The sequence below is a fragment of the Bufo bufo genome, chromosome 4 (genome assembly GCF_905171765.1).
Source record: "Bufo bufo chromosome 4, aBufBuf1.1, whole genome shotgun sequence".
In the NCBI taxonomy this organism is placed as follows: domain Eukaryota; kingdom Metazoa; phylum Chordata; class Amphibia; order Anura; family Bufonidae; genus Bufo; species Bufo bufo.
The window spans coordinates 308,258,414-308,325,298 of NC_053392.1; the positions used below are offsets into that span (position 1 = coordinate 308,258,414).

Genomic DNA, 66,885 nt, shown 5'->3' on the forward strand with positions numbered 1-66,885 from the left:
TGACTCCAAATCCAGACCTTCATGGGTTGAAAAATTTGATTTCCATTTTTATATTTTTGTGTGATTTTGTTGTCAGCACATTTAACTATGTAAAGAACAAAGTATTTCAGAAGAATATTTAATTAATTCAGATCTAGGATGTGTTATTTTTGTGTTCCCTTTATTTTTTTGAGCAGTGTATATGGTTCTTCCTTTTTTTAAATTTAAATATATATATATATATATATATATATATATATACACACACTCACCTAAAGAATTATTAGGAACACCATACTAATACGGTGTTGGACCCCCTTTTGCCTTAATTCTACGTGGCATTGATTCAACAAGGTGCCGATAGCATTCTTTAGAAATGTTGGCCCATATTGATAGGATAGCATCTTGCAGTTAATGGAGATTTGAGGGATGCACATCCAGGGCACGAAGCTCCTGTTCCACCACATCCCAAAGATGCTCTATTGGGTTGAGATCTGGTGACTGTGGGGGCCATTTTAGTACAGTGAACTCATTGTCATGTTCAAGAAACCAATTTGAAATTATTCGAGCTTTGTGACATGGTGCATTATCCTGCTGGAAGTAGCCATCAGAGGATGGGTACATGGTGGTCATAAAGGGATGGACATGGTCAGAAACAATGCTCAGGTAGCCCGTGGCATTTAAACGATGCCCAATTGGCACTAAGGGGCCTAAAGTGTGCCCAGAAAACATCCCCCACACCATTACACCACCAGCCTGCACAGTGGTAACAAGGCATGATGGATACATGTTCTCATTCTGTTTACGCCAAATTCGGACTCTACCATTTGAATATCTCAACAGAAATCGAGACTCATCAGACCAGGCAACATTTTTCCAGTCTTCAACAGTCCAATTTTGGTGAGCTCGTGCAAATTGTAGCCTCTTTTTCCTATTTGTAGTGGAGATGAGTGGTACTAGGTGGGGTCTTCTGCTGTTGTAGCCCATCCACCTCAAGGTTGTGCGTGTTGTGGCTTCACAAATGCTTTGCTGCATACCTCGGTTGTAACGAGTGGTTATTTCAGTCAACGTTGCTCTTCTATCAGCTTGAATCCGTCGGCCCATTCTCCTCTGACCTCTAGCATCCACAAGGCATTTTTGCCCACAGGACTGCCGCATACTGGATGTTTTTCCCTTTTCACACCATTCTTTGTAAACCCTAGAAATGGTTGTGCGTGAAAATCCCAGTAACTGAGCAGATTGTGAAATACTCAGACCGGCCCGTCTGGAACCAACAACCATGCCACGCTCAAAATTGCTTAAATCACCTTTCTTTCCCATTCTGACATTCAGTTTGGAGTTCAGGAGATTGTCTTGACCAGGACCACACTCTTAAATGCATTGAAGCAACTGCCATGTGATTGGTTGACTAGATAATTGCATTAATGAGAAATAGAACAGGTGTTCCTAATAATTCTTTAGGTGAGTGTATATATTATACATACATACACACTAGGGCTGCACGATATGGGAATTTTGTGCGATTGCGATTAGGGCCCTAAAAATTGTGATAACGATATGTGATGTGATATTTTAAGGGAAATGTGCTAGAGGTCTATTTGCTTGGATTTTCCCATATGAACCGCTGACTTGGCTGGGTATGACATAGTTATGGGGGATCTGTGGAGGACGCTGTTATGGGGGATCTGTGGAGGACGCTGTTATGGGGGATCTGTGGAGGACGCTGTTATGGGGGAACTGTGGAGGACGCTGTTATGGGGGATCTGTGGAGGACGCTGTTATGGGGGATCTGTGGAGGACGCTGTTATGGGGGATCGGTGGAGGACGCTGTTATGGGGGATCGGTGGAGGACGCTGTTATGGGGGATCTGTGGAGGACGCTGTTATGGGGGATCTGTCGAGGACGCTGTTATGGGGGATCTGTGGAGGGCGATGTTATGGGGGATCTGTGGAGGACAGTGTTATGGGGGATCTGTGGAGGACACTTTTGGGGACCTGTGGCTGGCACTGTTATGGGGTGGATCCGTGGAGGACGCTGTTATAGGGGATGTGTGCTATGACACATAGGGCCATGAGGGGGGCCAGCATAAGACATATAGCATCTTATGCTGGTTCCCCTCATGGCCCTATGTGTCCCCTCATGTGTCCTAAACTGCGCACATAACTGGCTTTGTGTGTAAAGTATTTTACTAGTGTGTGAAACAATCTCTCTCCTATTGATAACATGGCCAGCCTCTGTTACTCACTGTCACTATGAATGCACTGCAGCGAGGTGGCCGGCCGGCGCGTGACTGACGTCACTCAGTAACGCTCCTCCCACTTCAGGAAGCAGGAGCGTTACTACTTATCGTGCAGCCCTAATACACACACACATATATATATAGGGTGGTAATTCCGTGCCGTCATGGTGGATTAATTGAAAAGGAATTACCGGTAAACTTAATTCAGATTTTCCCATTTCACCACCATGACGGCATAATATAGGAGACCTACCAGATCACCAATTAAAGGGAGTCTTTCACCTATACTGACCGTTTTTGAACACTAACACCATTCTCAGCTTGAACGCCGCCCCTGGGCACCTCCTTCAGACCTAATTTGAATATTGGATTAAAGTGTTTTTTGAAGGAAATAAGCGACTGACAGCTAAACAGTAAGTAGCATTCACATATGGGTACTATAATGCTGAGAATGAAGTTAGTGTTCAAAAACGGTCAGTATAGGTGAAAGACTCCCTTTAAGGGGGGGCTATGGCTTGAAGGACCTTCCTACCAAAGGAGATCTTGACAAGTCGAGCCTATAATGCTTAATGAAGGTATGACCAGGTCGCAGCTTTGCAGATCTGCTCCAAAGATGCACGTGCTTTTTCTGCATAAAATGAGGAGACTGCCCTGGTGGAATGCGCCTTAATCTTAACAGGGCATTGAAGATTCTGAACACGGTAACAATCACAGATCGTCTATTTTATCCACCTAGCAATGTAGGCCTTAGAGGCTGCTTTCCCTCTATCTTTTCCCCCAAACTGGACTAGAAGATTGTCAACCTTTCTGAAACTTTTGGAAACTTCAAGGTACCTTAGTACCACACGCCTGACATCTAAGGAATGGAATTCCTCTTTTCTTGGATTTTTTGGATTATTACAGAAAGAAGGAAGCACTATCTCCTGGTTTCTATGGAAGTCGGAAACTACTTTTGGAAGGAAACCCGGATCCGGTTAAAAAATAATTCTGTCGTCCAAAAGAGTTAAATTGCGTATGTGACCTTCTTCCTACAAGCTTTAAGTGTGGAGATCACTTTGACAAACCTAGTCGTCTTAGGATTTCTGACTAAGGATCCAGGCTGTTAGCCTGAAGAACTCTGGATGCGGGTGTATCAACAGACCCGGTGTTAGAATGTCCTTTCTGATAGGAACGATCCAAGGATCCAGTATAGACAGTTTTTTGAGAATCGAAAACCAGCTTCTCTTTGGCCAAAACTGTGTTATTAAGATAAGATTTGGTCTTTCCTGAATGATCTTCTGAATCACTTATAGGATCAATTGAAATGGAGGGAATGCGTAAGCCAAGGTCCAATTACAAGTTTGAGAGAAAGCATCTATTGCCCACGGGTTGTCTCCTGGATTTAGGGAGCAGAATCTTTGAACTTTTGCATTTACTGCTGAGGCAAACAGATCTATAGCTGGAGAGCCCCATCTCTTTTCTATCAGGCTGAATGTTTCTTGATTTAGAAACCATTCGCCTTGGTCCAGGCTTTTCCTGCTCAGAAAATCCGCTATTTGATTCTGAGGGCCTTTTAGATGAACTGCCGTTTTTTCGGCCCATGAGAATATCTTCTCTGACAGATTTATCAGCTCCCACAATCTCGTTCCACCTTAGTGTCTCAGATAAGATACTGTTGTTATGTTGTCGGATAGTATTTTTATATGATGATCTATAAAAATCTGATGCAGCTTTTAGAGTTTCCCATACAGCTCTTCGTTCTCTGTAATTTGATGATTGTTCCGATATGGTCATTGGCCAAAGACCCTGGAAAAAAATTCAGTTTATGTTTGCTCCCCAGCCTGATTTGCTTGCGTCGGTCTGAATTTGGATAAATGGAGTCTTCTGCCAAACCACACCCTTGTTGAGATTTGAGGACAGGGTCCACCATGTGAGCGATGACTTTACATGCTCTGGAATCCGAACTTTCCGGTCCAAGGACGCCTGTCTTCTGTCCCAACTCCTCAGTAGCGATAATTGAATGGTTCTGAAGTTGATTTGGGACCAAGGGACTGATGTTATGCATGACATTAGCACTCCCAATAAGCCTGATAGAACAGGAACTTATTTTTTTGAATTTTTGCACCCTTTGTCGCAGGCCGGTTATTTTTCCGTCTGGAAGGAGTGAAGACTGTACCTCTGAGTCTAGGATTCCCAAAAATCTTATTCTTGTCGGGGTAAGAAGACAGGATTTATTTAAGTTTACTATCCATCCTAATTCTTCTATGAGGACTAGAAAAGAGTATAGGTTGTTTTCCATCTGCTTTTTGGAATCTGCCAAAATAAAAAAAATCAGCTAAATAAGGTATTATTATTAAAACTTGTTTTCTTAGATGAGCTACCATTTCTACTACAATCTTGGTAAAACTCTGGGGGCCGAAGAAATGCTGAAAGGGAGGGCTGTAAACTGGAAGTGACATTTTCCTTTTTTGATCTTTTAGAGCGAATCTCAGGAACTTCTGAGACTGCTCTTGAATAGGAACAAGGTAATACGTGTCCTTCAAATCGATTGTGCACATTACACTCTTTTTTTATTAGCGGGATTGTAGATAACAGTGACTCCATCTTGAATTTCCTGTATAGGATATTTTTGTTTAGTTGCTTTAGATTTATTATCGTTCGGAATGATCCGGTTTGGTCACTAATAAAAGAGTCAAGTAGAACCCCTCCTTTTCTTGAGCTGGGGGAACCTACATAATCGCACCTAGTTTTAACATATCTAGAACAGCCTTCCAGAGTCGGTCTCTCAACCATTTTGACGAGAGGGATGTGATGATGTATTTGTTTGGGGGAAGAGGAGAACTCTATTTTGTATCCTTTCTCCACTATGTTTAGCACCCAGGGATTTGATGTAATTCCCTTCCACTGAGGAGAAACCTCTCAGTCTTCCCCCAATCCTGGCATCATTGCTCATCACTAGCTTTGTTTTGGGAATTAAGGAGGAACCCCCTACCTAAACCGCCCTTTGGTTAGCTCCACCGCCCTGTTTTTCCCTTACCTCTATAGGATCTAACCTGGCCCCCATAGGGAGAAAAGGAAAAAAAATTCTCTGGGAAACCTATTTTCTTATCCGTCACTTTTTCCAGAATTTTGTCCAAACTCCCCAGAAAAAGCAATGGAAAACAGCTTTATTTTTGAGGCTTCGTCACCCGACCATGACTTAATCCATAAAGCCCTCCTAGCAGTATTAGAAAGGGCTGGATCCTTGGCAGAGAATCTTAGGCCCCTTGCAGACGAGCGTTTCTCCCGCAGCGAGTGCACAACGCAGCTCCCGGCCTGACCTCTCAGCGCTGCCGGGGGTCACATGGCATTATATTGATTCATGATGCTATGTATTCCTTACAGTTCTGGAATGTATTGGATAACACTGGCATAATGCTGCCAGTGTTATCCAATACATTCCAGAACTGTAAGGGTTACATAGCATCATAACTCAATATAATGCTATGTGAATCCCGTCAGTGCTGGGAGGTCAGACCGGGAGCTGCGATGCGGACTTGCTGCGGGAGGAACGCTCGTCTGCAAGGGGCCTTACTGTTTCCGCTGAAGCATCAGCCAGGAAAGCGGTGGCTGATTTGAGAAGGGGTAATGAATCTATTATCTCTTCCCTTGGGGTTTTGTTTTTTAAATGGCTTTCAAGTTCATTGAGCCACAAATACATAGATCTTGCCACAGATGTTGCAGCTATGTTAGTTTTTACACTATACTATACATAGCAGCTTCCCAGGATTTGCGCAGGAGACTATCTGCCTTCCTTTCCATTGGATCTCGCAACTGGGAAGAGTCTTCAAATGGAAGGGAGTTTTTTTTTTTATTTACCTTTGCTACCTGTACATCAATTTTAGGAATAATGTCAAACATTTGAGATTCAGAGGGATCAAACAAAAGTAGATTTTTTAACTCTTGATATACCGAGACGTTTTTCTGGATCAGACCACTCATCAAGGACCATTTCTTTAACCGCTTTACATCCGCCCATAGGATATAAACGTCCTCTGGGTGGACATCTATTTCTGAAAGCACGTTTTAGAACGTCCTTTCAGAAATAGCAGCTGCACGCAAATCGTGCAGCTGCTGATCGGGTTGCCCGCTGTCAGTGACAGCAGGGCAACCCTAAGACAAGGCAGGGACAGTGCCCAGGTGTCCCTGCCTTCCGGATCGCTGCAGACACAGCGCTCACCGAGCTCACCGCCATGACCGGAGTGTGCAGGAGCTGTGTGAGGTCTCTCAGAGACCACGATCAGCTCTGCTCTGAGGCTGTACAGCGCTGGATTGCTGCTGTACAGCCTCTCTAGGGGTGCATTTCTTCTGTAACTGGGGCTACTATGTCAGCCCCAGTTACAGGAGAAATCAACAGTGAAAAAAAAAAAAAAGTGAAGCAAATGTCCCCCAGAGGTCTTGTATGACCTTATGGGGGACGAAAAGTGTAAAATAAAAAAAATATAAATAAAAGGTTGAAAATAAAAAAATAAAAAAAAGTTTCACATGTAAAAAAAAAAAGTAAGGAATGAAAAAAAAAAAGTTAAAAATAGAAAAAATAAAAAAAAAGTATACATATTAGGTATTGCCGCGTCCGTAAAAACCAGCTCTATAAAAATATCACATGACCTAACCCCTCGGGTGAACACCGTAAAAAAAAAAAAAAAAAAAACTGTCAAAACAAGCAATTTTTGTCACCTTGCATCACAAAAGGTGCAACACCAAGTGATCAAAAACGCGTATTTCCCACAAAATAGTACCAATAAAACAGTCACCTCATCCTGCAAAAAATGAGCCCCTACATAAGAAAATCTCTCAAAAAATAAAAAAAACTATAGCTCTTAGAACATGGAGACACTAAAACATCATTTTTTTGGTTTCAAAAATGCTATTATTGTGTTAAAGTGAAACAAATAAAAAAAAAGTATACATATTAGGTATTGCCGCGTCCGTAAAAACCAGCTCTATAAAAATATCACATGACCTAACCCCTCGGGTGAACACCGTAAAAAAAACAAAAAAAAAAAACTGTCAAAACAAGCAATTTTTGTGACCTTGCATCACAAAAGGTGCAACACCAAGTGATCAAAAACGCGTATGTCCCACAAAATAGTACCAATAAAACAGTCACCTCATCCCGCAAAAAATGAGCCCCTACATAAGAAAATCTCTCAAAAAATAAAAAAAACTATAGCTCTCAGAACATGGACACATTAAAAAAAAAATTTGTTTCAAAAATGCTATTATTGTGTAAAACTTTAATAAATGAGAAAAAGCATACATATTAGGTATCGCCACGTCCGTAACAATCTGCTCTATAAAAAGGTCACTTGACTGTACCCCTCAGGTGAACGCTGTAAAAATAAATAAATAGAAACTGTGCTAAAACAACCAATTTTTTGGTCACCTTGCCCCATAAAGTGTTATAATGAATGATCAAAAAAATCATATGTACCCAAAAATAGTACTAATAAAACTGGCACCTTATCCCCTAGTTTCCGAAATGGGGTCACTTCTTGGGAGTTTCTACTGTAAGGGTGCATCAGGGGGCTTCAAATGGGACATGGCATCTAAAAACCATGTGGAGTTCCTTTTCTTCTGTGCCCTGCCGTGTGCCCATACAGCAGTTTATGACCACATGTGGGGTGTTTCTGTAAACCGCAGAATCTGGGTAATAAATATTGAGTTTTGTTTGGCTGTTAACCATCGATGTGTTAAAGAAAAAAATTGATTAAAATGGAAAATCTGCCAAAAAAGTGAAATTTAAAAATTTGATCTCCATTTTCCTTTAATTCTTGTGGAACGCCTAAAGGGTTAAAGTTTGTAAAATCGGTTTTGAATACCTTGAGGGGTGTAGTTTCTACAATGGGGTCATTTATGGGGGTATCCACTATGTAGGCCCCACAAAGTGACTTCAGACCTGAACTGGTCCTTAAAAAGTGGGTTTTGGCAATTTTCTTAAAAATTTGTAGAATTGCTTCTAAACTTCTAAGCCTTCTAACGTCCTAAAAAAATAAAATGACATTTCCAAAATGATGCCGACATATGGGGAATGTTAAATAATAAATATTTTATGAGGTATCACTTTCTGTTTTAAAAGCAGAGAAATTAAAATTTAGAAAATTGCGAATTTTTCAAATTTTTGGGTAAATTTGGGATTTTTTATAAATAAAGGTGAAATATTTTGACTCAAATTTATGACTATCATGAAGTACAATGTGTCACGAGAAAACAATCTCAGAATGACTTGGATAAATAAAGGCGTTCCAAAGTTATTACCACATAAAGTGAGATATGTCAGTTTTGCTAAATTTGGCCTGGTCAGGAAGGGGGCAAATGGCCCAGATGGCAGGTGGTTAATATTTTCGTTTATAGGAAACACTTTGGAACGTTTGGTTCTTAAACCTCCAAACATTTCATCTTGTATAGAGTGCTGTTTCTGGACCTCCTCAATGCCCATAGTGGCTCTAACCGCTTTTAAGAGATCCCCCATTTCTTCAGTGGAAAAAAAGAATTTTTTGGCATTCTCAATAACGTCTCCTTCCGAAAAGGGGATCATCATCTTACCATTGCTAGAAGGCGCTGCCTCATCCATTATATCCTCAGAATCAGAAGAGCCGCCATTTTTTGCCTTTTAAGGGGAAGACAACCCGGGCTGGTTTCTTTTAATGAAGCCAGAGAGGATTTAACTTTGCCGTTTATTATGGTCCTTAATTGCTCTATCATAGACGGTTGTTCCCCTCTCACAATACTTGAAATGCATTCTTTGCATTATTTTTTTGTATATTGCTCAGGGAGTTTACAATCATTGGAGCCGGAGCATCAAGCTCTCTAGGCTGTTCAGGGGCCGACATGTTCAGACGTCAGATCAGGACCCTCTGTGGCTTCCACACTGCCTTTATACTGGCAAACATCACCCCAGTGAATCGTACTTCCGGGAACCCCATCGCGTTACCACGCCACGGAAGTGACTTCCGACACCAGCACGCAACACGTGGGATCTCCGGCCTATACCTGCTTATTCCACCAGGGGATAGGAAGGTGCGCATTACTCGTGCAGCTCCGGGACATGCATCCGCTCTACAGATGCAAGGCTCGCTTATTCCCCCTGCTCAGCTTTGGTAAGCAACCGCTGGCAAGCAGGGTAACAGATACAGGGGATTTATAAACCCAAGGAAGGCCCGTTGCCCCCGATGAGTTTCCCTGCAGGGGAAAATAAAATCATATGTAGATACATCTTCACCTCCTGACAAGCAGAGACCTTTCTCTGTCCTGGCCACTATAGGGGCAGGAAAAACACTGAGGTGGGTGGTGGGCGGGGGCAATTTAATCTTTTTCTGTTTTCCTGCCCCTACAGAGGTCAGGGGTCAATCTCCTATATTATGCCATCATGGTGGTAAAATGGGAAAAACACTAAAAAAGGGCAATTTTGTGTGTACTGTCGGTAAATAAAAAAGACCTGCCGGGACACACACATTGGAGAGGCTCCATTGCATATACCTGGTATCGGTCTAATCTTTCTCGCTCCCTCTGGTGACAAGATATCATTGAACGCTACAGAGTTACTGGGGACCCAGTGAAAATCCTTCTGTAACAGTTTACAAGGCAAAATTAGTCCCAAAGAGTACAGCTCAAGATCCTTGGCTAAGGATGTGGTGGTGTAGGTTTACATAACTCTGTGTGCGGCTCATTTCACAAGATCTGGTCTACAAGAGTACCGTAAATTTATATTGTAAAACTAAGTGTTTAGTCCATAGATATCCTCCTTAGGATAATGGAGTTCATACATAGGCATTCCTGGAAGATACCATAGAAGCTGTAACGATTTGCAAATTTTCAATGCATTAGAAGATTAAAAATGGCTCTGAAGGTGAACCATCCCTAAGGAAAAAATTGACAGAATTAAAATGCATACACCATGTTTTATTTATTGCTTACATGTTTCTCAGAGAACAATACATTTACATCATTACATACAGCAAACTATAACTGCCAATAATGAATACATTTTTTATGTAGTTTTAAATTAAAAAGCAAGAACAGTTGAACATATTAGAAACCTACCTGATACTGATCATGTGCTCTGCAAAAACAGAAAATTCTGGCCCCCATTTTTTAAAGACTAAAGAAAATGAAAGGATGAGTGGGGAAGGATATGGAGAATTAGAGGGTTTTTAGGTTATGGCACACGTGGCATAATTTCCGTATGGAAAATCAACTAGTGAGTAATGCAGATTTTAAATTGGAATTCACCCTCTGTGGCAATCCGCGGCATTAATGGACATATTATGATTTAAAATCCGCACTGCATATAAAATTATGTTGGATTTGTTGCGGACATTTTCTGTAGAGTATAGATGACACTTTCTAATATCTCATTCACTTTGTTGTAAAATACTGAGGATTTTCTGCATGGAAATCTGTTGCATTCTACCACGTGTGGCCATACTCTTAAAGGGGTTATCCAGGAATTCAGAATGACCTATCACATCGGCGGGGGTCCGAGTCCTGGTACCCCAGCCAATAAGCTGTTTCAGAGAGCCACGGTGCTGGTGAGTGCAGTTGACTTCCCCAAAGCACCGTACATTGCATGTGGCTGACCTGCAACTCGAGCGCACCAATGTATGGTGACGTCACATTGTCTAGGAAGAGGCCGCGGCGCCCAGGGAGTGCCAGCCTATTCTAACAGCTGATCTTTGAGGGTCCTGGATGCTGGACCCCCACTGATCAGATACGGATGCCCTAATCCAGAGGATAGGTCATCAATATAAATTGCCAGATAACCCCTTTAAAATGTTTGTCCTCAGGATAGGCCATCAATGTGAGATGGTTGAGAGTCTGGCACTCCACACCCCCGCCAATCAGCTATTACTTTGCAGCTGCGGTGCCTGAATAGCACAGGTCCATTCTTTGAGCAGTGGATGGAGCTGGTAACTACAGCACTGCTCCTATTCACTTCAATGGGAGCAGCACTTCAGTTACCAGCTCCATCCACTACACAATGGATGGAGTTGTGTAGTTCCGGCACCTACGCTACCCAGTTAACAGCTGATCAGTAGGGCTGCGGCATGTCAAACATGCCGCTGATCAGATATTCAAGGCCTATACGGAGTATAGGAAAGTATAGGAAATCAATGTTAAAATCAAGAACAGCCCCATTTAAAGAGAAACTCTAGCCATCGTTCATTTACCCTGAGAACACCCAGTAGTATATTACGTCACATGATGAAATTAGATAATAATAAAGGCGTCTGTGTAGGAACACAGGGCCATGGTGACATAAAAATGAGGAACACATATCAACATTATATGATTGAAGTTTCCCTTTAAGGGGAGGTTTAATGTTTCCTACAAACCTGAAAAGTGTTAAATCATTTTAAGAACAAAGATAAAATTTGAAAATATCCAAGTTAAAGTTCATGAATGTTATGTACTTTCTGTGTACATTTCTTACCAAAGAACTGCAGATCTTCAGTTGTGATATCAATGGTTACCATTTTAAGATACAGTACTAGGCTAATAATTGTTATTTTTTCAGCTTACGGTAAAATGAACCAGGACATAATCATAGTATATGCAATGAAGAAAGGTCTATCAACTAAAATGGGCGCAAAGAAAAAGCAGAGAAGTTGCATTTTACTACTTTCGTTTACCAAAGTGCCTCTGGATAATTGATAGTGGAATTTGAATGGTCTTTATGGGCACCTACCTATCCTCCAAAAACTGTCATGTCTGATATTGCAGCTCAGTTCCATTACAGTGAATGAAACCAAAAGCAACCTGTGGAGAGGTGTGGCACCGTTTCCGGAAGAAAGCAGCCATGTTTTTCTACAACCCCTTTAAAGAGAATGATCACTATGACACACCTATCAGAAAAAGCGTCATTAGTATGATACTTCAATATAATTCCAATAATGGATGTAATTATATAAAAATAATAGCCACCAAAGTGCCATAGGGGTGGGGCGGAAAAAAAAAAGTTCTTCCTGGCTCTGTGGAATTACATGTTCCCTGTCTTCCATTCAGTAGCTACGAAAAAGCCCTGTAGTCCCTGAATAACCATCACATGATCTTATGTAAGGGATCAGGTGACTCTTTTTGGTACTTTGGTCAATTTAGTGGATGCAATTACATTCAATAGCATAGGGTATCACACTGAAAACGTAAAGGGGTTGTCCAGGATTGAAAAACATGGCTACTTTCTTTCAAAAACAGCAACACACCTGTCCATTGGTTGTGTCTGGTCGGGTTGGATCTACAGGGCTCCAATACCACACACAACCTGTAGACAGGTGTGGTGCCATTTTTTGGAAGAAAGCAGTGGCCACACCACTTTAAAGGTTCTTCATAGTGACAGGCTTTCGTTAAAGATAGGATAGACCTTCACAGACACTTTATATAGTGCCATAGCTGCATGCCAAAGCATTGGAGTTATATGTAATCTTTTGGACTGTTCCTGTCACTCATTAGTCAAAAATCAGTAACATTACAGAAAAAATAGAATATGTGTAGCCCAGGCTTAAAGTGTAAGATTAACTTCACTGTAATGCAAAACCGGAGCGAATGGCGAGAAACTGGAAGCTTGTAGCCGGATGTTGGGCATCGGCAAGATGAATCCTCATTGATGGTGGATTTAAATGCCAAAACGCTATTATTTTGTACAACTCAGTTTGCATCAGTCCATTGGCACAGGGTGCATATATTAAAAAAAATTAAAAAAAAGTCCTCGTATATGAAAAAAACCTCATTAGTAACAATTTATGTTTATCTATTCTGTACACTGCAATGCAAAAAAACATGGGGCAGGGTTTTAAAACATAGGTTGTTCTTCAGTTAATCTTCTCCACAGATTTAAATATGTAGTCTTCACCAAACTTTTTGGAAAAAGAAGAGAGTGTAAGTCTTGCTGAGATACCATGAGCTAGAACAAGTAATATGACTGACAATCCCAAAGAAGGATGCGGTTAGGCGGTGTGCCACCAACCGGTCTGTCCTGTATGTTCAAATCTAGAGTGGGAAAGGGCAACAGTAGAGAAGGGGCAAGCGTGGCAGCAGGTAAACTATGCCATTCTCCATCGCAAGTTGCAATATTAAACCAACTGAAGGAGTAATAATATATATGTATGTATATGGCCTGACACTGGAGCATATGGGAGATATCACACTGGAAATTCAAATAGTGAAATCACAGGAGTGCTGCAGTCCTCCATATAAAACATACATGCATCTCATCGCTAACCATTCCCCCGAGGATATATATTTTAGCATTAACATTTCTGCATATGTCTGGCCAACGACATCCCTGCAAAAATGCCACCGTATACCATAAACAGTCATTAAATACAATCTGTAGACTGTAATCCTAACATACCTGATACAAATGGTTTATTGAGACATTCCTGTCATTCTCTGCAAACATTATAGATCATAGTCAAAAATGTATTCATTGGCTAAATACAGTCTACGGAAAAGAAGAGCTGCCAATGCAAATGTCAGCACAACTATGAGAATTGCTGAGCCAGTGTTGCTGCCATTAACAGCATGGTGTTGAACTTCAATGAGACCTGGTGAAGCTGGGTTCCTTCTCTGATGTACCCGTCTCTGTCTAGGGCTCCTAGAGGTGTTTACAGCAGGCGTTGGCTGTGTAGCCTCTTCAACAGAGTTGGGTTGACCATCCTGATTCTCAGCCTGTAGGTGGGAGAAGACAGCTAAGAAAACAGCAACCATACTGACCAAATACATACTATGAGTTACATTAAAGGTTTTGACCACTTTTTGGGTACTGTTAACCAATATGTATGTGAGATGGTTACATGGCACTTACTAATATAGCCTTTGCTGATATTCTGTGCCATTTTCTATGTTTCATAAGATATGTTCCCTTGTTTGCCATGTCTTTCAGGTCATCCACACGGAGATCCTGTCCATAAAGTGTCCACTGATGGAGGGTCCAAGTGCTAGTTTGAAAACTGTAGAATATTTTTTGTGGGACAACCCCACTTAAAGGGGTTGTCCCACAAAAAATATTCTACAGTTTTCAAACTAGCACTTGGATCTGAATTCTTTTGTAATTACATGTAATAAAAAATTTAGCATAGTCTGAGTTATTCAATAAAATGTATCTGTATAGCGCCACCTGCAGGTTTTTTTTATTTTTTATTTCTGCTCACTGAGATGGCCGCACATGCCGTTTCATCGTTCAATGGCATCCTGAGCTGTGATAGGGAGCGCATGGACACACCCCCTTAGCTGTAGCAAAAAGACACGCCCCTAAAGCTTTCAGCTTATATCATGTCTCCATATAATGGAGACAATAGTGGTTGTCTACGATCTCCCCCTTCTTTATATGGAAAAAAAATCACACTAATTGGGAGCCATGTTATGGACTGGATTTAGTGGTGCTGTGGTTTATTGTATGGTGTCGGTATTTGACACATATAAAGAGAAGAGTGTATATGGTGGTGGAGAATATAAACGGAGGTTAATGTATCCTGTTGTCCCTATCAAAGTTGCGTGAAGAGAGAAGCGACGTGACATGCGCAGTACGGTGAATAAGACATACGACACGTAGGACAAGGACATGCGCAGTGGATTGTTGATCACTCGGACGAGACATGCGGCGGCGGCCATGCTGAAACTCACATGTATATGGATGACGTCTGGAAGAAGATGTAAGAAGGGGCTCTATGTATGGGGAGGATAAAATGTTCAGACACAGATGATTGGTTTTAGTTTGTTATAACCTATATACAAGTATTTTATAGGTGATAATTGGTACAACCCCTTGTGGAGGAGGTATATATGTTCACACTGTGTGATGTTTATTATGGCCTGAGAAAGGCTTGTTTTAAGCCGAAACGTTGCCTGTTTGCGGTGTTGATCGGGAATAAAAACACAAGGAAGACGCTGGTCATAATCTTGTTTTATGCCTATTACTTTCAGCGGGAAGGAGTCTAACGCTGGTGACCGTGACGCTTCCAGAAGGTGGGATGTTGGTGCTGTCCTTGATACAAAACTTTCCTATCATCAGGATAGGTCATCAGTATCTGATCGGTGGGGGTCGGACATCGGGGACCCCAGTCGATCAGCTGTTTGAGAAGTCGCGCCGCCTCCGTGAGCGCCGCTGCCTTCTTTCTGCTTTTCCTATGCCGAGTGATGACACGTTCATGTGTCACGTGGTTTAAGAGCAGCTCAGCCCCATTCAAGTGAATGAGGCTGAGCTGCAATATCAAGCACGGCAGCTATACAACGTACGGCTTGGTAAGCTTCTCAAAAAAACAGCCAATCGGAGGGAGTCCTGGGTGTCGGACCCCCACTGATCAGTAAAAAAAATAATCTTGGAAAACCCCTTTAACGTGCTGTAATGGAGCTAACTTCACAAGCAGATAGGGGACCATTCAATGTGTACATACAGTCCTTGTGGATTTAAAAACTTCCACCTTTATTCTGATACTACCCAACATGCTTGACATAATTGCCATGAGAGATGCGCAGTCCTTCACATACTGGCCTCCTCACCCTGTCATGATGTTTCGGTAGTCTCCACCCTGTTACTCCTAAGGGGATGGAGACTCCCAAAACACTGTGGCGGGGGGAGGAGGCCAGTATGTGATGGATTCCGCATTCTCATTGCAATTATGAGCCTTTAGCTACATCTGCAACACTTTGAACTTTATACTAATCCGAATAGGCTTGGTGGAGCTCAGGAGCAGGCTGAATTATTGATTCACAAAATGTGGTGTCCACATTGTGGGAAAGACATCATATGACCAAGATAGATTATTTTTTTTATCCACTGGAAGTAAACAGTGAGGGTTCCTACAGCAAGCAGAGATACTGAAAACAATATGGTATTGATTTGATAATTGTTACTGATGCTCAGATCTTTGCTATAATCACGTTTGAGCCTGAACAGCAGATGAATGTATTTTACAAGAATTATGCACTATTCATGAAACCAGCTAGCAATGATAATCCGGATATGAAACGTACACGTCGTCTGTTCAGTCTTTTTTTTTTTTTGCACCTGTATAAATGTGCTGTTAATGCAGCAATACACTTCTACTAAGAAAAGAGCTGGCCATGCATTACACTAGGGCCGCGCTCGTTCTTTTTGTAAGTTTCTGTGTACGATACAAAGATGAAGGTCGGAGCGTTTAATCATTGCGCTGATTATTGTGTCAAGGCGTCATTGGAGGGTATTCCCCCATTTACAGAGCCTGGAAAATGCAAAGCTTGCTGCAACAGATGGTCTGACGTTATTAGACGTGTTTTTGTCTATAGCAATCCCCAGGCCCAGCACCGCTAAAAGAAAGAAATAAATAAATTACGCGCAGCTTATCTAGGATTTGAGCACAATTTGTCACTGAATTTAGATTGCATTTATAGAAGTCTGGTGGCAGCTGCCTTGGCTCAGAACCAGACTCCATGCACTCCCATAATGGATGTGTTATATAAGTGCCACAGCCTTAGAATTAGGCAAATGCCAAATTAATACTTTCAATTATAAAAGCAGTATTATATAAACAGGAGGCTTTCAACAAATTTCATAATTTGAGAAGAAAAAATAAATGAATGAAAGTCAGTATTTACCTTCCTGCTACCAATGTGTCAAACGCCAAGAATGTTAATTAAATTATATTGTTGTAAAATAAATTAACCGATCACATTTTTTCCATCAGTGTTATATTTGTGTGGAAAAAATAAAACCCGTTATTAACCCCTATGTATGTCATCAGGATGTTCATTCCCAAATGATGGGAGGAGGAGGGGCTGTTGTGTTTGCCTTTGGAACTGAAAGCCTGAAGTGACTGCTGGGGGCTTAACTGGCAAAGTGTGTACAGAGAGAAAACTGTTAATATTAGGAAAGAGTGTGGGGGGCATCTACTGTGACGACGCAAGCTTGCTGTGACAAGTGGGTAAGTGAAAGTGAGCATTGCTAGAGGGGAAGCGGTGCACTGCTGTAACAACCAAGGGGAAATATATTCTGCCAAGTCACCTGATTGCTGGTGGCTGCCTATTAGACCTGGCTATGATCTGTCCAGGTCTGATACATTAGGTATATTACTTAAAGGGTTTCTGTCACCCCGCAAAACTCATTTTTTATTTTTTTTTGGATAGTTAGATTGCTCATAGTGCGATATAGGAGAATATAATGCTCTTACTTACTTTCATGCGGCCGATTCTTTATAAAACGAACTTTTATAATATGTAAATGAGGGCTCTACCAGCAAGTAGGGCGTCTACTTGCTGGTAGCTGCTGCAGAAATCCGCCCCCTCGCCGTGTTGATTGACAGGGCCAGCCGTGATCTCCTCCTCCAGCCGGCCCTGTCAGTAATTCAAAAATCGCGCGCCTCGCGTCATTCGGCGCAGGCGCTCTGAGATGAGGAGGCTCGTCTCCTCAGCACTCCCTCAGTGCGCCTGCGCCGATGACGTCTTCTCTTTCGGTGATGTCATCGGTGCAGGCGCACTGAGGGAGTGCTGAGGATACGAGCCTCCTCATCTCAGAGCGCCTGCGCCGAATGACGCGAGGCGCGCGATTTTTGAATTACTGACAGGGCCGGCCGGAGGAGGAGATCACGGCTGGCCCTGTTAATCAACAAGAGGAGGGGCGGATTTCTGCAGCAGCTACCAGCAAGTAGACGCCCTACTTGCTGGTAGAGCCCTCATTTACATATTATAAAAGTTCGTTTTATAAAGAATCGGCCGCATGAAAGTAAGTAAGAGCATTATATTCTCCTATATCGCACTATGAGGAATCTAACTATCCAAAAAAAAAAAAATAATGAGTTTTGCGGGGTGACAGAAACCCTTTAATCTCTTAGAACTCATCTACCCACTAAGCGGTCCAGGGTATAATTCAATAATTGTTCAATCAAATGGCCAGAGACCATAGAAACCCTGTTCTTGACCTAACATTTAAAACATAAGTTTTATTGGTATTATAAATAAAAGAAATGATGATCCCCAAAGGAAAAAGAAATTGTGTTAAAATCACAACCTGGTCATTCAATGTTTCAAGTGTCTATTGATATAGAATTATTGTTATGCAATTATCTTTCTAGACATCCGGTATCTTTATGTGTTCAAACACAAGATTGTTACAAAGGTGCAGCTATCATTTCCAGCATAATCCTTACCTGGTCTATTTAGTATTTGTGGGCTGTCACTCAGTTCAGTGTACCGTACTATATTAGGCTACTTTCACACTAGCGTTCGGGGCTCCGCTTGTGAGTTCCGTTTGAAGGCTCTCACAAGCGGCCCCGAACGGATCCGTACTGCCCTAATGCATTCTGAGTGGACGCGGATCCGCTCAGAATGCATCAGTCTGGCACCGTTTGTCCTCCACTCCGCTCAGCGAGCGGACACCTGAACGCAGCTTGCAGCGTTCGGGTGTACGCCTGGCCGTGCGGAGGCAAGCGGATCCGTCCAGACTTACAATGTAAGTCAATGGGGACGGATCCGTTTGAAGTTGACACAATATGGCTCAATTTTAAAACGGATCCGTCCCCCATTGACTTTTAATGTAAAGTCAAAACGAATCCGTTTGCATTATCATGAAAAAAAATATATATTAGGGGTGCACCGAAATTCCGGCAGCCGAAAATATCGGCCGAAAATGCACCTAATCCACTTCGGCCGATATTGTTACATATCGGCCGAAAATATGGGGTGTGGGATTTGTCACCCACCATCTGCGGGCGGGCGCCGGGCGGGCGGTTTACTTTGTCACTGCATCTTTATTTTACCTTACAATCGTGAGGCTCCAGTAACTAACAACTCTGCAGGCAGAGCGGAGGCCGGCGTAACGTCACTTACTCACGTGACGCGCCTGCTCCGCCTCCTTCATTCATAAAGTGGGCGGAGCAGGTGCGTCACGTGAGTAAGTGACGTTACGCCGCCCTCCGCTCTGCCTGCAGAGTTGTTACTGGAGCGTCACGATTGTAAGGTAAAATAAAGATGCAGTGAGTGATGCTGTGAGCAGCAGGGCCGGGGCTGTTATGGGTAGGGGGATCGGTCTATGGCACTGCTATGGGGAGGGGGGATCTGTGCACTGCTATGGGGAGGGGGGATCTGTGCACTGTTATGGGGAAAGGGATCTGTGCACTGTTATGGGGAAAGGGATCTGTGCACTGTTATGCCCATAACAGTGCACATAACAGTGCACAGATCCCCCTCTCCATAACAGCGCCACCCACAGATCCCCCTCTCCATAACAGCGCCACCCACAGATCCCCCTCTCCATAACAGCGCCACCCACAGATCCCCCTCTCCATAACAGCGCCACCCACAGATCCCCCTCTCCATAACAGCGCCACCCACAGATCCCCCTCTCCATAACAGCGCCACCCACAGATCCCCCTCTCCATAACAGCGCCACCCACAGATCCCCCTCTCCATAACAGCGCCACCCACAGATGAATTTCATTCATGAAAAATAATTATTAATAAAATCATTTAAAAAAAAGTATTTTAAAAGTATTTGGGCAAAAAGGCAGTTTCGGTTTCGGTTTTCGGTCAAGGGCATCCTGAATTTTCGGTTTCGGACCAGAATTTTCATTTCGGTGCACCCCTAAAATATATATATATATATATTTTTTGTTCATGGTAATGCAAACGGATCCGTTCTGAACGAATCTAAGCGTTTGCATTATAGGTGCGGATCCGTCTGTGCAGATACCAGACGGATCCGCACCTAACGCAGGTGTGAAAGTAGCCTTACATATACTCCGGTCTCTCACCGAATACAGTGCTATTTATTATTTATAGGCTATCACTTCAGGCTGCATTCAGCACTATACTATATATATATATATATATATATATATATATATATATATATATATACATACACTCAAATGTCATAGCCTGTCAAATATCAGTGTACAGCACTGTGATATATATACTTAGATCTCTCAAGTAACAGAAGGCAGTTTGCTCACCGAACGGCTGGAAAGCAGTACAATGAGTGTCTGCAGCCGGCAGTGAATCCTTGCAAGTTTGGGGCTGCATTTCAGCAAATGGAGTTGGGGAATTGGTTAGGATTCATGGTGTCCTCAATGCTGAGAAATACAGGCAGATACTTATCCATCATGCAATACCATCAGAGAGGCATGTGATTAGCTCCAAATGTATTCTGTGACAGGACAATGACTTCCAACGTACTGCCAATGTCAGTAAGTGTAAAGAAAAACAAGGATTCCTGGAAGTAATGATATGGGCCCCCAGAGACCTTATCTCGACATCATTGAATATGTCTGGGATAACATGAAGAGACAGAATGATTTGAGCAAGCCTACATCTACAGAAGATCTGTGGTTAAGGCCAAGTTCACACTTCAATTATTTGATCAGTTATTTCCATAACTTATTGTGAGCCAAAACCAAGTGTGGGTCAAAAACAGAGAACAGATGCAAATCTTTCCCTTAGGCCCCTTTCACACGGGCGTTGCAGATAGGGGCCGGATGCGTTCAGGGTGCGTTCAGTGAAACTCGCACCACTTTGCAAGTAAGTTCAGTCAGTTTTGTCGGCGATTACATTCAGTTGTTCAGTTTTTTCCGCGCGGGTACAATGCGTTTTGATGCGTTTTTCACGCGCGTGATAAAAAACCTGAAGGTTTACAAACAACATCTCTTAGGAACCATCAGTGAAAAACGCATCGCACCCGCACTTGCTTGTGGATGCAATGCATTTTTCACTGAAGCCCCATTCACTTCTATGGGGCCAGGGCTGCGTGAAAAACGCAGAATATAGAACATGCTGCGTTTTTCACGCAACGCAGAACTGATGCGTGAAAAAAAAACGCTCATGTACACAGACTCATTGAAATTAATAGGTCAGGATTCAGTGCGGGTGCTATGCGTTCACGTCACGCATTGCCCGTGTGAAAGGGGCCTTACACTTGATCTCCGAGTAGTTTTCACTACCGGTTTTGGCTCACAATAACTGATGGAAATAACTGAAGTCTGCCCAAGATATTCCCCAAGATATCTGGAACAACCTCCCTGCTGAGCTCCTTCAGAAACTGTGTGCAAGTGTATCTGGAAGAAATTATATTGTTTTGAAGACAATGGGTGGCCACACTAAATATAGATTGGATTTAGATTTCTCTTTTGTTCATTCTATTTGAATTTTGTTAATTGATAAAAATAAACTATTAGCACTTCTATACATGAAACCATTCTTACTTTGCACAGTACTGAATATTTATGCACCCCATATCCAGGACTAGAATTTCGATACCCAATTTCCATTGGAAATCCAATACCGGGATTTCCATTTTTTCGATAATGGGCTGCGCTACTGCACAGTCCAGTATCACAGAACATGAGCGCGCATGTTCCCTCAGCAGCACAGGGGAGAAGGAAGCAGTCTCTCCCTTCCCCTGTGCCGCCGCTGCCACCAATGAGGAGAGAGAGGCGGGCGCACTGCGCCATCAATGATAGCAGGACTTTAAATGGGTCCGGACTTAAATAGGTCCGGAGAAGGAACGCCCAGGAGAGAAGCTCATGTCTCCTGCCCATTGCTTCGATAGTAGTAATTAGCATATGGAGCAGGAGACGGTAATGGGGGCACAGCGGGCGAACGAAGCGGCGCCCAGGAATAATAGTAAGTGCAGGGAGATCCCTGGGCGCCGCTCTATGTAGCCTGTTCATCAAAGGTCATCTTTAACTTTTAATACAGGAGGCGGGTGCCGGCAGCAGAATCGCATAGCCAGCACTCTGCCTCTGACAGGGAGCTGCGATCAGTGGCAGTTAACCCCTCAGGTGCTGCACCTGAGGGGTTAACTGCCACTGATCTGCTGCCAGTACCCGCCTCCTGTATTAAGGGTTAATTATCATTGGTGGCGCAGTGCGGCGGCGGCGGCGGCGGCGGCGCCCCCCCCCCCCCCCCCCAACATTAAAATCATTGGTGGCAGTGGCCACAGGGTCCCCTCACCTTCTAATTGGTGGCAGTGGCCACAGGGTCCCCTCACCTTCTAATTGGTGGCAGTGGCCACAGGGTCCCCTCACCTTCCCCTCATTGGTGGCAGTGGCAGCTTCTGATAGGAGCCCCAGCAGTGTAAGCCTGGGGCTCCGATCGGTTACCATGGCAGCCAGGACGCTACTGAAGCCCTGGCTGCCATAGTCGGCTCCATGCTGCTGTGTGCACTATGCACAGGGCAGCAGGGAGAGTGTGAAGTCCTATTCACCCTAATAGAGCTCTATCAGGGTGAATAGGACAAGGGATTAAAAGATCCCAGGTTCTAGCCCCTAAGGGGGGAAATAGTTATTAAATAAACTGTAAAAAAAAAAAAAAAAAAAAAAAAAAAAAAAAAAACACACCAAGTATAAATCACCCCCTTTCCCAATTTTACATATAAAATATATAAACAATAAATAAATAAACAAACAAACATATCACTTATCGCCACGTCCAAAAAGTCAAAACTATTAAAATATTTTAAAAAAATCTATGCGGTGAACGGCGGAACAGAAACAAAAAAAAATGCGAGATTCGCCATTTTTTTAAATGCGGAATGCATGTGGCTTTTTTGGTGTTTTATTTTTTCGTGTGGTATTGAATGGTATCGAGTATCGCAATACTTTATGGTATCGAAATCGAATCAAAAATTTGGTATCACAACAACTCTATCCAGGACAATGATTGAAGTAAAACAAGGGAATAAAATATTCTGCTTTCACTATCCTTAAGCAGTAGACTTTTGCAACCAGGAAGCATTTACACTGATTATATTAAAAGGAAACTTAAACAACGTAAGAAACAAAACACGATAACCTTGAATATCTTAAACTCTGCACAAAGGGAACAAAACAAACCTGAGGAGTTGTAGGAGTCGCTTGGTCTGGTTCAGGTGACTTTTGCAGCTGCTTGTTTCCTTCTGTTTGGGAATTTCCTGGAGGATTTACTTGAGCCTGATGTTAAAAATAATAATAAAAAACTTTGGTGTACTACAGGAAATATCTACTATGTGAGCATGAAGTTATGTTTTGGCATCCAGAATTTACTTTGGCTACATTCACATCTCCAGTGAAAATATCCGGCAGCCTGTTCCAGCAGAGAACAGCCCGGCAAAGTTAATCGTATCCGCCCATTGCCGGTTCACCTCCAGATCCCCATTGACTATAAAAACTGCATGCCACCGTTTTTGTCCGGCCTACGTTTATGCTGAAATAGACCCCCGGATCAGACATGCTGTAGATGAGAATGTGGCCTAATGCACCATTACTGTGACTATGGTGCAGCTGCAGTATGTTTAATGCCACCAGTCTAGTCTCACAACCGGATTCTATGCCTAAATCTGGACACACTGTGCAGCAACTCTGCTGGCAATGCCATGTGAATGGGGTCCTTTATGCCCTATACACATGTACCGGAATTATCTGTGTGGAATAATGACTGTGGTATGGATTTAATAATTTGCAGCATGTGTTTTAGTCACAAGGATTCAATGCTGAAAAGTTACAGATAAGATTTCTTGACACTCAATACAGCCAATCCATGTGAAAATTCACAGCCGAAATCAGTGCTTCAGCCACAGATTTCACTGAAAATCCAAGGCTGATTTCCCTATTGCAAATCCTGACCGAGTTTCCCAAATCTGTTCTAGTAAATAGTTATCTTACTTTTTACCATAGTATTTATGGCTATAACTTCAGTAATGAATTTCATTATGCGGGTGTAAAGTAATCTCAACACTTTTGGGGCATCTTGTGCATGTGCCATAGGTGGGACCTGCACCTACAGTAGGTGTTTGTGAGATTGTGCTTTTAGCACGACAGCGTCGCGCTGATACTCGGCAACATGGTGCCGAGATCTCGCACTCACTGGAATAGTGACAGCACATCCCAGCAAGCGCGTCATAGAAGCGACGGGAGATCCGACTTGGATTCCCGCCAATTCTACACGTGTGCGGCGTTTGTTATGAATCCTGAGGGGGAAGTCCCCGCCGGATTTTAAATAAAAATCCGGCCTGGGTCCCCCCCTCAGGAGCATACCGGGCCCTTAGGTCTGTTATGGGTTGTAAGGAGAGCCCCCCCTACGCCGAAAAAAACGGCGTAGGGGGTCCCCCTACAATCCATACCAGACCCGTATCCAAAGCACGCTACCCGGCCAGCCAGGAAGGGAGTGGGGACGAGCGAGCGCCCCCCCCCCCCCCCCTCCTGAGCCGTACCAGGCTGCATGCCCTCAACATGGGGGGGTTGGGTGCTCTGGGGCAGGGGGCGCACTGCGGCCCCCCCACCTCAGAGCACCCTGTCCCCATGTTGATGAGGACAGGGCCCCTTCCCGACAACCCTGGCCGTTGGTTGTCGGGGTATGCGGGCGGGAGGCTTATCGGAATCTGGGAGCCCCCTTTAATAAGGGGGCCCCCAGATACCGGCCCCCCACCCTAAGTGAATGAGTATGGGGTACATCGTACCCCTACCCATTCACCTGCAAGAAAAGTGGTAAAAACACAAATAAACCACACAGTGTATTAAAATATTTTATTTTTCTGCTCCGGAGGCCGCCCCCTGTCTTCTTTATTAGCTCTTTTACCAGGGGGGGGCTCTTCTTCTTCCGCTATCCCGACGGGTCTTCTCCGCTATCCGGGGGGTCTTCTCAACTCTCCGGGGTTCTCCTTCTGTCTTCTCCGCTATCCGGGGGGTCTTCTCAACTCTCCGGGGTTCTCCTTCTGTCTTCTCCGCTATCCGGGGGGGGTCTTCTCAACTCTCCGGGGTTCTCCTTCTGTCTTCTCCGCTATCCGGGGGGTCTTCTCAACTCTCCGGGGTTCTCCTTCTGTCTTCTCCGCTATCCGGGGGGGTCTTCTCAACTCTCCGGGGTTCTCCTTCTGTCTTCTCCGCTATCCGGGGGGGGTCTTCTCAACTCTCCGGGGTTCTCCTTCTGTCTTCTCCGCTATCCGGGGGGTCTTCTCAACTCTCCGGGGTTCTCCTTCTGTCTTCTCCGCTATCCGGGGGGGGTCTTCTCAACTCTCCGGGGTTCTCCTTCTGTCTTCTCCGCTATCCGGGGGGGTCTTCTCAACTCTCCGGGGTTCTCCTTCTGTCTTCTCCTTCTGTCTTGTTGACTCGGCGCACCCCGGTTCTTCGTCTCGCGAGACTCGGCGCACCCCGATTCTTCGTCTCGCGAGACGTCTCGCGAGACGAAGAACCGGGGTGCGCCGAGTCAACAAGACAGAAGGAGAAGACAGAAGGAGAACCCCGGAGAGTTGAGAAGACCCCCCCGGATAGCGGAGAAGACCCGTCGGGATAGCGGAAGAAGAAGAGCCCCCCCCGGTAAAAGAGCTAATAAAGAAGACAGGGGGCGGCCTCCGGAGCAGAAAAATAAAATATTTTAATACACTGTGTGGTTTATTTGTGTTTTTACCACTTTTCTTGCAGGTGAATGGGTAGGGGTACGATGTACCCCATACTCATTCACTTAGGGTGGGGGGCCGGTATCTGGGGGCCCCCTTATTAAAGGGGGCTCCCAGATTCCGATAAGCCTCCCGCCCGCATACCCCGACAACCAACGGCCAGGGTTGTCGGGAAGGGGCCCTGTCCTCATCAACATGGGGACAGGGTGCTCTGAGGTGGGGGGGCCGCAGTGCGCCCCCTGCCCCAGAGCACCCAACCCCCCCATGTTGAGGGCATGCAGCCTGGTACGGCTCAGGAGGGGGGGGGGGGGGGGGGGGCGCTCGCTCGTCCCCACTCCCTTCCTGGCTGGCCGGGTAGCGTGCTTTGGATACGGGTCTGGTATGGATTGTAGGGGGACCCCCTACGCCATTTTTTTCGGCGTAGGGGGGGCTCTCCTTACAACCCATAACAGACCTAAGGGCCCGGTATGCTCCTGAGGGGGGGACCCAGGCCGGATTTTTATTTAAAATCCGGCGGGGACTTCCCCCTCAGGATTCATAACAAACGCCGCACACGTGTAGAATTGGCGGGAATCCAAGTCGGATCTCCCGTCGCTTCTATGACGGCTCTGTCTCCATCGCGGCAAGCCAGCTCGGCGCTGGCTCCCGCGATGGGGCTCGTAGGTGCTCAATCTCGCCGAGAAAGAGAGCGAGATTGACACAAAATCGGGTTCACCTACTGTATCGGACATTTATGGCCTTGAATAATTACAATAAAAGAGTATTTATAGTGGCTCTCCGACTATCAGCATAGAAATGGTGCTCTCACCTAAGTGACTCACCCAGTCACTGAAAAACAGGAAAAATCTTAACAATATAATAGGCAGGCACTCAACATCTGGTATACTTAAGTCAGATATGAATTGTTGTATACAAAATCCTAATTTATTCTGGTAATATCAAATACATATCAACTTAAAACCCCGGCATAAAATACATAAATAATACAATCCACAAAAAAATTCATTCACTCAAATAACTTGTTAGTTGTAAGGTTTCCGCATAAAACTTTGTTGGTGAGATCTGTGCAAAATGATGTAACAAAACACTTGATCCTCCAAGGAATGTATATATGGTTTTGTTAATATACTCCTTCCATGAGTGATCACAAACTTAAAAATGCGGCTGGCTTTCCATTATATTCACACATATGCAGAGTATTATGGAGCAAAGTGTATTAGTGGGAGCGGTGGTTAGTTTGGTTATCGTACTCACTATTAAGTTGTCCTTTATATTGCGGATTTCGATGGCGTCCCACCCAATAATCAGCTCACTCACCCCGCTTCTTTCAATGGCGCCGGCTGTTGAGTGCCAAGGTTGAATATGTATGAATATAATGGAAAGCCAGCCGCATTTTTAAGTTTGTGATCACTCATGGAAGGAGTATATTAACAAAACCATATATACATTCCTTGGAGGATCAAGTGTTTTGTTACATCATTTTGCACAGATCTCACCAACAAAGTTGTATGCGGAAACCTTACAACTAAAACTAACAAGTTATTTGAGTGAATTGCTGAAACTAACAAGATGTATATGGATGTGTATTAAAACCTATACCGGACTGTGGGGACAATCAGAAAGAACCATACACCCTGTCTCACATATGTATACATAAAAGAAGATCTTTGTCAGTCAACAAAGTCAACATATTCTTTTAAACTTACATTTTGGAACGTTGAACCTGCGATTCTATATAAGCCTTAAAACTATATGGATCCAACCACATTTTATTTTGACAATTTTTGTGGATTGTATTATTTATGTATTTTATGCCGGGGTTTTAAGTTGATATGTATTTGATATTACCAGAATAAATTAGGATTATGTATACAACAATTCATATCTGACTTAAAGGGGTCCTGCACTTTGTTTAAACTGATCTATCCTCTGGATAGATCATCAGTATCTGATCGGTGGGGGTCCGAGCGCTGCTGCCTTCTCAAACAGCTGATTGGCGGGGGTCCTGGGTGTCAGACCCTGCCGATCAGATGGATAGATCATCGGTTTAAACAAAGTGCAGAACCCCTTTAAGTATACCAGATGTTGAGTGCCTGCATATTATATTGTTAAGATTTATGGCGCTGAGTATACAAAATACAAATTTAAACAAATATCTGAATACCGTAAAACTGATTTGTCTAGCAAGTTCTCTGTCTTCTCTGTCATCTCGACTGGACTCTGAGTTAAGTGGTAGCAAAGCAGACTTCATACTTATTCCACACGCTTCACAGAAGTAGTCCTGAGACCTGAATGAAGAGGCAAGAATGAAGAATAACAGCAAAGATTTTTTCAGGTATAGAGATTAACTTCACTGAAGCCTGACACTATGTACCCTATTTCGAATGAAAATGAAATAGTGGGGTTTGTCTAATATTTAGATAGTGTAAACATACTAGAGAGTTGAAGATGCAGGATGATCGATCTGGAGCATCTTTAGACACTTTTGTATACATTTACCCCATCTATTGGTTGGCTGACAACAGTTCATCTTCAGCCTTGCTTTTCACGCTATGAAATGCCCCCTTGTCAAAAGTAATTCTAACATGCTAGACAAAGGAGCATGGCGTAGCATGAAAGACATATCTGGTTAGGACAACATAATATGTGGTATCATTTGTGATACAAAGCACACATACCAGTTTTTTGGGGCAAATTAGGCCCTAACCCTCTCCCAATTCTACGTATGTGGTGTTTTCCAATTGTAATTAAAGGGGAATTCCGTCCTGAAGCATTTATCACCTATCCACTGGGACCCCCACCAATCAATCACCAGGGTCCACTATACCTCCCCAGCCCAGGACCAGTTGGAGCCTCACCAGTCTGCAAAAAACACCTATCGAGTGGTAGGTCATGGGTGCTTCAGGATGAAATACGCCTACTGACCACTGTCCAGCAACTGGGCCCAACTCCCAGTGTAGGAACCCAAGATGTGGTTTACTTACTTTTTGGCAAGTGCTTTCCTTTCTTCAGGTGTGTAATCCAGGGAACCTATGGCACCTTCTCCTTTTGTAGGCATGAATCCAATGATGGCCAACAACGCAGTTCGGACTTAAAAGATAAAGACAAATTTGATTTATTATTAGCTGAATAATACTAGTCAAAGAAGCGATACGCTCATTTATAATACAGATACTCATGAAGTATGTTAAAACCAATTGAGGTTAATGTGGTTTAAGCTATTCACATGGCAGGCGATAAATAGATGATTGCTGGAGGTTTGACTACTGGTTGTGTGAATGGAGCAGTAGTGTGCATGTGTGAGCACCATTCCATTTGCTTCTATGGGACCATGCAAGTGAACAGAACGGTGGAATGCAAAGCAACACTTAATTCGTAAAGGGTACTCAGGGAACCCATTCTTGTGATCACAGGGGGTCCCAGCCACTGGACCACCTGCAATCATACATTTATTACCGATCCTGTCAATAGGTGATAAGTGTTTATGCCAAATCTCCTTACGTCCATAAAGAAGAGAACCTCAGAACATACTTTTATTGCTTTCATAAAGGCCACAAAAACACTGAAAAGATGATCTCTACATGTTGTAACTCTGTTTTGAGAATTATTAAGCGCTTGTGGTGGCCAGCGGACTCCTTCTCATGGCTGTTCATATGTCATTAAAGAACTCTTCTTTTGAGGTGTAGAATTGTTTTGCAGTTTGCGCATTACATTATTAACCATAGCCGACAGAAAACAGCGGGCTCCTCATTACGCAGAACTAGGGGGATTTATCACGGCCAGCGTTTCATATTCTAGTCCCAATCTGAAGAGCCAGATTTATGAACAGGCAGACACCTCTCTAAATTTGTCTCATCATTAGCTGTTCATGTACCACAAAATTACATTTATGCCCGCTATCAGCTGCTGTAAGTTTGACCTATAATTTCCAACTGTGTCTCAGTTTTTGCTGAGTGATTAAATTTAATAAAGTGGGCCAGGTTTAGCAGTGGGAGAAAAGCTTTAAAGGTTAACAATATTGTTTCTATTCACTAACAGCTAGAAGTAACCAAATATATAGTATATGTGCTACATTTACTATAATGAGAAAGCAGAAATTAACATGTTTGAGACAGCAGTTCACCTCTTTCATGGTCCATTTGGAAAAGATGAGCAGGTGGAGTCTTAGGAGGAGAGCCCTGTGAGTATGTGGCTCTTGTCCAATCAAGAATGCTGCCCCTCATGAGGATTACCAGGGACCCAGTATTTAGTGTTCATAGGCCTCGTACAGATGCCTTACTTAAGGATCACTACTGATATTAAATCATTAGAAGTAAAATTGGATTGTGAAATACGGGACATTATGAGCTACTACTACTTCACCAAATTAAAGCTGTTTCCAGGAGTTACTAATTGATGACCTATATGATAGATCATAAATATCAGATAGACGGGGGGGGGGGCACACAGCACTCTCACCAATTAGCTGATTTTACTAGTTGTGGTGCCAGAACTACACAGCATACATCCATACACTGCGCCAAGTGAACTGGAGCAGCGATGCAGTAACCAGATAAAGGCTCTACACAGAGTACAGAGCGGTGAAGCTCCACTGCCTTGTTCTGGAACTACAATTAATCCGCGCCGGTACTGAGAGCTGGACCCCTGCAGATATTGGTGCCAGTGCTCCAGATGGCGACCAAAATGGTCGCCAATGCGACTTAGAATTAGAAAATGGCGACAAGTCTTTGTAGTCTTGTCGCCATTTGCGCCTAAACCCTCTGCTGCTCTGTCTTTTTAAGGCTGCGCGCCGGCTTTTTCTTCTGTGGTTCCTTTTACACTTAGCCGACGCTCTCTGGTGTCAGGAGAAAGCCCCGTCTACCCACTTCGCCATTGGCTGCCAGGTATAACCCGGGAACTACAATCTGCTGGTCTAGTTAGTAGGTGAGGAGAGCTCCTCCCACTGATTCGTCAGAGCCGCCAGTTCACTGGAGACATGTTGGGGAGCTCCGGTGTCCTGTGTTCACTCTGCGCCGTGCATTATAATTCATGTATAGTGTAATGCTCCCCCTGACACATTGCCTCAGGACTGTGCCTCTGCCGAGCATGATGCGGCCTCCACATACCAGGTAACGAGACTGACGAGCAGAGGCTGGGCTCTCTTTAATGGAATCTCTGTCTCCTCTGCCCTGAAATATGTCATGAAGCCGCTCAATATAGATTTCATGCTGGCTCTGACACGGTGGTTTTAACTTTCAGCGCTGATGTCACATAGTAAGTCTGCCTTGTAGCTGAAGATGAATGGATCCTGTGAAACCTCCCACATGTCAGCAGTGTGATCTCCAGGTCAGGTTTAGATCATGTACTGCAGAGGCTGCTGGGGGGGAGCTGTTGTTGAGTGGTTAATTATAACTCCACTTTTTTATGTATGTAATTCTGCTCTCCTGGAGATGTAACTTTTTTTTTTTTTTTTTTTTTTTTTTTTTTTTGTATTTTACTATATCTTAAGTGTATTTTTATTTTATAGTACCCCTTTACAATCCTGGGTGCATCATAACTGCCATGTGTTACAGCAAAGAAGGGGTTTTCTCACACTGTGGTCCTCACCAGTCCATAGACCCAAGGGGCCACAGTGCTAGGTAAAGTGTCCCACTGAAGTTTTCTCTGAAAGGTGCCTCTGACAACCCCTACTGTGCTGGATACGGCCAGTGGGGCGGAGGTGACGTTCAGTCAGGAGTGTTCGCTGCGTTTGGGGACCTGGTGACAGTCCCTACAGTCAGCCGCCCTCTGCCCTGTCTGATAGTCCTGTCACAGCCATAGCCGCCCTCTGCCCTGTCTGATAGTCCGGTCACAGTCGCTGTATCGGGTGACGCCCCTCTTCAGGACTAAGGTCCTCATACACATTAGATGCCAGTGGCTGCACACATGGACTCCTGTCTGCTTCCCTTGCATTATGTTAAATGGTCATGTGATGCAAGGGAAGCAGATCTCCACTGTGACCAGTAATCGTCTTGATGGCACTGCAGTCTAACGTTTTCATAGAGAAACCCAAGACAAGCAGCGGAGGCCGGGAAGCGAATGAGCCGGGACCCAGCCCCTAGGGATTACCAACGTGAATCTGCCTAGTCTGATAGGTCATGGGAATGAGTGCACAACCCCTTTTAACTGCGTGGGCTGTAACCTAGAAAACCCCATGCTCCTAGTCCTAAGCATCCCAGCTATATTATATGCATTTTAAATTTGGCGACTAAAAATTTCATTTGGCTCCTAAATTTTTCAGGTTAGGAGCCAATGGCTCCTTGATATTTTTTTTTGTCTGGAGCCCTGGGTGCCCTATAATACTGTTAGGTCATCAATAGGTAAGTACTGGAAAATCTCTTTAAAGGGGGCTGTCAGTAGTTCTTCTATGACTAAGATAAGTTTTAATTCCACTGGCACCACAGTCACACGTGAAATTGGAAAGGGCCCCTTCATGTAGTGTCCCAGTCTCACTACTAAAGGCTTCTCAACTACTCCCCTCTGTCTTGAGTGTTGGCTTTAGTTTTCAACAGGGAGTTCGCTAAAGCCAAAGCAGAGGGGAGGGGAGGGGTTGCGAAGCCTCCAGTGAGAGAGCCGAAGACACTGAACATGAAGGGGCTGCCTCCATGGGACCTCCAATTGCAGAACTGAAAACTTTTCTTACCTGGTAATGCAGAAGCCTGAAGACCCACCACGATATGTTTAAACAGCTTTATCTCCCACTTATTCACCTCTGTCAGCAGTTCTGAGGTTTCAAAACCACGGGCAGGCTGACTTAAAGAGGACCTTTCCTCAGTTTTGACATAGGCTAATTATGGTATTACCTTGTAGGGCGGCCCCCACTTATACCATGGGTGTATTTTTTTTTCAAACCTGTGCGATCCTCCCTGTTGCGAGTTTAATGCTCATCGGGGGGGCCACAGCGGGCGAAGGAGGGGGGGAAGGGTTGAAAAAATAAATAAAATACACCCATGGCATCAGTGGGGGCCGCCCTACAAGGTAATACCATAACTAGCTTATGTCAAAACTGATGAAAGGTACTCTTTAAACATGCAAATTCATAAAAGGAGGCAGTGGGTGGACACCAAGTGAGAAACTCAAAGAAATGAGTGGGAGAGACTTCAGCCTTGTAAAATAAGGTTTTGCACAAGGTTCAAAAGAATAGCATCGTGAGAAGGCAAACAGGCACTTACTACTCCAAGATGGCTGCCACGTTTCAGGATGGTGCCCGGAAATACTTAAGCAAATTTTCTTCCCAACTTCAAATCTACCATTAGCCTGGCAAATAAAAAATAAAAAGTAATGATAACAATAAGTGCATAAACATGATCCAAATCAGTCAAAAGCTTGTGCAATAAGGTAACTGACTTACTGTTAACAAAATGATACTTGGAGGTTTCATGGGGTATTCGGGTGGAAGAACAATTCGGCCATGGTAAATGCCGCTGTCAAAATCAGAATCTGGTGGACCCCTGACAGTAAAGTGCCATTCAAAAAGATTATCCTTTAACAATAAAAAACAATATTCGTTAAAATGAATTAAAACAGATACAGGTAAAATATATGAAAAGTTGCAACTGTACATGAAAAACACCTGGTAAAATCCCTCTTTTATATACAGAATGGAAAGAACTACACTATCCCTTTAAAAGAATCATATCTCTTGTAACCAAGCGCAAAACTCGCCAACACCACTCAACATACCGCTGGCTTCAGAAAGCCAGATTTTATTGTCCATATTATAGCAGTCATACCCGGAGCTACTGTACAAGAGCTTTATAGAACAGAATAGGGTTGGGCGATATCAAAAATATTCCCACGATAACGATATTAAGAAATTTATCGCAATAACGATATATATCGCAATAAATACCCATTTAGAAGAAAAAACACTTGGGGCCACGAGGAGACGTTATACTGTATGGGGCCAGCCACGAGGAGACGTTATACTGTATGGGATCAGCCACGAGGAGACGTTATACTGTATGGGGTCAGCCACGAGGAGACGTTATACTGTATGGGGTCAGCCACGAGGAGACGTTATACTGTATGGGGTCAGCCACGAGGAGACGTTATACTGTATGGGAGCAGCCACGAGGAGACGTTATACTGTATGGGGTCAGCCACAAGGAGACGTTATACTGTATGGGGTCAGCCACAAGGAGACGTTATACTGTATGGGGTCAGCCACAAGGAGACGTTATACTGTATGGGGTCAGCCACAAGGAGACGTTATACTGTATGGGGTCAGCCACAAGGAGACGTTATACTGTATGGGGTCAGCCACAAGGAGACGTTATACTGTATGGGGTCAGCCACAAGGAGACGTTATACTGTATGGGGTCAGCCACAAGGAGACGCTATACTGTATGGGGCCAGCCACAAGGAGACGTTATACTGTATGGGGCCAGCCACAAGGAGACATTACTCTCTATGGGGGCTACAAGGAGACATTATACTGTATGGGGGCGACACAGAGACATTATATACTGTTTGGGCTGGCCGCTCGGCAGGCATTGGGCAACAAGAGTCACTATACTGCATGTGGCCACCAGGAGACATTATACTGTCTGGACTTAGGAACTATACTGTAAGGGGGTCACAAGGTGACATTATATACTGTATGGGAAGGCAGCTGGGCACAAGGAGACATTATATACTGTGTGGGCAGACAGCGAGCCACAAGGAGACATTATATACTGTGTGGGCTGGCCGCTCGGCAGGCAGTGGGCCGCAAGAGTCACTATACTGCATGTGGCCACCAGGAAACATTATACTGTCTGGACTTAGGAACTATACTGTAAGGGGGCCACAAGGTGACATTATATACTGTATGGGCAGGCAGCGGGGCACAAGGAGACATTATACACTATATGGGCTGGCCGCTTGGCAGGCAGTGGGCCACAAGAGTCACTATACTGCATGGGGCCACCAGGAAACATTATACTGTCTGGACTTAGGAACTATACTGTAAGGGGGCCACAAGGTGACATTATACTGTATAGGACAACAATTTGCAACCCCTCTGCCATCAGTATAATAATGTCTTGTGGCCCCCATACAGTAATGTCTTCTTGTTGCTCCAGAATGGGGGCAACAGGGAGACATTGTAGTTCATCATGTGCCATCACCATGTGCAGTGCAGCTTGCAGGCAGGGCCGCAGAAGACATAGACAGTACAACCTTTATTTCTGACACCTGGGCCATTAGGGTCTCTCACTTCTCTTCCCCCACCTTGGCTTGGACACGGAATGCTGACTGACTTTACGCGAGGAGGACCCGGGGGCTGCCGCTGCAGGAAGTAATATGTATGGTACGCATATGCACGATGCAGGGGCTGGCTGACACAGATTTAGGAGCGGTCAGCTCGCATATGACCGCTCCTATGACGTCAACAAATACTGCGGTTATTTGGAAACAGCGATATCGCCATATTGCTGTGTCTTAATACCGCGGTATATCATTGACACCGGTTTACCGCTCAACCCTAGAACAGAATGATAGTGTTGAGCAAAGCGAGCTTCGGATGCTTCATCCAAAGTTGCTTCGTTCAAAACCTCAGAATAATACTGTACGGGGATCCGTCTCCATACAGTACTAGAATGTATGGGCTCCGATGAGCCGAAGTAAGTTATTCACGAAGACGCGCATGACTTCGTTGAATAACTTCGGTAGTTGATTTTTAAAGTGGAAAAAACACTTTAAAACTTGAATCCGAACTTGGCTTCGGGTCCGACTAGTACCTCGGAACTGAAGCCGAGTTCGGTTTCAACTTTTAAAGTGGTTTTCCACTTTAAAAATTAACTACTAACTGTTTTGGAAAGTCTTTGGTGCCTATTTAAAGGGATCCAATCCTGTTGGAGCAGAGGTAATGTGTGCACCACAGCACGAAGTGTTTTCTTGGGGCTAAGCTCCACCAAACTCACCAAGGTCTAAGGCACTGCCAAAGTGAACTGTTAAAAGATTCTGTTCTCTAAAATGAAGCTTTGAACTCTGGACAACATTGCATATTGCTCTCAGCACTAAAGTTGCCGCCATATTAGGCGAACACTGCATCAAATCCATATTTGCCTACTGCAGAAATGTCCACACATCTGTGACTTATGCCCACAGAGGAGTAGCGGTAAGGGTGCTGCCACACGTTCAGGTTTTTGATGCAGTTTTGGAAGCCAATATTCGGCTCAATTACAGTGGAGATGGACTGTATCTGATACCTCGAGTGGCTGGGCATGATAGTGGTCTGTAGCGTCTTTCAGTTCTGCTGCTTCCTTCATGAGTCGCTTCACAGCTGAAAAACAACCCAAATAAACAGAATTCAGTACAATTCACGATCTGCAGAAACGTTAAAGGGGTATTCCCATCTTGATGATCATAGTTAAACTAGTGCCTAATGTGAAATTATAAACTTTTGCAATTACCTTTTATTTTTATTTTTTTAATTGTTTGCTAGGTATCCCTCCTCCTTCCCCTTCTATGTTTATCTTCTGTTTCCATTAGTTATGGCCACCACTGCGCTACTGCTACAGTGGTGGACGCGCTTGCGCAAATGCCTCTGTCTCTATGTGGCTGGCCTGGCCGACGGGACCGCGCATGGCTTTCTCATTCGCTCTAGCTCCCAGGCGGGCCACTGTGCTGTTGAAGTGAACAGCCGGCTTTCAGTCCCTAAACTGTGAAGCCGCTCTGTATTGATCCTCTGAATCGTGCACAGAGCAGGGACCCACAGCCTTCATGCCATGCTCCTCTGCAACTCTCTCACTGGAGCGACAGCGCTTATGGAGGTGAGCAGCAGAGGAGACACAGCAATGCTGTACTCCACAATCGTGGTCTGTAGGACGGGAGAGGGCACTGCAGGATCCTCCCTTGTGTCTGGTATGAACGGGGTTGGGGAGAAGAGACAAGACGGCTCAGCACACAGTAGTGGAAACCTGAGAGCAGCTCCGAAGCATTCCTTCTGCTCAGGTCTCCTGAGCGGTCACATCCATAGGCACTGAAAGGGACGCTGTCTGGGCTGCAGAAACACTGGTGATGGCCCTTCTTTTCATATTATCAAGGGTTACAAGGAGCATCTCCTAAAGCACTGCTATTACAGGTTTCTGTAGGAGCAGAAGAGGAGTACCGCCCACATAGCTTCAGAGGTCAGAGGACTACCGCCCACATAGCTTCAGAGGTCAGAGGACTACCGCCCACATAGCTTCAGAGGAGTACCGCCCACATAGCTTCAGAGGAGTACCGCCCACATAGCTTCAGAGGAGTACCGCCCACATAGCTTCAGAGGAGTACCGCCCACATAGCTTCAGAGGAGTACCGCCCACATAGCTTCAGAGGAGTACCGCCCACATAGCTTCAGAGGAGTACCGCCCACATAGCTTCAGAGGAGTACCGCCCACATAGCTTCAGAGGAGTACCGCCCACATAGCTTCAGAGGAGTACCGCCCACATAGCTTCAGAGGAGTACCGCCCACATAGCTTCAGAGGAGTACCGCCCACATAGCTTCAGAGGAGTACCGCCCACATAGCTTCAGAGGAGTACCGCCCACATAGCTTCAGAGGAGTACCGCCCACATAGCTTCAGAGGAGTACCGCCCACATAGCTTCAGAGGAGTACCGCCCACATAGCTTCAGAGGAGTACCGCCCACATAGCTTCAGAGGAGTACCGCCCACATAGCTTCAGAGGAGTACCGCCCACATAGCTTCAGAGGAGTACCGCCCACATAGCTTCAGAGGAGTACCGCCCACATAGCTTCAGAGGAGTACCGCCCACATAGCTTCAGAGGAGTACCGCCCACATAGCTTCAGAGGAGTACCGCCCACATAGCTTCAGAGGAGTACCGCCCACATAGCTTCAGAGGAGTACCGCCCACATAGCTTCAGAGGAGTACCGCCCACATAGCTTCAGAGGAGTACCGCCCACATAGCTTCAGAGGAGTACCGCCCACATAGCTTCAGAGGAGTACCGCCCACATAGCTTCAGAGGAGTACCGCCCACATAGCTTCAGAGGAGTACCGCCCACATAGCTTCAGAGGAGTACCGCCCACATAGCTTCAGAGGAGTACCACCCACATAGCTTCAGAGGAGTACCACCCACATAGCTTCAGAGGAGTACCACCCACATAGCTTCAGAGGAGTACCACCCACATAGCTTCAGAGGAGTACCACCCACATAGCTTCAGAGGAGTACCACCCACATAGCTTCAGAGGAGTACCACCCACATAGCTTCAGAGGAGTACCACCCACATAGCTTCAGAGGAGTACCACCCACATAGCTTCAGAGTAGACAGCAGGAAATGCAAGGGGCGAGATGGGAATACCCCTTTAAGGAAACTGCCCACATATTTTCATGCATAACTTATCAAGAACGCTAGGAATGAATGAGAAATAAGCATCAGGCTGCTTAAAGTCAAAGTGTCAAACTGCTTAAAGGGACCTACCAGAATCTACATTAACTCTTTCACTATGGTACCCAAGATATTAAGTGCAGACTGGACGCAATGGGCAGGCAGAACATAAGGCTCCGGGAAAAACGGTGTGACCTATGACAACTCAAGTGATTACGGCTATATTTACCAATCACAATAAGGCCCCATTCACATGACCGTATTTTTGCTCTGCATTTTTTGCTAATCAGATGCGGACCCATTCATTTCAATAGGGCCGCAAAAAAAATGCAGACTATCCTCAGGATAGACAGTCAAAATTAAACTTCCCGAAAAACCCTTTAAGGGCCCATTCACATGTCAGTAGTTCAGGGACCACGTCCGTTCCGCAATTTTGCGCAACGGGTGCGGACCCATTCATTTCAACGGGGCCGCAAAAGATGCATCCGTAGTTCCATTCTATGGCCCTGCATAAAAGATAGAACATGTCCTATTCTTATCCGCAATTGCAGACATTTCTATCATAGGGCCGGCCGTGGGCGATACAGAAAATGTATGCATTTTGTGGATATTTGCTTTATTAAAAAATGCTTAGAAAAAGTACCTGGCAGAAAAAACACACGTCCGCAAATGGGTCCGCATCCGTTCCGCAATTTTGCGGAACAGGTGCGGACCTATTCATTTTCTATGGGGACACAGTGTGCTGTCCGCATCCGCATTTGAGGAGTGTGGCCCCGATCTTCAGGTCCGCAGCTCCGCAAAAGATAGAACATGTCCTATTCTTGTCCGCAGCTTGCGCCCACATAGCTTCAGAGGAGTACCGCCCACATAGCTTCAGAGGAGTACCGCCCACATAGCTTCAGAGGAGTACCGCCCACATAGCTTCAGAGGAGTACCGCCCACATAGCTTCAGAGGAGTACCGCCCACATAGCTTCAGAGGAGTACCGCCCACATAGCTTCAGAGGAGTACCGCCCACATAGCTTCAGAGGAGTACCGCCCACATAGCTTCAGAGGAGTACCGCCCACATAGCTTCAGAGGAGTACCGCCCACATAGCTTCAGAGGAGTACCGCCCACATAGCTTCAGAGGAGTACCGCCCACATAGCTTCAGAGGAGTACCGCCCACATAGCTTCAGAGGAGTACCGCCCACATAGCTTCAGAGGAGTACCGCCCACATAGCTTCAGAGGAGTACCACCCACATAGCTTCAGAGTAGACAGCAGGAAATGCAAGGGGCGAGATGGGAATACCCCTTTAAGGAAACTGCCCACATATTTTCATGCATAACTTATCAAGAACGCTAGGAATGAATGAGAAATAAGCATCAGGCTGCTTAAAGTCAAAGTGTCAAACTGCTTAAAGGGACCTACCAGAATCTACATTAACTCTTTCACTATGGTACCCAAGATATTAAGTGCAGACTGGACGCAATGGGCAGGCAGAACATAAGGCTCCGGGAAAAACGGTGTGACCTATGACAACTCAAGTGATTACGGCTATATTTACCAATCACAATAAGGCCCCATTCACATGACCGTATTTTTGCTCTGCATTTTTTGCTAATCAGATGCGGACCCATTCATTTCAATAGGGCCGCAAAAAAAATGCAGACTATCCTCAGGCTGAAGATAGCCGTAGTACACATGCTTGACCATGGCTCCATTCAAACAGAGACACCGAACCACCATTTTTGCAATTGGGGGGGGGGGGAGGGGGTGCGCTCCAGCAGTTGGACCCCCACCAATCTAACAATTATCTCCTCTGCAGTGAATAGGGGATGACTGGTAATAACTAAATACCCCTTTAAGCAAAAATAAAAAACAACTAAAGCAGTTTCACAATGTATAAACTGAAAGCAGCAGCCGGGAAGCACTGGGAACCTAGTCATATTAGCACTGCAGAGAATATGGAAATGCTAGTGTGCTGCGTGGCACAGTGCCAAGATAAGGCGACTTTCACATTAGCGTTTTTAATTCCGCTATTGAGATCTGTCATAGGATCTCACTAGTGGAAGAAAACGCTTCAGTTTTGTCCCTATTCATTGTTAATGGGGACAAAACTGAACGAAACTGAATGCACCAAAATGCATTCTGTTCCGTTTGGTTGCGCTGCCATCGTGGACAGAATAACGCTGCAAGCAGCGTTTTTCTGTCCGCGATTTGGTGCGGAGCAAGACGGATCCTGACACACAAAGTAAGTCAACGGGGACGGATCCGTTTTCTCTGACACAATAAAAAATGGATCCGTCCCCTATTGACTTTCAATGGTGTTCAAGACGGAGCCATCATGGCTATATAAGACATAATACAACCGGATCCGTTCATGACGGATGTATACGGTTGTATTATGGTAACGGAAGTGTTTTTGCAGATCCATGACAGATATGAAAAAAACGCTAGTATGAAAGTAGTCTTAATGGTGGCTGACCTGGCACTGATCAGTAAGGGGGCATGGAGAGAGTAAATAACTAGAAATTCTGTGAATTTCCGGAAGAATGCCTCCTAATCCCCCAATGCAAATTCCCTGGCACCAGATCAGATGGCACCTTCTTGAAAGTGAAAAAAGCAGGAAAAACTACCAAAAACTACTCTGGGTATAAGTCATATGGTTTGCAGACCCATTAGTGGACAGCACATTGTATGTCCGATCTGTCGTCCCACAAAAAACATAGAACATGTCCTATCCTTGTTCTTTTGTGGACAAGAATAGGCATTGTTACAATGGTTCCACAAAAATGGACATCATATGCACATCATCCGTATTATTTGCATAATTTGCATACCGCAAAATACATACGGTCATGTGAATGCACCCTTAAAGTGAGCTGACATTTTTGATTAGTTTAGCTGAACTACTCCAATAGTAAAGGAAAGGCTAGACCTCAGCCAATTCTACCGCAAACCGCTGTTATTTCCCACACAGCGGGGACTGCAGGGGCGACCTTCACTGGTGCACTCCCACTGACAAAATACCTTACTCACAGGCAAAATTTGTTCTATGACCAATTTTCGACAAAATCCCATGAAGTCCAATAATTTAAATAAAAACAAGTATTCTATGGATCAAATAAATCCCCACTGATCAGGATTCACATTCACACACACTATGGGGCACATTTATTAATACCAGAGTTATAGAAGCCAGTCTTAATAAAGCCCCATAGCTGGCGGCGGATCCGACAAAGTTATTAAGGGGCGCTGGCCTCTAAATAACTTTGGCGGATCCTCTGCCACTTCTAAATGTAAGACATCTTCCAAGCTGTCTGACATTTAGACCATTTTCTACACCTAAGGCCCCTTTCACACGGGCGAGTTTTCCACGCGGGTGCGATGCGTGAGATGAACGCACTGCACCCGCACTGAATCCGATCCCATTCATTTCTATGGGGCTGTGCACGAGCGGTGATTTTCACTCATCACTTGTGCAACGCAGGCCCCATAGAAGTGAATAGGGCTGCGTGAAAATCACAAGCATCCGCAAGCAAGTGCGGATGCGGTGCGATTTTCACGCATGATTGCTCTATTCGTTTCCCTTATAACATGGTCATAAGGGAAAATAATAGCATTCTTTAATACAGAATGGTTAGTAGAAGGTCAATTGAGGGATAAAAAAAAAAAAATTAACTCACCTTCTCCTCTTGATCGCGTAGCTGCCGGTCTCTTCTTACTTCTTTAATCATGAGCTGTCGGCAAAAGGACCTGTGGTGACGTCACATCACATGGTCCAATTGCATGGTCCATCACCGTGGTTGTAGACCATGTGATTGGACCATGTGATGAGCTCAGTGACGTCACCACAGGTCCTTTGACAGGTCCTGAAGAAAGAACAGGAGATATGCAGCTACGCGATCAATTGGAAGGAGGTGAGTTAATTTTTATTTATTTTTTTAACCCTCAATTAACCTTGTACTTAGCATTCTGTATTAAAGAATGCTATTATTTTCCCTTATAACCATGTTATAAGGGAAAATAATTACATCTACACAACACTGAACCCAAACTTGAACTTCAGTGAAGAAGTTCGGGTCTGTGTACCACATTCAGTTTTTTATCACGCGCGTGCAAAACGCATTGCACCGGGAAGCATCCGGACACGCTCATCTGCAAGGGGCCTAAAACAAGCGTAAAGAATGGTAAAAGAGATGGGCCTGCCCCCTTCCCTGCTCATTTTTTTTTAGACTTGGCGTGAGCGGAGAGAAGTCGCAGAGTGCGGCGCAAAGAACCTTTGCGCCGCAATATGCACCAGAAACACACCTAATTTAGGCGTATTTCTGTTTAATAAATGACCCCCTATATGTATGTATGCGCATCATTGATAGAAGCTCCAATGTATTATGAGCCTTTACCCTGTAAGAGAACGTATGCTGCAATATGAAATTAGAGGGCGTTTACAAGTCCTGGAAAGATTCCACTAAACAATTCTGACAAAGTAGCACAGCATGGTTTGCTATGTTGCCCGGTAAAATGGCAGACACGATAAGGGTACCTTCACACGGTCAACGTGCAGAAGATCCGCATGACTTTTTGTGCGCTTCTGCACCCAAACCACAATTACTAACAGCGGTTTTTGGTGCGGATTTAATGCAGTTTTGCCGCAGATCTTACCCTTCATTAGAAAACGGTGAAATCTGTAGCTAAAACCGCAGACCTAATTGACATGCTGAGAATTGCTAAATCCACACACCAGGTCAATTTCCGAATGGAAAACTTCTGTAAAGTGTACATGAGAATTGTGTAATCTCATACGCTTTAGGGGTTATGCACACGACCCAATGCCCTCCAAGACATACGGTCCATGAGCGGGCCATATGTCCCGGATCGGCATACATCATGCCCACGGGAGCACACAGCATCAGGCTACCCGTAGGACTATTGTCCTGCACTCATATGATATTATGTCTCGGAGGGCAAACGGTCGTGTGCATGAGCCCTGAGGGTACTTTCACACTAGCGTTAAAGTTTTCCGGTATTGAGTTCCGTCATAGGGGCTCAATACCGGAAAAATATGCTTCAGTTTTGTCCTAATGCATTCTGAATGGAGAGCAATCCGTTCAGCATGTCTTCAGTTCAGTCACTTTTACGGTATTTGGCCGGAGCATGCTGTGGTATTTTCTCCAGCCAAAATTGCGGAACACTTGCCAGCATTAATTTCCATTGAAATATATTAATGCTGGTCTGTGCATGCGCAAACCTTTAAAAATGTGAATAAAATAAATGCCGGATCCGTTTTTCCAGATGACACCGGAGAGACAGATCTGGTATTTCAATGCATTTGTCAGTCGGATTCACATCCGGAAACAAATGCTATCCGTTTGCACACAGATTTCCGGATCTGGCAGGCAGTTCCGGCAACGGAACTGCCTTCCGAATTCCTCTAACGCTAGTGTGAAAGTACCCTTACTGGTACTGTGCCAGGCTGTGGTCTTCCTGCACGTATTCTGCTACGTGTGCAGCTGGCCTAACAGAAAGCAGACAAGTCCAATTATTGTCAATTGAGTCCGTCAGGCAATGCTGCTTTTCATCTGACCGATCCAGCACTTTCCTGCAACGGAGCAGAACAACGGAAATGATTAGCTGTAGAGTAGCGTCAATGTGAACAAACGGAGTCCAGGACTACATCATGTCTACTGGACATGAAGGGAAAGTTAATCGGGCATCACCGGTTCTCAGGAGGTCCTAGCAGTCAGCTCAGGCGAATACGTGTGGAGGAGTTCCATAATAAATAAAAAAACTTGAACACGCAGAGATTTATGGGGCCAAGTTGTGTCTGTCCCATTATGTGCCATCAACAACATAAGAGATATTCTTCCCTACAGTGCTTTACATGGGCACCATACGGCGGCACACTCCAAAGAGCCCATGTGCCTCCATACAAGCGACATGCACACCACTCTACCACTAGACATGGGGTTGGCCAGTTTCTACTGCATTTTGCCAAAATGCCATGGTCATGCAAACATACTTGACTGTATACTTTCCCCCAGCTGACCTAATGGGGGCCCCTGTCCATTACATCAGCTGGAACATGCAGAGATACAGGGAATTCTACTGCTTCTTTCTGTGCATGTGCCATTCAGCGCCTGCGCAGAATAGGAGGGCCCCCAGAGGAAGCAGCTGCTGCCATCTTGCAGGCCATGGATGCGGAGGGTGACAGGTCTGTATACTTGTATGGAGCACACATGACAATATACATTAGAAGTTGGCCAACTGCGGAGGTTCAGTTAGCGATATTTTAAAACCATGAAGGAAACCCAACAGATCTCATTACAGTCAGTGGGTTCTGTCGATGCCCGTCATGTGCCAGATCCGCCACTTCCTTAGACTAACATGTTAGAGGATGGAGGAATCTGCCGCTCCACTGTTCTCTTCTGAGAATTTAAAGGCGTATTCTCATCTGAGACAATGGGGGCATATCGCTAGGATATGCCCCCATTGTCTGATAGGTGCGGGTCCCACCGCTGGGACCGGCACCTATATCGAGAACAGAGCGGGGAGCGCTGTGCCGTCACCACCAATCGCTCTTCCCATAGAAGTGAATGGGAGCGCACACCACGCATGAACAGCCACCTCTCCCATTCACTTCTATGGGCCCGACAGAAATAGCCAAGCTATTATTGGCAACCCTATAGAAATGAATGGAGGGTGGCTGCGCATGCGCCACCCCAGGTGCTGCTGATACCTTTACATTCATGATGTCACCCACACTGACATCTCCTGTGACCAATCAGGAGCCGCCAGAGTGACATCACTATAGAGAGCGGCTCCAGGGGAACAGGAGGTAACCCTACACGGAAAAGTTTTTTATTTTATGGAAGTCCAGGACTACTCTAGGAGCCCAGCAAGTTACCAGCCTGTGGTCCCCGGATGTACAGATATAAAAGCCTCAAGATACTGAAAATGAAAGTGAACAATGGCTGATGTGGCCTGATAGGACGGGCAGCCCTGGCCGGGTCACTCATCAGCTGGTGACAGGGCTTCAACGACTACTACGCCTAGCAGCTACTGCCACATAAACACTTCCCAAGTAACCAGGTCACTGGCTGTACAATGCTCTATGAGGGCAGTGAGAGACTAGCAGAGCCCCCCGCCGCCACACAATACACGGCCCTACACAACACCCGCTCCCCAGTTACCCGGGCTCTTCAGGTTGTAGCGGGTCTCCATGTCTGCTTGACAGCGGCCTGCTCCCCGCCTTCTCGGACACGCCCACCCACGTCACGCCGCATCGCTCTGCACAAGTCACGTGCTCACGCTGGGGGCGGAGTCACTACGTCACTCTTCAGTAGGTAGCTGGCGGAATTGTGTTGGTTGACAGGTGTGGAGACCCGGATTTCCACGTGTGTATGAACAGGCTTACGTCACGCTCGGGCTTTGCTCTCCGTAGTGAGTCCTGAAGATAAGATTCTTTAGAAAAACTTGTGCTGTGGCTCATATTTCATAATATGTCTGCCACAAGGGGGCGCACTCCGCATATTCATCCAGTTCTTTCCCTAGTGGTGGATATCCTAGAGGTCTCTTATTTCTGGAGACCCCCCTGATAATCCCAGGGTGTAGCTCAGGAATCAGCAACCTTCAGCACTCCAGATGTACGACTAGTGTTGAGCGAAGTGAGCTTCGAAGGGTACATCCAAAGTCGCTTCGTTCAAAACTTCGGATTAATACAGTACAGAGTCTCGTCTCCATACAGTATGAGCCGAAGTGAGTTATTCGCGAAGTTGCGCGTGACTTAATTGAATGACTTCGGTAGTTGATTTTTAAAGTGGAAAACCACTTGAAACGGAACTCTGCTTCGGTTCCGACTAGTTCCTTGGAACCAAAGCCGAGTTCGGCTTGTCCCACACAGGACATTTATTACCTGCCCATACCCCATCACTGAGGCCCCCGTGGTTCTAGCCCCCCACAGTGCCTCTATAAAAACAGACAACAATGTCAGACAGTAGGACAAATGTAATACTGTACATAGCTTAAGCTTTAAACTAAGGCCTCATGCACACGACTAATAATGGCCGCGTGACGGCCGTCTAAGGCTACTTTCACACTGGCGTTTTGGTTTCCATTTGTGAGATCCGTTCAGGGCTCTCACAAGCGGTCCAAAACGGATCAGTTTTGCTCTAATGCATTCTGAATGGATAAGGATCCGCTCAGAATGCATCAGTTTGCCTCAGTTCAGTCACCATTCTGCTCTGGAGGCGGACACCAAAACGCTGCTTGCTTTAAACGAAACTGAACCAAACGGATCCGTTCTGACACACAATGTAAGTCAATAGGGATGGATCCGTTTTCTATGACACAATCTGGCACAATAGAAAACGGATCTGTCCTCTATTGACTTTCAATTGTGTTCAAGACGGATCCGTCTTGGCTATGTTAAAAATAATACAAACAGATCCGTTCTGAATGGATGCAGACGGTTGTGTTATCTGAACGGATCCGCACCAAATGCGAGTGTGAAAGTAGTCACACGGCCATTTTTAGCACCAATGAAAGTCTATGGGGCTATTCACATGGCGGTTCTTTTAACATGTGCTATTTCTGGCCGTTTTCACAGTCAGACGGACCCATTGAAATCAATGGGAATGTTTTTAACGGCCGATTGACAGGAGTGCACCCGTCTAACGGCCATTAAAGACGGGTACACTTTACCCAGGAGGGGTTAGGAAAAAAACTCCTCTCATCCACTTGCTCGCGGTGCGGCACTCTCTTCTCATTCATTGAGCAGGACCTGCCAAAGGACCTGCAATATGCGTGGTGACGTAACCACGCGGGAGCGCGCAGTGACATCATCGCGCACCTTCGCCAGGTCCCATTCAGTGAAGAGAGAAGAGACTGCTGCAGCGCGAGCAAGTGGATAAGGTGAAGTTTTATTTTTGTAAAATCAACAAAAAAATCTGTGGTGGGCCATTATAGGGGCATTATTTAAACCATGGGGAAAACTATTTAAGATGGGGACCTACATTGGGGGCATTATTAAAGCTGGGGAGATTAAAAAAGTAATTCCTACACTATGGGGGATATTATTTAAGATGGGGACCTACATTGGGGGCATTATTAAAGCTGGGGAGATTAAAAAAGTAATTCCTACACTATGGGGGATATTATTTAAGATGAGGGACTACATTGGGGGCATTATTAAAGCTTACACTATGGGGGACATTATTTTACCAGGGGGCCTACATGGAGGTATTATTAAAGCTGGGGGCACTATAAAAAAAATTATTTACACCTTGGAAGACATTATTTTAACTAAGGCCAAAATAGGGGGCATTATTAAAGCTGGGGGCAGTAAAAAAATAAATCTTACACTATGGGGGAAATTATTTTAGCTGGGGGCCTACATGGGGGCATTATTAAAGCTTGGGGCAGCAACAAAAAAAATCCTACACTATGGAGGACATTATTTTAGCTGGGGTCCTACCATCCTGTGAGTGTTCTCAGAAGGGTGGGTCTAGAAATAACTGCCAATCAAATTCATCAATTTTTCATGTCCGTTTTTAACGGACATGAAAAACTGATGCAAAGCGGACAATAAAAACGGCCCCACGGCCAGAAAATGGATGCACACACTGATGCAAAATGGCCATGAAAAACTGACAGTGTGTCCGTTTTTAACAGACTTTTTACACAAGGTGTACCACGGCAGAGGCAAAGGGCAATGACAGAGCTGATAAGGCAGCCAAGCTGGCTGTGCTCCGGCTACTGAATGCTGATGCCACCCTGGTAAGAGCCTTAAAACCTGTGAATATATCCAAAGACACTATGATCAAATTGTCTGAGCAGGCCCCACCTGAAGAAAAAGAACTATGGACTAAACAAGGAGCTGGGCCAGATGACCAAGGACTATGGGGAAACAAAGAATTTGTCTACCACGCCTTCTGTACCCAGCTATGGCTCAGGAGGCCCATGGGCCTACATGTCTGTCGAAAGGTGCCATGGTAAGTGTGGTAAATGAAGGGTGGATTGCTCCAGGGTTTTCTGCAGTAGCCGCTCGATTTGTAGAAGGGTGTATGGTTTGTGCATTGAACAACCCCGGCCAAGTGGTGAAGACTCCAAGAAAGCACACTCCTAGGCCATTTTACCCATTCCAGAGACTGCAGAGAGTCTATATACAACTGCCTAAGGTAGGAGTATATGAGTTTGTTCTTGTGTGTGTTGATCTCTTTTCAGGGTGGCCGGAAGCTTATCCCATGTCAAATGCAAAGAACACCGCAAAGAAACTGGTCAATGAACTGATATGCAGGTATGGTGTTCCTGAAGTTATTGAGCCAGATAGAGGTTCCCACTTTACAGGTGAAGTGATGAGAGAGGTTATGCAAGCCTTAGGGGTGACCCACCCACAAAACAGCGGCCGGGTCGAACAATTAAACAGGACAATGAAACTGAAAATTTAGAAAGCCATGCAGGAAACAGGTAGACCATGGACAGAGTGTTTGCCTCTAGCCTTATATTCCATAAGAACCACTCCGAACAAGAAGACAGGGTTGTCCCCCTTTGAGGTATTGTTTGGCAGTGCTCCAAGGTAGGGTTGTTGCGGGTATCGAAATTTCGATACCCAATCGATACTTTTGTCCCGGTATCGATACGATACCGGGATTTCCGTTTTTTCGATACTGGGCTGCGCTTCTGCGCAGTCTAGTATCTCTGAACATGAGCGCGCTGCTATCGGCGCGCTCATGTTCTCTCTCAGCAGCACGGGGAGAAGGAAGCTGTCCTCCCTCCCCCTGTGCTGCTGCCGCTGCCACCAATGAGAAGAGAGGGGCGGAGGAGGGGCGGCAATGAGAAGAGAGGGGCTGGAGGAGGGGCGGCAATGAGAAGAGAGGGGCGGAGGAGGGGCGGGCGCACTGCGCCACCAATGATAGGATTACTATCGGAGCGATGGGAGGAGACATCAGCTTCACTAGTGGGCGTTCCTTTTCCCTGCGCTGCGATTGGACAGCGCTACAGCCAGGGAGAAGGAACGCCCACTAGTGAAGCTGATGTCTCCTCCCATCGCTCCGATAGTAATCAGCAGCATGTGGAGCAGGAGAGGAGACAGTAATGGGGCACTGCGGGCGAACGGAGCGGCGCCCAGGACTAATGGTGAGTGCTGAGACATCGCTGGGCGCCGCTCTGTGTGGCCTAATAGTGAAAGTCTGGACTCATATACAGTAGTCAGTCTTTAACACATACAGGAGGCGGGTGCCGGCAGCAGAATCGCATTGCCGGCACCCTGCCCCTGACAGGGAGCTGCGATCAGCGGCAGTTAACTGCCGCTGATCTGCTAGTACCCGCCTCCTGTATAAAGGGGTAAAATCATTGGTGGTGCAGTGCACCCCCTCCCCCTCAATCCCCCCATCCCATTAAAATCATTGGTGGCACAGTGCGCCGGCCCCTCTCAACCCTCCAGTATTAAAATCATTGGTGGCAGTGGCCACAGGGACCTCTCCACTCCCCCTCATTGGTGGTGCAGTGGCAGCTTCTGATCGGAGCCCCAGCTGTGTAAGCCTGGGGCTCCGATCCGTTACCATGGCAGCCAGGACGCCACAGAAGCCCTGGTTGCCATGGTAACATCCCTGATGCTGTGTGCACAAAGCACAGAGCAGCAGGGACAGTGTGGAGTCCTATTCACCCTGATAGAGATCTATCAGGGTGAATAGGAAAAGGGATGAAAGATCCCAGGTTCTAGCCCCTAAGGGGGGAAATAGTTATTAAATAAAAAGTGAAAAAAAAAAAAAAACACTAAAATATGAAGTATAAATCACCCCCCTTTTCCCAATTTCACATATAAAATATATAAATAAACATATTACATCGCCACGTCAGAAAAGTCCAAACTATTAAAATATAAAAAAAAAATCTAGGTGGTGAATGCCGGAACAGAAAAAATAAAATAAAAACTGCGCGATTCGCCATTTTTAAAAATGAGGAATGCACGTGGCTTTTTTTGTTTATTTTTTTCGCGTGGTATCGAATGGTATCGAGTATCGCAATACTTTTTCATGGTATCGAAACCGAATCAAAAATTTGGTATCGCAACAACTCTACTCCAAGGCTAGGATTGTATTTTCTTCAACAGTTGCAGACTGATAGTATGGTCAGTTAAATGAAGGCCCTTACTGAAAGGTTAGATCACACTCATAAACAAGTGTTTCCATTCCAGACCTTGATTCAGTCACAGTCTTGAGCCTGGAGATTGGGTGGTGATAAAGAGGCATGTGAGGAAAACCTTTGAGCCCAGATTTGATAGTCCCTACCAAGTCCTGTTGAAAGCTGCAACCTCTGTAAAGGTGTAAGGAAAGACTAACTGGATTCAAGCCTCAAAAAGTGCCCAACCCTAAGGATGGAGATCCTTGCACTGCTACTCCTGGGTCTGAGCATTCAAGCTCTACATGTGTACCTATAAAGTGACTGGGACAATGCCCCTATTAGGCATCATCAGGTCATGTTCAAAAAATATGACAGATGCGGACAATTATAAAAACTGTTGGATCTGTACTCACAGTCCTGTGAGTTCAAAGACTGAGCCTTATTTAGCGATTACGGTACCATGGTTAGAACTTGCTGACATAAATTGTAGAGACTTCTCATCTATCTGAAGACCAGAAAATGAAAGTTTTAAGTTTAACTCCACTGACTACCTAGATGACCAATTATGGGATGTGTTAGGCCTCGTAAACCAAACTAATGATGTACAATCTCAGTTAATCATAGTTGCTAACCAGCATACTCTAGTTTTACACTATCTTACTGCTAAGAAAGGAGGAATGTGTCAAATAATAGAATCTGCTTGTTGTCATAAAGATCCACAAGGTAACCTTCAAGTAAGAGCAGGTATCGAAAAGATGAAAGAAATGAGAGACAAATGGCTGGATGCACTAGTGCTTACAAGGACTCTTGGTAGTCAGATACCTTCTCTTTCTTGAATCCAGCAAACTGGTTTAAAAATGTTGGTGGGTGGCTTATGGGTATAGTATAGGGAATAATACAGATTTTGTTGATTGTTGCACTCATTTACATTGTAATTAGGCTCACATTGATGTGCTTGAGCAGAGTGTGTAACAGGAACAAAGGTAGAAAAGACTATGAGACATGTTGAGATGATTCCTCGCACAGTTGCAGTGGCGGTCGATAGTGTCTGATGCGTTTATGCAACTTTTATGTTTTCAGACATGTACGTTGCTTCTACCTGTTCCCTGCCTCGGTACTTTTTCTTTAGCTTCTGGTTAGGTCTGCCAGTTCAGGGAATAATGCAGATTTTGTTGATTGTTGCACTCATTTACATTGTAATTAAGCTCACATTGATGTGCTTGAGCAGAGTGTGTAACAGGAACAAAGGTAGAAAAGACTATGAGATATGTTGAGATGATTCCTCGCACAGTTGCAGATATGCAGAATCTAGGAAACCAGCAGCAAGGGGAATGTCCAGCACCCACAGTTAAAATTAAGGAGACGTTCTAGGCGTATAGCCAAGAAGATGCTCATTTCAGATTGTGTTTTTAATCAGTTAATGACGTAAATTTTTGACTACGTCTTCAGTTGGAAATGATCCAGAAAATCGCTTTATTAACCTCTGCTTTCTTTAATAAAGTAGAAACTCTTGAAACACAGCTCTATGCCTGTGTTGGTTTTTCTCTATGGATATCCATAACTTCTAATTTGGAGTCCACCACTCATCTGGCATTGGGGTATTTGCCCCAACACTGGGTACAGCGGTCGTACTGTCCTTGTTGTCACCATTTACACTAGTTCTCTACTGAACCGTATCAACCTCTTCTACTTCTCCCCTTTCGCAAGGCGAGTAGTTGCACTTCCCCAGATACTGTTTCTGCTTGCTTGGCCAGTTTCCATAGCTGTTGGGTTCTAGGCCCACTTTCTGCTGTAGAGTATCTGCACGGCTAGTATGGTTCCGTTACCGTTTTTTTTCTGGCACTCTGTGGCGTTCGACGTCCGCACTCCCTTCCTGGCGCAGTATTTATCCCATATCTGGTTCCGGTCTGGCCGTTTTGTACATTCCGCTCATATCCTCCTTCTCTTCTTCTTTAGTTGGTCCGCAGTGGCGGTCGATAGTGTCTAATGGGTTTATGCAACTTTTATGTTTTCAGATATGTATGTTGCTTCTACCTGTTCCCTGCCTCTGTACTTTTTCTTTAGCTTCTGGTTAGGTCTGCCAGTTCAGGCAGCCTTCCATAGGTATCAGACTGCTTCTATCTTCTCTTGTTATGGAGCTTAAGGTCCTCCTCTCTATGTTTCTGCTTACCACATTGTCATTCTCCTTGACGAACTTTCTTATGAGACAAACCCCTTGGAGTTAGGTCTAAAGGGGCCGTTTTTTTTATCCTGGAGGACACTCTTTTCCTACCAGGTTACTCCCCAATTTTTTTGCATTTTTTGGGGGTCGGTTTCACTGCCTTGTTCCTATTGTGTCTCTTCTCTCCCTCAATATTCTTTTCTTGTGGGCCATGGTCATGCCTGACATCCAGGTTCTCTAGCCCTGATTTGTTAATGGTTCTGCTGAAGTGCTCTTCTCCTTTGACAGCCTGGTATGGAGTTGGGGTTTGTCACCTTCTGACACCTCTACTTCTTCCCCCATGGTGGGGCAAGATTTGTGACATTCGCAGTTCTCTGGCCTTTGGTATCCAGACACCATTTTCAGTTTGTTTTCTTCTCATGCCATGTTGTGACTGTTGATCAATCTAGAGGGGTCTTTTTCTGGAGTGCTAGTCCTTAGGTATCACCTTCCTTAAAAGTCTTCTGGGCCAAGGCTGTTTTCTCTCTCCGGTATATTCTGTAGTCGCTCCATTTGCTCTAGCGCCTGACTTGTTTTCATTCTTGTCCATCTTGTCGATATTTGGTGTGCTCTCCACTTCTTCTGAAGTGTTGAGTGCTTGCCCTGTTAGCTTAACTCTCCTATAGCAGCTCTGCATTTAAAAGGGTATTCCTAGATTTTTATACTGATGACCTGTCCTCTGATCAGTATCTGATCGGTAGGGGTCGGACACCAAGGATCCCCACTGATCAGTTGTTTGAGAAGGAATCGTTGCTCCTGGGAACGCCGCATCCTTCTCTTATCTCACCAAGCACAGCGCCGTAGATTATACAGTGGCTGTGCTTGGTATCGCACACAGTCCCATTCACTTGAATGGGGCTGACCTGCTCCTAGGCCACGTGAAAAGCTGAGAGAAGGCTGAGAGAAGGCCTGAACTGGAAAATGGCATTTACACGTTTCTCTAGAGGTAGATCGTAAATCCATTGGGGGTACTTATGTTGTTACAGTGTAGAATCTCAAAAGTTGGTCATATAGTTGGTCTTCCATGGTTGCCAAAATTAGTTTGGTGTCATAGAGAGCAGAGAGAAACATACATAACAAGTTGCAATACATAACATTAAATAATAGTATATTAGTTGGATGCACTGGGTGGTTGACACACCAAAAAGGGTGCTCTCAGTCTTGCAGCGTCACCCCGCTGCTAGAAAAGAATGAAAATATAAAAGAGATGACTGGGCACACCTAAGATATTTGGTAACTAGTATTTATTAAAGTAGTTAAAAATAGTTGAAATCACAAATCGGTATAAAAATGTACAGTACGACAATATAGGTTTGTATAACTTCCACACTGTTAGCAGCATTCAAGGCAAAAATTCTGCGTATTTGTGGTTGAAATGAAGCAGAAATTGATCACTCGTGGATGGTATTGTTTAATACCTGTACCTAACAGCCTCATTCCAAACACAATATAAATGGAGAAATTGAGTACATAATGATGATATGGATTTTAAATCAAATGGCGATACATCAATAGCAGTATAGTGGCAGTTAAAGTGCAGTGTTAGCAGTGATCATCGGGTGACAATAGGATAAAATAGGAATTCGCTGGCCTAGATAGGTCAAAAATTCTAAATGTCCAGATGCAACAGATTAAAGTCCCTCAGGTACTTGTTGCCGATTTAGAGTAGCGGAATGGCGCTATATAGTAAAATTGCGGTAGTCATAGATAATAACTTGCTCCGTCACTGACCCAGCGGCGTCCCGCTTTCGGTCAGAAATAGATCCAGCAGTAAGGTAATAGTTAATTAAGGAACACTCTTACCGATGTTGGAGGGTTCTCACACGTAGGAGAAACCTCTGCCGTCTATCGGAACTTACTCCCGGTTTTCTTGTTGCGGTCAGGTGAATCCCACGATTGATGGTATGGATCACCTGTTAGCAGTTTGGTTACTGCACACGGTACCGCTCGTTTGGATCCGAATGAGGTATCCCAACCTTCCGGGCAGAAGTTTCAGACCGGCTGCACTTTGTAAGTCGGTTCAGAGTTATTCCTGAGTAGGATCGATGTGGTGCACTCACATGAAGTTGTATTTGGGGGCTCAGACCAGACGCGTTTCGGGGCTAGAGTGTCCCCTTCCTCAGTGGCTATCGCATAACATTAACCCTTTCAGGACCAAGCCATTTTTCACCTTAAGGACCAGGCCATTTTTAGCAATTGTGTCAATTTATGTGGTAATAACTTTAAAACGCTTTTACTTATCCAGGCCATTCTGAGACTGTTTTCTCATCACATATTGTACTTCATGATGTAAAATGGAGTCAAAAAAATTCATTTTTATTTACAAAAAAATTAATAAAATGTACCCAAAATTTAAAAAAATTGGCAAATTTCCAAATTTCTATTTTTCTACTTTTATAATAGATAGTAATAACTCCAAAATTAGTTATTACTTTACATTCCCCATATGTCTACTTTTGTTTGAATCATTTTGTGAATGTCATTTTATTTTTTGGGGACGTTAGAAGGCTTAGAAGTTTAGAAGCAAATTTCCAAAACCCACGTTTTAAGGACCAGTTCAAGTCTGAAGTCACTTTGTGAGGCTTACATAATAGAAACCACCCAAAAATGACCCCATTTTAGAAACTACACCCTCAAGGTATTCAAAACCGATTTTACAAACTTAGGTGTTCCACAAGAATTTATGGAAAATGGAGATGAAATTTCAGAATTTCACTTTTTTGGCAGATTTTCCATTTTAATCCACTTTTTCCAGTAACAAAGCAAGGGTTAACAGCCAACCAAAACTCAATATTTATTACCCTAATTCTGTAGTTTACAGAAACACTCCATATGTGGTCGTAAACTACTGTACGGGCACACGGCAGGGCGCAAAAGGAAAGGAACGCCATATGGTTTTTGGAAGTCAGATTTCACTGGGATAATTTTAAGCTGCCATGTCACATTTGAAGCCCCCCTGATGCACCGCTAGAGTAGAAACTCCAAAAAAAGACCCCATTTTGGAAACTACAGGATAAGGTGGCAGTTTTGTTGGTACTCTTTTAGGGTACATATGATTTTTGGTTGCTCTATATTACACTTTTTGTGAGGCAAAGTAACAAAAAATTGCTGTTTTGGCACCATTTTTATTTTTTGTTATTTACAATGTTCATCTGACAGGTTAGATAATGTGGTATTTTTATAGAGCAGGTTGTTACGGACGCGACAATCCTGAATATGACTACATTCTTTGGTTGTTTGTTTCAGTTTTACATAATAAAGCATTTTTGAAAAAAAAAAAATTTTTGTGTCTCCATATTCTGAAAGCCATAGTTGTTGTTTTTTTTGGGGAGACTGTCTTATGTAGGCGCAAATTTTTTTCGGTATGAGATGACGGTTTGATTTGTATTATTTTAGGGTGCATATGACTTTTTGTTTGCTTGGTATTACACTTTTTGTGATGTAAAGTGACAAAAAATGGCTTTTTGTACACCGTGTTTATTTTTTATTTTTTTACGGTGTTCACATGAGGGGTTAGTTCATGTGATATTTTTATAGAGCAGGTTCTTATGAGCGCTGCGATAAGTTTTACACAATAACAGCATTTTGTCAACAAAAAAAAAATCATGTTTTAGTGTCTCCATATTCTGAGACCCATAGTTTTTTAATTTTTTGGGTGATTGTCTGAGGTAGGGTCTCATTTTTTGCGGAATGAGATTGTCACGGGGTAGAGTCGCGGGTATAAAGATAGAGCGGAGGTGCACCCCCTGAGCTGCCACCTGGTCCCCTGTCCCTGCCTACTTGCACTACCCGCCCTAGGTGACGGGGCGCAACTGGGCGACAGTCCCTGACCTGAGTAAGTGCAAGCAGAGAGATAGAGACAGCAGGGAAGCAGAAAGCCAATGAGAGGTAGCACTAGAGCGGACAGAGAGGTGGAACAAGCAAGGTACCACCAAAAACGGAAGGACGAGGCGGGTCAACTAGCCGGGGTCAGTCCAGGAGGTCACGTCAGTACAAGAGAAGATGCAAAGACAAAATCCAAAAGCAAGCTGAGGTCAAAATTCGAAAGGTAGCGCCAAGGTTCAGGGAGCAGGCAGAAGAGGTGTCAGGAAGCAGATCAAGGGTCAAATCCAAAGGTAAGCTAAATAACAATAATAATACACAGCCTAAGGGACCAAAATCATAGGCAACCTGTAGCCAGCAGGTTGCCTGTATTTATAGTGGGGAGTGAGGGTCATGTGACGTGGCCAGCGTCACATGACCGACAGACAAACAAGTCGAGCACCGAGTTATCAGTTCAGCGCCCAAGGCAGACCTAGGAGCAGGGAGCCTCCCAGCTAGCAAAGGCTGCCCTGGGAAGGAGGCTGATCACAGATCCCCGCTCCCGAATCTAAGCAGCAGGTCTGCGGCTGATGGGAGACCGAGTGCGCCTTCGGCGCCCCGTTGCAGAGATGACTGTTTGATTGGTACAATTTTGGGGTGCTTATGACTTTTTGGTCGCTTGCTATTACACTTTTTGTTATGTAAGGTGACAAAAAAAATGGCTGTTGACCTGAGGGGTTAGTTCATGTGATATTTTTATAGAGCAGGTCGTTACGGAAATGGCAATACCCAATATGTATAGTTTTTTTTTATTTATGTTAGTTTTACTCAATGATATAATTTTTTAAACAAAAAAAAACATTTTAGTGTCTCCATATTCTGAGAGCCATAGTTTTTTTATTTTTTGGGCGATAGTCTTAGGTAGGGTATGATTTTTGCGGTATGAGATGACAGTTTCATTGGCACTATTTTGGGGTGCATATGACTGTTTGATCGCTTGCTATTACACTTTTTGTGATGTAAGGTGACAAAAAACAGCCTTTTTTATTTTTTTATTTTTTTTTTCGGTGTTCATCTGAGGGGTTAGGTCATGTGTTAATTTTATATAGAAGGTTGTTACGGACGCGGCAATACCTAATATGTCTACTTCTTAATTTTCTTTACATTTAACACAATAATAGCATTTTTGAAACAAAAAAAAAATAATGTCTTAGTGTCTCCATAGTCTGAGAGGGCGATTGTCTTAGGTAGGGGCTCATTTTTTGCGGGATGAGGTGACGGTTAGATTGGTACTATTTTGGGGAGCATACGCCTTTTTGATCGCTTGGTGTTGCACTTTTCTTTTTAGAATAGTTTTTATTTAATTTTTTTGATGGTGTTCACCTGAGGGTTTAGGTCATGTGATATTTTTATAGAGCTGGTCGATACAGACGTGGCGATATCTAATATTATTGTAAACTGGGATTCAATAAAACGTAACCTTTACTACAGTAGGTCAATTAAAATAATTGTCACACTGGGTGAGAGACGACATAGACAACACTTACAACAGTAAATTCCTCCACTGCATCAATTCATATTCATATTCCGTTTAGAAATAATAAAAAAGAAAAAAAAGATGGGTGGATCTCACCTCGTCTGGGCGGGGTCCAACTGTGGAGGATGGTCCTGGCAAAGGTCTTACCTTGGACCTGTGTGACCAGATGCTGGTGTGGTATTGGCACGATGTTATATCCTGCAAGGCCCTGTTATGGCTTTCCTGCCTGCCTAGGGGGATAGGGACTCTTTACAAGCCTGCCTACCACGTTTTAAGGACCAGTTCAAGTCTGAAGTCACTTTGTGAGGCTTACATAATAGAAACCACCCAAAAATGACCCCATTTTAGAAACTACACCCTCAAGGTATTCAAAACCGATTTTACAAACTTAGGTGTTCCACAAGAATTTATGGAAAATGGAGATGAAATTTCAGAATTTCACTTTTTTGGCAGATTTTCCATTTTAATCCACTTTTTCCAGTAACAAAGCAAGGGTTAACAGCCAACCAAAACTCAATATTTATTACCCTAATTCTGTAGTTTACAGAAACACTCCATATGTGGTCGTAAACTACTGTACGGGCACACGGCAGGGCGCAAAAGGAAAGGAACGCCATATGGTTTTTGGAAGTCAGATTTCACTGGGATAATTTTAAGCTGCCATGTCACATTTGAAGCCCCCCTGATGCACCCCTAGAGTAGAAACTCCAAAAAAAGACCCCATTTTGGAAACTACAGGATAAGGTGGCAGTTTTGTTGGTACTCTTTTAGGGTACATATGATTTTTGGTTGCTCTATATTACACTTTTTGTGAGGCAAAGTAACAAAAAATTGCTGTTTTGGCACCATTTTTATTTTTTGTTATTTACAATGTTCATCTGACAGGTTAGATAATGTGGTATTTTTATAGAGCAGGTTGTTACGGACGCGACAATCCTGAATATGACTACAATTCTCCTCCTAAACTCCCTTCCCCTTTATAACTTCTATTTGTAGTTGCCCTGGAATATACATATGAAGTCCCCTGATGATGTCCAGAAGTGACAGAAACATGGCATGTAGGGCGTTGTAATTAGGGCTTGATAGGATTAAGACCCATACTGAGGGAAAGGCTCGGTGTGGGGTCGCCCCTGTCGGGGCGGGTGCTCCATTGTGGTAGGCAGGCTTGTAAAGAGTCCCTATCCCCCTAGGCAGGCAGGAAAGCCATAACAGGGCCTTGCAGGATATAACATCGTGCCAATACCACACCAGCATCTGGTCACACAGGTCCAAGGTAAGACCTTTGCCAGGACCATCCTCCACAGTTGGACCCCGCCCAGACGAGGTGAGATCCACCCATCTTTTTTTTCTTTTTTATTATTTCTCAACGGAATATGCAGTGGAGGAATTTACTGTTGTAAGTGTTGTCTATGTCGTCTCTCACCCAGTGTGACAATTATTTTAATTGACCTAGTAAAGGTTACGTTTTATTGAATCCCAGTTTACAATATTTTTCTGCATTATTTGGGTGTAATTATATACCACCTACAGCAACTAGTAAGAGTGGTATACATAAATTGTGATATCTAATATTACTTTTCTTTTTTCCCTATTTAAAAAAATTATAATATTTACTTTATTTTGAGAAAAGGATGTTTGTTTTTTTCACCTGAAACTTTAATTTTGTTTGTAAAAAAACTTCTGGGGGTCTGATCCCCTTTACAATGCATTACAATCGGTGATTTGACCGATGCCAGCGCATACAGCAGGGGTCCGGCTACCAGTGACTGCCGGACCCCTGCCGTGGATCCGGCGGGCGCAGCTCCTGCACCCACCCGATCAGCGCGCCGTACATGTACAGGGCTAGGCATTAAGTCACGTCCGATTGCATCATACATGTGCGGCGCTGGTCGTTAAGGGGTTAACTATGCACTGATGGGACAGTGCCATCTACTGTCAGTTAAGTTACAGACAGGGTGAAAAACCCAGTGAAATGATAACATTATGGCCTGGAGGGATATAGTCTGGCCTAGGCTATTTTACACCCCAGAGTATAATTTGGCCTAGGACAGTTAATCCCGGGCAGGGGCGTACATAGAAATCATTGGGCTCCATAGCAAGGATCTGAATTGGGCCCCCTAATTCCACCCACTACCCATCCCTGGCCCATCCCACCATCTGCCCTTGCGTGTTTTTAAATTTTTTCTCCGTTAAGGCCTTCACCGTATAGGTTCTTTTTCTTATATTTTAATAGTGCAGACATTTTCGTGCGCGGCAATACCTAATATAATTTTTTTATTGTTTATATATTTTTATATGTAGAATTGGGGTGATTTAAACGTTTAATATGTCAGTGTTTTTTTATTTTTACCATTAATCTATAAATTTTTTACTATTAATTGATTGCGGCACCTGAGGGGTTAAATGGTTAATGACAGGGTTGTGGTGTCTTGAGTCCTCTATATGATAATAATCCTTATAGAATAGTGTTCCCCCAACCCTGCAGGAACTCTGCTTTCTGCTGCCATCTTCCCCCACTAACCATTCACCCATGAAACTGTCCTCTAAATTTTCAATTCAACAGTAGAGTTCATTGGGGGGAGGGGGGGGGGGGGGGCGGGAGCACACTGTTCTCCTGAGTCCTCTATATAATAATAGCCCTTATGGAACAGTGCCCCCACCAACCCTGCAGGAACTCTGCTTGCTGCTGCTGCCCTTTTCCCACCAATAGCCATCCCCCACCATGAACTTTTTTAAACGTAGAGTCTGTCACTCGCTGCTGTGAGTGTACAACTTTGTCCTTGGTGGCAGACTTGCAGTGGCACACAACATGCCAGGGGCAAGCCAGCGATGCTGGGGACTGGTTGGAGTTGGGACTTAGGTCTCAGTGGAACTGGTGGCAGTATGAGGCAGGTGGTGGCACTGGCAGCCGCATCGTGTGACGTGAGCGCGGTAAGCACAAGCTCTGCTCTGATCTGCTGCTGTCTGCTGAGCCTGCGACTCGCACACTGGCCAATCAGCAGCAGGAGCTTTGCACCACTAAATGCTGATTGGCCAGTGCAGTACGAGTGCCCAGCAAACAGAGGAGAATGAGCGGCGTTGCAGTATGTCACTGGCTGGGTAAGGGTCAGTCAAGAGGACACAGCTCACAGGTGGGACATCGCCCATCGGCGGTTTGCCACTGGCCCCATAGCAGCTGCGAAAACCATGCAAATATAGCAAAATATACTGTACTTGTTCCTCTCCTTCTGGACAGTGAGTTGTCTTGTCTTTGCAATTGATCTTCAGAAAACACATTTATTTGTGACAAAATAAAACATTTATTTGTATTGTTATGTGCTGTTTTATTTTCAGACTCAACATTACCTGTATTAGTGATATCAATAGGAAAGCATTTTGCATGATGGCATTCCAAATTTTGTCCATTTATTTACATGACACATATTCTATAGCAATGTACACACAATGTATTCATGTACAATGTTTTACTTACATCAGTCTCTGTCCCCCAGGGGTCACAATCAAATTTCTTGACTGCACGCACATCAGGGGAGGTGTCTCCTGAAGACACTTAGGCCTCGTGCACATGACTGTGTGCATATAATGGTCGGCAAACCACAGACTCGCAGAATACGGATACTGTCCGTGTGTACTGTCTGGTCTGCAATGCAGACCAGAATCGGAAATATTCTATAAATTACGGAACAGCCATACAGATTTGTGTATGGCCTCATAAAAATTTAAATTACGGCTGTGCTCTGATCAAGAACTGAGTGGCCGTATGGCCTCTTTCACACGGTTATCATTTTTGCAGCAGTATTTGTAAGCCAAAAGCAGGAGAGGCACACATACTGTACCTGTAGGACACACCAGCCCATAACGCTACTTTCACGAGATCCGTCATAGGGTCTCAATACCGGAAAAAAACACTTCCGTTTTGTCCCCATTCATTGTCAATGGGGACGAAACGTAACTGAACAGAACGGAATACTCCAAATGCATTCCGTTCCGTTCTCATACCGGAGAGCAAATCGCAGAATGCTGCAGTTTGCTTTCCATCCTGTGATGAGGAGCAAAACGGATCAGTCATGACCCACAATGCAAGTCAATGGGGACGGATCTGTTCAACTGTGACACAATCTGCCACAATAGAAAACGGATCCGTCCCCCACTGACTATTAATGGAGTTAATGACGGATCCGTCTTGGTCATGTTACAGATAATACAACCGGATCCATTCATAACGGATGGTTGTATTATCCCCCTTGTATTTGCTGCCGGATCCAGCAAATATGCTAGTGTGAAAGTAGCCTAAGACGCACCTAGGTTTTAGAGGAGGACAATAAAAAATATTTTTCGATAGACCTCAGGTCAGACCATTAATCAGCTAATTCTAAATAAAAACAGGCACTCACCACCTGGTATATTTGCGGTTGGTATCTTTACTCAATAGAATGGTAAAATTGAACATAAAATATACATTTATATAAAATACAATAAAGATAAAAATAAAGATAAAATACACTGCGCTGCAATATCTTAAAATGACACGTATATGTTCAACGATTCCCACTCACTGCATATTATAATATCAGGATGGATCATATAATGTATTTCATACTGGATTCCTAATGACCTATTTCAAGTGTCCTGTGCAAAAAAAAAAAATTGTGTATAAAACAATTTGCATAAAAATATATCCAGAGCGGAATTTTTTTTTCAAAAAGTGCAAGTTATTATTCAAATTAAAGTGTTCTGTGCAAACAAATGTCCTGTGAAGAAAATAAATGTCCTGTGAAGAAAATCTCCTGTAGAAAGAATCCTGTAGGAAAACTTGTGTGACAACTATTTCTTGTAAAGAAGTATTAATAGATGTAGTATCCACACTGTATCCATCCAATGTAACACTGTTGTAGCAGAATATAAGTCAATATGCGGTGTGCATATAGGTAATACAGATCAAGGAGATTCCTCTATTGATATTCTGTATCTCAATTCAATACAGAGTCCGCAATATAGCAATTCAGGGTTAATATGCCTCTAAGGGTTAGGTAGTAGATATTAAAGACGGTCTACTACCTAATATCTACTACCTAACCCTTAGAGGCATATTAACCCTGAATTGCTATATTGCGGACTCTGTATTGAATTGAGATACAGAATATCAATAGAGGAATCTCCTTGATCTGTATTACCTATATGCACACCGCATATTGACTTATATTCTGCTACAACAGTGTTACATTGGATGGATACAGTGTGGATACTACATCTATTAATACTTCTTTACAAGAAATAGTTGTCACACAAGTTTTCCTACAGGATTCTTTCTACAGGAGATTTTCTTCACAGGACATTTATTTTCTTCACAGGACATTTGTTTGCACAGAACACTTTAATTTGAATAATAACTTGCACTTTTTGAAAAAAAAATTCCGCTCTGGATATATTTTTATGCAAATTGTTTTATACACAAATTTTTTTTTGCACAGGACACTTGAAATAGGTCATTAGGAATCCAGTATGAAATACATTATATGATCCATCCTGATATTATAATATGCAGTGAGTGGGAATCGTTGAACATATACGTGTCATTTTAAGATATTGCAGCGTAGTGTATTTTATCTTTATTTTTATCTTTATTGTATTTTATATAAATGTATATTTTATGTGCAATTTTACCATTCTATTGAGTAAAGATACCAACCGCAAATATACCAGGTGGTGAGTGCCTGTTTTTATTTAGAATTGGATTACACTTGTTATATAGGATGAATAGGTGAATCATCCGAAAAACAGAGCACCTAAACCATATTAGAGATACGGGTGAGCCGCGATACATATACTTTACTTTCTTATACAGTAAGCTCATCAGTTTAATTAGTGCTCGGTGTAGCGGTGTGAGTCTTGATTGCAGCATGGCAGCATGGCACTGTGTGATCGTACCCTAAGTGTGTACTTTCAGGGCATGGTCCCAAGTAATGGGGCCACATGTGGCTGGCATGGTTATTAACCACTTCCCATCTGGGCCTTTTGCCCCCTTCCTGACCAGGCCAAATTTTGCAAAACTGACATATCTCACTTTATGTGGTAATAACTTTGGAACGCCTTTATTTATCCAAGTCATTCAGAGATTGTTTTCTCGTGACACATTGTACTCCATGATAGTCATAAATTTGAGTCAAAATATTTCACCTTTATTTATGAAAAAATCCCAAATTTACCCAAAAATTAGAAAAATTCGCAATTTTCTAAATTTCAATTTCTCTCCTTTTAAAACAGAAAGTGATACCTCATAAAATATTTATTATTTAACATTCCCCATATGTCTACTTTATGTTGGCATCATTTTGGAAATGTCATTTTATTTTTTTAGGACGTTAGAAGGCTTAGAAGTTTAGAAGCAATTCTTCACATTTTTAAGAAAAATGCCAAAACCCACTTTATAAGGACCAGTTCAGGTCTGAAGTCACTTTGTGGGGCCTACATAGTGGATACCCCCATAAATGACCCCATTGTAGAAACTACACCCCTCAAGGTATTCAAAACCGATTTTACAAACTTTGTTAACCCTTTAGGCGTTCCACAAGAATTAAAGGAAAATGGAGATCAAATTTTTAAATTTCACTTTTTTGGCAGATTTTCCATTTTAATCAATTTTTTTCTTTAACACATCGATGGTTAACAGCCAAACAAAACTCAATATTTATTACCCAGATTCTGCGGTTTACAGAAACACCCCACATGTGGTCATAAACTGCTGTATGGGCACACGGCAGGGCGCAGAAGGAAAGGAACTCCACATGGTTTTTAGATGCCATGTCCCATTTGAAGCCCCCTGATGCACCCTTACAGTAGAAACTCCCAAGAAGTGACCCCATTTTGGAAACTAGGGGATAAGGTGCCAGTTTTATTAGTACTATTTTTGGGTACATATGATTTTTTGATCATTCATTATAACACTTTATGGGGCAAGGTGACCAAAAAATTGGTTGTTTTAGCACAGTTTCTATTTATTTATTTTTACAGCGTTCACCTGAGGGGTTCAGTCAAGAGAAGAGAAGATTGTTACGGACGTGGCGATACCTAATATGTATACTTTTTCTCATTTATTAAAGTTTTACACAATAATAGCATTTTTGAAACCAAAAAATTATGTTTTAATGTGTCCATGTTCTGAGAGCTATAGTTTTTTTATTTTTTGAGAGATGTAGGGGCTCATTTTTTGCGGGATGAGGTGACGGTTTTAATGGTACCATTTTGTGGGACATACGCGTTTTTGATCACTTGGTGTTGCACCTTTTGTGATGCAAGGTGACAAAAATTGCTTGTTTTGACACAGTTTTTTTTTTTTTTTTTTTTTACGGTGTTCACCCGAGGGGTTAGGTCATGTGATATTTTTATAGAGCTGGTTTTTACGGACGCGGCAATACCTAATATGTATACTTTTTTTATTTGTTTCACTTTAACACAATAATAGCATTTTTGAAACCAAAAAAATGATGTTTTAGTGTCTCCATGTTCTAAGCGCTATAGTTTTTTTATTTTTTGAGAGATTTTCTTATGTAGGGGCTTATTTTTTGCGGGATGAGGTGACGGTTTTATTGGTACCATTTTGTGGGACATACGCGTTTTTGATCACTTGGTGTTGCACCTTTTGTGATGACAGGTGACAAAAATTGCTTGTTTTGACACAGTTTTTTTTATTTATTTTTTACGGTGTTCACCCGAGGGGTTAGGTCATGTGATATTTTTTATAGAGCTGGTTTTTACGGACGCGGCAATACTAAATATGTCTATTTTATTTTATTTTTTCTATTTTTAATTTTTGTTTTTATTCCTTACTTGGGGTTTTTTTTTTTTTACATGTGAAACTTTTTTTTATTTTATTTTTTCAACCCTTTATTTTATTTTTATTTTATTTTACACTTTTCGTCCCCCATAAGGTCATACAAGACCTCTGGGGGACATTTACTTCACTTTTTTTTTTTTTTACACTGTTGATTTCTCCTGTAACTGGGGCTGACATAGTAGCCCCAGTTACAGGACAAATGCACCCCTATAGAGGCTGTACAGCAGCAATCCTGCGCTGTACAGCCTCACAGCAGGGCTGATCGAGGTCTCTGAGAGACCTCACACAGCCCCTGCACTCTCCGGTCACGGCGGTCACATGACCGCCGGGCCGGAACAGGAAGCGCACAGAAGGCAGGGACACCTGGGAACTGTCCCTGCCTTGTCTTAGGGTTGCCCTGCTGTCACTGACAGCGGGCAACCCGATCAGCAGCTGCACGATTAGCGTGCAGCTGCTATTTCTGACAGGACGTTTTAAAACGTGCTGTCAGAAATAGACGTCCACCCATAGGACGTTTATATCCTATGGGCGGACGTGAGGCGGTTAAATTGTTAATGGTCACATGATTGTGCTGGAAATGCTGCAGTTTTACCCAGTTTTTATGCCAGAAAAATTGGTCAAATTAAAGTCTTATTTGAAAGACCCACCTGCTTGGTTTTGTGGCCAATCTGAAAGGACATCCACATAAATAATGGACTTTGGTAACGCAACCAATGAGCCACTCAATTACCTAAAAAATACAAATATAGGCTATAATAAGTGGCTGCACACAAGTGTAACATATAAAAGGGTTGTCCGAGATATGTAAAAAATAAATAATTAAAGAACTGTAAATCTGATGGTCAGCAATATATACATAAGCTAACCAAGTTTTGGGCAAAAAGAAAATAATAGTAATATTTACACATTTCCCTAGTTCTGTTCTGGCTCCTTTTCTTACATGCAGTTGCAGAGCTGTGGGGGCGGGGGGGGGGGGAGTAACAACAATCTCTGAGGTTTTCCTCATGAATATTTGTGGGTGCCAACAAAGACTGCCCTTCCCCTTCCCTTGCTCTGCAAAGGGAGTAAAAAAAATTGCTGCCCTGTCTGCAGTCTGATTGCTTGGATACTCATGTTGTATGGGTGGGACTACAAGTCCCAGCTGTACAGTACAATGACATTGCTGATGCACACAGGAACTTCCCCCTACCTGTTCTTGTGCAATGCTCTGCAGACACTCCCTCAGAGCCAGCAGAAAAGTACAGAGGAGAGAACCCCTCCGGTCTTTGCTGGGGTGAGGAAGGAGGGAAGATGCTGTGCACAGCATTTGTCTCCCTGCAGCTGCACAGTACCTGAGGCAGAACCTCCAGCTCTGAGTCTGTGCTGCTGATGGTAGAAGGGGTTAAACTTTGATGAAGAATCCAGTGGGAGAGGAGACACAAGGCAGACAGCTCAGCCAGCAGATCGGGCAGGGCAGGGTGCGTGACTTGTCACTCCAAGCAGCACAGCCTCCACAGTGATGTCCTGT

General features: G+C 44.0%; 1 protein-coding gene across 1 annotated transcript; it reads right to left on the minus strand.

The window, feature by feature from the left end:
* Window positions 1-12,976: 12,976 nt before the first annotated feature.
* Window positions 12,977-45,172, minus strand: UBE2J1 (ubiquitin conjugating enzyme E2 J1). Its single transcript, XM_040428758.1, has 8 exons — window positions 45,077-45,172; window positions 35,780-35,853; window positions 32,938-33,069; window positions 32,759-32,843; window positions 28,553-28,658; window positions 27,733-27,856; window positions 23,035-23,130; window positions 12,977-13,903 (listed from the first exon to the last, which is right to left on the minus strand). The coding sequence occupies exons 1-8, from the start codon at window positions 45,105-45,107 to the stop codon at window positions 13,634-13,636; spliced, it is 918 nt and encodes a 305-aa protein (XP_040284692.1). The 5' UTR covers window positions 45,108-45,172; the 3' UTR covers window positions 12,977-13,633.
* Window positions 45,173-66,885: the final 21,713 nt, after the last annotated feature.

What these genes read in the sequence shown, in the direction of transcription:
- UBE2J1 (XM_040428758.1), bottom strand. Translation starts at nt 45,107, where the DNA reads ATGGAGACCCGCTACAACCTGAAGAGCCCGG. An exon ending in CTACAACCTGAAGAGCCCGG is followed by an intron (nt 35,854 to 45,076) that starts GTAACTGGGGAG and finishes GTTGTTTTTCAG; the next exon opens with CTGTGAAGCGACTCATGAAG. An exon ending in AGGAAAGCACTTGCCAAAAA is followed by an intron (nt 27,857 to 28,552) that starts GTAAGTAAACCA and finishes CTCTTCATTCAG; the next exon opens with GTCTCAGGACTACTTCTGTG.